This window comes from Balaenoptera ricei, chromosome 17, assembly GCF_028023285.1.
Source record: "Balaenoptera ricei isolate mBalRic1 chromosome 17, mBalRic1.hap2, whole genome shotgun sequence".
NCBI lineage: Eukaryota > Metazoa > Chordata > Mammalia > Artiodactyla > Balaenopteridae > Balaenoptera > Balaenoptera ricei.
In genome coordinates, this window is record NC_082655.1 from 43,156,801 (window position 1) to 43,228,889 (window position 72,089).

Below are 72,089 nucleotides of genomic sequence, written 5' to 3' on the forward strand. Positions count from 1 at the left end.
TTTAAAGCTTGTGTTTCCCTATTTATTTTCATTTTGGATGATCTGTCCTTTGGTGGAAGTAAGGTTGTAAAGTCCCCTACTATTATTTTGGTACTGTTGATTTCCCCTTTTATGGCTCTTAGCATTTGCCTTATGTACTGAGGTGCTCCTATGTTGGGTACATAAATATTTACAATTGATATATCTTCTTCTTGGATTGATCCCTTGATCATTATGTAGTGTCCTTCTTTGTCTCTTGTAATAGTCTTTGTTTTAAAGTCTATTTTGTCTAATATGAGAATTGCTACTCCAGCTGTCTTTTGATTTCCATTTGCATGGAATATCTTTTTCCATCCCCTCCCCTCACTTTCAGTCTGTATGTGTCCCTAGGTCTGAAGTGGGTCTCTTGTAGACAGCATATATACAGGTTGTTTTGGCATCCATTCAGCCAGTCTATGTCTTTTGGTTGGAGCATGTAATCCATTTACATTTAAGGTAATTATCGATATGTATGTTCTTTTTACCATTTTCTTAATTGTTTTGGGTTTGTTATTGTAGGTCTTTTCCTTCTCTTGTGTTTCCTGTCTAGAGAAGTTCCTTTAGCATTGTTGTAAAGCTGGTTTGGTGGTGCTGGATTCTCTTTACTTTTATTTGTCTGTAAAGGTTTTAATTTCTCTGTCAATTCTGAATGAAATCACTGCTGGGTAGAGTAATCTTGGTTGTAGGTTTTTCCCTTTCATCACTTTAAACATGTCTTGCTACTCCCTTCTGGCTTGCAGAGTTTCTGCTGAAACATCAGCTGTTAACCTTATGGAGATTCCCCTGTATATTATTTGTTGCTTTTCCCTTGCTGCTTTTAATATTTTTTCTTTGTATTTAATTTTTGATAGTTCGATGAATATCTGTCTTGGTGTGTTTCTCCTTGGATTTATCCTGTTTGGGACTCTCTGCACTTCCTGGACCTGATTATTTCCTTTCCCATATTAGGGACATTTACAACTATAATCTAGTCAAATATTTCCTCAGACCCTTTCTTTTTCTCTTCTTCTTCTAGGACCCCTATAATTTGAATGTTGGTGTATTTAATGTTGTCCCAGAGGTGTCTGAGACTGTCTTCAATTCTTTCATTCTTTTTTCTTTATTCTGCTCTGTGGTATTTATTTCCAATATCTTATGTTCCAGGTCACTTATCCATTCTTCTACCTCAGTTATTCTGCTCTTGATTCTTTCTAGAGAATTTTACATTTCATTTATTGTGTTGTTCATCATTGTTTGTTTGCTCTTTTTTTCTTCTATGTCCTTCTTAAACGTTTCTTGTATTTTCTCTATTCTATTTCCAAGATTTTGGATCACCTTTACTATCATTACTCTGAATTCTGTTTCAGGTAGACTGCCTATTTCCTCTTCATTTGTTTGGTTTGCTGGGTTTTTACCTTGTTCCTTCATCTGCTGCATATTTCTCTGTCTTCCCATTTTTCTTAACTTATTGTGTTGGGGTCTTCTTTTTGCAAGCTTCAGGTTCATAGTTCCTGTAGTTTTTGGTGTCTGCCCCCAGTGGGTTAAGTTGGTTCAGTGGCTTGTGTAGGCTTCCTGGTGGAGGGGAGTGGTGCCTGTGTTCTTGTGGGTGGGGCTGGATCTTGTCTTTCTGCTGGATCTTGTCTTTCTGCTGCGTCCGATGGTGTGTTTTGGGGTGTCTGTGAACTTAGTATGATTTTAGGCAGCCTCTCTGCTAATGGGTGGAGTTTTGTTCCTGTCTTGCTAGTTGTTTGGTATGGGACCTCCAGTACTGGAGCTTGTTTGGAGCTGGGTCTTACTGTTGAGAAGGAGATCTCTGGGAGAGCTCTTGCCAACTGATATAACATGGGGCCGGGAGGTCTATGGTGGTCCAATATTCTGAACTCGGCTCTCCCACCTCAGATGCTCAGGATTTGACACCAGGCTGGAGCACCAAGACCCAGTCAGCCACATGGCTCAGAAGAAAAGCGAGTAAAAAAGAAAGAAAAGAAAGAAAGAAAGAAAAAATAATTAGAGTAAAAAAATAAAAATATATTATTAAAATTTAAAAAAAGTAATAAAAAAAGAGAGCAACCAAACCAATAAACAAATCCACCAATGATGACAAGCACTAAAAACTATACTAAGATAAGCATAAAAATCAGAAACAAGTCAGTCACAGACAGCAAACGGCAAGTCTACAGTTGCTCCCAAAATCCACTGCCTCAATTTTGAGTTGATTTGTTGTCTATTAAGGTATTCCACAGATGCAGGGTACCTCAAGTTGATTGTGCAGATTTAATCCGCTGCTCCTGAGGCTGCACAGAGAAATTTCCCCTTCTCTTCTTTGTTCATACAGCTCCTAGGGTTCAGCTTTGGTTTTGACCCCACTTCTGAGTTTAGGTTTCCCTCAGGCTTCTGTTCCCACCCAGACAGGACAGGTTTAAAGCAGCAGCTGACAAGGGAGCTCTGGCTCACTCATGCCAGGGTGAGGGTGGGGTATGGTAGTTATAACTGGAATGCGGGGCGAGCCTGCGGTGGTAGAGGCTGGCGTGATGTTGCAACAGCCTGAGGCATGCTATGTGTTGTCCCAGGAAAGTTGTCCATGGATCACAGGACCCTTTCAGTGGTGGGCTGCACAGGCTCCCAGGGGGGTGTGGATAGTGACCTGTGCTTGCACACAGGATTCTTCGGGGCTGCAGCAGCAGTGTTAGCATTTCATGCCCGTCTCTGTGGTCTGAGCTGATAGCCTTGGCTCATGCCCATCTCTGGAGCTCATTTAGGCAGTGCTCTGCCATCTGTGGATAGACAGGGAAGGAATCCCCTCTCCTCACGCACCCTGAAACAATGGTCTCTTGCCTCTTAGGCAGGTCCACAGTTTTTCCCAGACTCCCTCCCGGTTAGCTGTGGAGCACTAACCCCCTTCAGGCTGTGTTCATGCAGCCAACCCCAGTTCTCTCCCTGGGATCTGACCTCCGAAGTCGGAACCTCAGCTCCCAGCAACCCCCTGCCCTGGCCAGTGAGCAGACAAGCCTCTCAGGCTGGTGAGTGCTGGTCGGCACTGATCCTCTGTGCGGGAATCTCTCCGCTTTACCCTCTGCACCCCTGTTGCTGTGCTCTCCTCCATGACTCTGAAGCTTCCCCTCGCCGACCCCCCGTCTCCTCCAGTGAAGGGGCTTCCTAGTGTGTAGAAACTTTTCCTCCTTCACAGCTCCCTCCCAGGGGTGCAGGTCCTGTCCCTATTCTTTTGTCTCTGTTTTTTCTTTTTTCTTTTGCCCTACCCAGGTATGTGGAGATTTTCTTGGCTTTTGGGAAGTCTGAGGTCTTCTGCCAGTGTTCAGTAGGTGTTCTGTAGGAGTTGTTCCACATGTAGATGTATTTTTGATGTATTTGTGGGGAGGAAGGTGATCTCCATGTATTAGTTCTCTGCCATCTTGAAGGTCCACCTACTGTGATGATGGGTTGATACGCGGTTTCTCCAATTCCAAGAGAGAGGAATTACAGTACTATACTGTATTGTAATTCTTTGAAAGTGACATACAGGCAGTGGCCATGGTGATTCCTGCAGTCACTGTGAGCTGCGGGTGGGTCCGAGGTCAGCAAGGGCAGCTCTGGGCACATGGCTCACACAGTGGCGGCCTTTTGGATACAGCCCAGCTGCGCAGTGGCCTAGACCTTGGCGTGGCTGAGGGCTCCTTGCAGCGTGGAGCTAAACCATTACATTTTGGGGCATTTTGTTACACAGCCATAGATAACTAATACAACATGGAAAACTTAAACACACAGGAATATTTCTATAATTCTCTTTGCTATAGAGGGAGATCTGGGAAACGCTACATTTGCCTTGGAATTCTGTAAGGAGTAAAAAAATTAGATCAATAAAGTAATGAAAAAAATATTTAACAACTCTGACTGGCACAGACACCAACCAACCAGAAATCAGCCTTGTCACTGAGCAGGGTGCTGAAAGCATGCTGTGGTGCCAGGGCCGTGGTGCCAGGCCCATGGTGCACTCTAGTTACTGACTTGTGGAGGGTTGCATGTGGTTCTGGCAGAAAGGGTGGGGCAACTTACAGGTACTTGTGGGGCTCAGAGAAGGGGTTAAATATCTACTGGGATGAATACTTCTATGTTTTAATATTCAGCATGCTCATATTAGGGCCTCTCTCCTGGATGTCAGTCCTGGGTCAGTTCAAAGAAGCTCATTTCAGATAGTATCATCTGAATCGGAAGGCATAGACCCTGTGGTGGGGGAGTGGAAGGTGGGAATCCCTTTTTGTTCTTCCCTCTGACTTAACTGAGGAGACACTTATGGGTTCCAAGGTTCCAAAAGGCCAGAATCAGCTGGATTTTCCATTTGCTTATCAGTAAGTCATCTATTACAAGCCCAAAGATTTTAGAGAACATACCCTCCCACAGCTGGAAGCCCAGGCTTTGCTCTGACACCTTTTCTCCTGTATTCATGTATTAGTGAATGTAATTCTACAGTGTGCAGGAGCCTGGGCAAGGCAGGCCTTTTAAACGTTCAGCTGCATGCTTGAACTGGGAAAATCACAGCTGCTCCTCGCTTTTGATAATGCCAGGGAAATTGGTAAATAAATAAATAACTAGGACCCAGGGTTCATTTACTAAATACCCCAATATGTGCAAGCAAACCGCATCAGGCACATCAAAGGAAAAGAAGAGCATAATTTAGTAATAACATGGTCTCCTGCAGCCTCCTGCTTAACTCAAGTGTTAAGTTAAAAGAGGTAAATCAGGGGTTTTGAAGCACAATTTTATACTTAGTCTTCTTTTTCTTTTTTTGCAAAAAGAACAGGATCTGGGACTACTTCCTATGTTAGCAGGATCTGGCACAGTTTTCCTTCCTGTGAAAGGGGAGACCTTTAAAAATAACTGTTACCAATTACTCTTTATTTACCCTTCAACTGGGGAATCTCCCCTCACGGAAGAAGCGTGCCAGTGCTGAAAGTGTTTGCAAGTACTTGAGGGACTTCATATCCCCCATGTCAGGGATTGGTTTTCAGTCTGGGTGTGGAAGAAACAGTGCAGAACCCATGCCCTGACTGAGGAGGCTAGTCTGTAAGGCAAAAGGGAAAAGATAGTGTGCTTGGGGGGCAAGATAAATGCATTGTCTCCTGGGACACCTTCCAAACTGTCTGACTCCCAGGGACATCCAAACCTTTGGCTGTCCAATATCAGGGAGGAGGCAGCATAGTGATGGCACTAGGAACACCCATGGTCAGCCTTTGTATTTCCTTATAATCAGCCATGGTTGGTGCAGTCATGTCCCTATCACACTGGACTGCCCACTGCCCTCCAGCATCTCGACCTCAGCCCCAGAGTTCCCCCTCCCTGGCTAGCCTTCCAGGGTGCACCACCCTCCAGCTCTGTGGCCTGATTCTTCGCCTGGTCCCCCTCGCTTAAAACTGGCTACACCCCTGGGCATCAGCCCCGAATTGTTCTGATTTCTCACTACCTGCCCTCCATCTGAGTACTGGGTCTTTTCACTTCCAGCCTACCGCATGGTCTGATATTTAAAACTGCGCCTTTTGCACCTCCTCCAAACTGAAATGACACTTTCTGTCCACCAAGTCCTTCATTGTATGCACCCGCCTAATGGAGATGCATGGGCTCCGGAGTCAGGCTGTCTGGGTTCAAATGTCAACCCTCCTACTTGTGAGCTGTATAATCTCAGGCAGATCACTTGACTTTGCTAAGCTTTGTTTTCCCATGATTAAAATGGAAATTTCTCCAAGCCTCAACTTTTTTCCTTAAGATGAGAATCAGTAATCCCTAACTTGTAGGGTTGTTGTGAGGATTAAATGATATAGCATGTGGAAAATATTTCACATGCTGACTGGCTGCATAAGGGTGCCCTCAATAATTGATACTTATGCATGTGATTTAATATTCCTCTATACCACTGATATTTCTTTGACTATTAGATTGTGTTATCCACTTAACCTCCCTCTTAGGTAAGTACCCTTGCACAAGAGGTGTTAAATAACTTGCCCGAGCTCATACATGGATAAGGAGAGGTTTGACTGTAGGTCTGAATCCAGAACCTGCTTCCAGATTCCCTTAAAATGATGAATGATTTATTCTCTTTTACTCTACATTTTGGCTAGGAGCTGATGAAGTGTTTACGCTTCAAATGGTGTACCCATACAAAGGGATAAATTGAGAGAGTTGAGAAGTCAACACAGGTGTAATCAGGCGATCATCTGCTGTTGATAGTGACTCGCCCAGATGTCAACAAAACAAGTTCCTAAATAGAGCGGATGTTGATAGTAAACTTGAAAGCAAGTCATACCTTGGAGGATCAAGAATCACTGCTGATGGAAGGGAGCAATAGCGTAATTAATTCAACACATGGATAAATAGTGATTTACATTTAGATTTAGCATCTACTTAAAACCCATATTGGTTCAGGTGGAAATGTTGAACACATCAACCAATTGGAGAAACCATACCATAAAGATCATATTCATCAGGGGCTGGAAACCTATCCCCACCCCCTCCCAGGTTCTCCTTCCTATCTACGGGCCAGAGGCAATGCTACACTTTCACCTCAGGGAAGTTCCCACTAAGTTTCATGTCCTCCACATGGCTTCTTGGTGATTTGGAGAAAAGAAAGTAAACTCATTGATTTTTTCTTAGGATACAACTGAATGACTGCTCGAGGCATATGGCAACATCCTTGGCTTGTTCTCACATGCAGGGTAGTAGACTGGGCATCAGGAGGCTCCTCTGGGCAAGTTGCTCTTGACCTCAGTTTTGTGAAAGGAAAAATGAGGAACTCCAAAATTCGAAATCTCTTTCCTTTCTAGATTGTGCTGGGCCACAGAAGGAATGGGCCACCAACAAAGAATGAAGGAATAATAGAAGTGGAGAGTGCCTAAAGTAGAGCCTATCTAAACAAATGGGTCAACATTCAGAGTTAATAAAAGGTTGCTGCCAGATGAGAAGTTGCCTGGGACTGTTGTCATGTGTGCAAACCAGAAGCATATAGTTATTACTTAGTCTTATTTTATTTGGCCTAAAGATAGTTTTAAAAATAATTGAAGTTCATTTATAAATCAGGAGATTTCATGTGAAACTCTAGATTTTTTCTTTGGCTTGAAAAATGGGAAATTCTGGTGACAGTGGACCTGCATTTCCACGGACAATATTTAGTCAGGGCTGAGTGACAGCTAGCTCCTTAGAGGCTGGGCTCCCCAGTTCCACCCACTCCTGGGTAGGACACTTATTTTGTCTCTTGGCTCTCAGAATTAGTTCACTTGACACTCATCTTGGCAGTCACTTTATTGTTTTTCTTACACTCTATTGTTTTTTCTTATTCTCTATTATTTTATATTGTTCTTGTACTTGATCCATTTGCATTACTGCAAGCTTGTTAATATGTGATCTCTGCTTTAGATAAATACCAAATACATATCATTCGGCAGTTTAGAGTTGGCATAGCCAATTGGGAAGATCTATTCTACGAGGAGGGTTACTTACTTGGTCAACCCAATCTGGATTCCGGAAAAGTGTTTCTAAATGCCTTTTGGGTTGTGATCCGGCTCAGCTAGCTCTCCTGAACACCTGAAAAGGGTTCTTTTAATTTCGGACTTTATAAGGACAACTGTGTATAAGAGTAGAGGAAACGAAACACAATACATGGAGTAGAATGGCCACAAGGTTCACTTGAATATTTACCTACGTGTAATTCCTAGCGTTGCTTTCTGCCTGGTATTGCACTAAGCACATCACATCCATCATCTCATTATTCCTCATAACAGCCCTGTGATAACATTGTGATAACTGATAATATTAATATTAGGTAGGACCCAGTATTAGCCAACATGTTATGGGTGAGGAAACGGAGGAACTGATAGCATTAGTGGTCACCCACATTACCAGCTGCCAAGTAGCAGAACCAGGGATTCCAAGCCAGCAGCCTGACTCAAGAGCCCACTTCTTTAATCACCACCTCCCCTGTCTTCCTATCTGCCAGGGAGGAGAGATCAATAGCAGCTCCAAGGCACTTCAGGCAATCTCCTCAGGTGTGGAATTTGTGAGGAGTGAAATGAGGATCAAATGAATACCTATTAGAGGATCCTACGTTGGAACGAAAAATAACAGCACACAGACTCCTCTGGTAAATCAGATTGTGCGTAAGCCCAGCGGACTCTGGCAAAAATAGGTAGCGACATGGGCTGAGTTTCCAGCTGCTTTCAGTCGGACTTGCGAAGACTGAAGCCGCAGATGCAGGGTCCTTGCAGGACACTAATACCGTATTATCTGGTGCTGATGGTGTTTTGTGGAGTGGCAGTTTGACCACCTCTGCCGTGAAGTTTGCGGGCAATACTGGTGCTGGCAGCAGCCCTGTCATCAAGGCTTAGAGACCAGCTGTGCTGCAGTGGAGGGTTCGCACTCCCTCTGTGCTATAAAGCACTTCGTGCCACAGTGCTGCTCACGCTAATGGATGGCTTGTTAGAAACGTAACCGCCCTGGTCCCATGTCCTGCCATGAGTGTGGAAAGCCTCAAACTCTGTTGCTAGGCCAGGAACTAGTGTCCTATTGTGATTAAAAACACCCTCTCAGGGCTTGGGTGGACCTGCATTTGAATCCTAGCTTTGTCATTTAAGAGCTGTGTGATTTGGGGCTTGTTAATTAACCTCTCTGAATGTCAGTTTCACTCTTCAGAAAATAAGGACCAATGTAAATACCTGCTCTGTAGTATTATTTTGATGATAATTAAATATGATAAAAAAAATCACTCAGTATAATATCTGGGTATATAGTAAATACTTAATTGGTGGTAATTTTATTTAAAATATGATTAGGAGCAAATGGAAAACATTTGTGGTCCCTTTACTAGCACCATCAGAGGAACCATTAAACCACATTTCTTTGACTCCAAGTCACCCTTGATTGTAACATCATCAAATTCATAACTTTTGGGGAGAAAAAGAAGCACTAACACATTGAACCTCTTGCAAGGCCCATCTTGATTTCAGGTGCAAAACTATGAAAAAATTTCTATCTTAGAATCACATAAATGTGATTTATTAGGTATGAGATGTACCTGATTAAAAAGACTTTGCTTTAGTATTCTCCCAGAATAATATCCAAAGGAATTGAGCCCAACTGAAAACTTTGTCCTTGTCATTTCTCTCACAAAGCGATGTCTGTTCTGTTTCACACACTATGCTGTAGCAGAAAGAACACCAGGCTCTTCCTATTTATGGACACTTTTCTTTTGATGAGCCTCAGTTTTCCATCCATAAAATGGGTTACGACTCACAACACAGGGTTGTTGTGAGAATTAAACAAGACAACATAGACAAGTCACCCAGCCTAATTCCTTACTCAGAAAAGGAGTCTATATATTGTTGTCTGCTCCTTCCTGCTTTCACACAGCTGTGTGCTAACATGGATTAAAGCTAAGTGACTTCTGCATGAAGGAAGTGGCATGAGATGACATGGAACATTTCTGAATTAAAAAAAAAAAAATTAGATCACTGAGAATTCTCAGCCTGTGTATTTAGCCAACAGTCATTGTGTAATAAACACCACTGTGATAAGCTGGCAACAAAGCCCCCACATTAATTTTACTTCCTGCTGGGAGGTAGCCTAGAGAATATGTTTCTAGCTGCAATCAGCAGAAGAGGAGCTCCTCTGATGAGCTGGTGAGCGTAGAGGCTCTGAGAGGCCAAAGCAAGCATGAGAAATGGCACTCTTGCTCTTCCAAAGAGTTGGGCTTTTCATTCATTTGTTCAACTGTTATTTTTTAAAGTGCCACCTTTGCATGAGGTACTGTGCTAGGCTGGGGACAGATTGATGGATAAAAGAGCATGTGTCCCTTGCCCTGTGGAGCTTAGAGTCAAAAGGGGGAGACGGGCAATGAATAGGAAGACAAATCAACATAGAATTATAAACTGGGATAGTGTAACGAAGGGAAGGAGCAGGCTGCAGGGGATAATAGGAGAGCGTGTGGGATGATCAAGGAAAGCCTTTCAGTGGGGCTGACATCTAAGCTGGAAGAAATGCAATGTGAAGCACAAAGAGAAGAGTGTTCTTGGCTGAGGGAACAGCATATGGGAAGCCTGTGAATTGAGAAAGAGCTTGGCATGCTTTAGACCTGAAAAAAGTCCATTGGGCAGGAACACAGTGACCAAGGGGCCAATCTGTTCTCAAACAACTGATGTGCTTATTACTCCAGTAATATGTTGAGCTGAACCTGAAAGAATAATTATAATCTGAACAAAATACCTGAACTTCCAGGGAGAACATGCAGGCAATGGGACATGCAAGGAAGATGCAAGGGGGATTGGTCACCTTTCTTCTCATGGCACGGCGTATCAGTTAACATGTCCTACACGTGTCACCTACACTGTAATTCAAGCACACTTTGCTCTCCAGAAGTGAGGTCCCCAGAGTGGAGCAGAGGTGCACAGGGTTCGGTTTCTCCTGCTGGTACTTACTTCATCCCAGCTGCATAGAGTCAATTGGCTGCTGGAACTGGATCAGACCATCCTGGAAGCAGTGAGTTAAGAGCCAGCAGAGAATATGTTTTTCTCCCATTAGAGAGTATTTGAAAATGGTTTCTTTCTCTTTTCCTCTTAGGGCAGTGCATTTCTTAATAGGTGCTGTGTTCTGAATGCTTGTATCCCTCCAAATTCATATATGAAATCTTACTGCTTCATGTGGTGGTATTAGGAAGTGGGGCCTTTAGGAGCTGCTTAGGTCATGAAGGTGGAACCCTCATAAATGGGATTAGTGCTGTTATAAAAGAGACCCCCAGAGAGCTTGCTGGCCCCTTCCACCCTGAGAGGACACAGCGAGAAGGTGCTGGCTATGAGCCAGGAAAAGTGCCCTCACTACAATGTCACTATGCTGTCACCTTGATCTTGGACTTTGCAGCCTCCAGAACTGTGAGAAATAAATTGCTGCTTTTCGTAAGCTACCCAGTGTGTGGTATTTTGTTATAGCATCCTGAATGGACTAAGGCAATAAATATTGGATTAAAAAAAGGTCTATTAAAAAAATAAGTTTGGGAAGTCTTGGGGCATGGGTGGTAAACAATATTGAAAATTACTTTATTTCAAGACTTCCCGGAAACTTTCATTGTCTTAGATTTCCCCCAATAGTGTATTGAATGTTTATATTTCTGTTGGGGTAAAAATCAAGTAAAAGGACAGTTTAAAAAATGACATTTAAAATTCCTTTAAAATAAGATATTGAGAAAAGACCCAATTTATTCTAATATATGCCAGATTCGAGATCAATAGCAATTAGACAATTAGAAGTGCAAAGCAGATATATGTCACAATGTAAGGATTAATGGAATGGAATTTAAGCTGGGACATTAAAGACAATAGTATTTATATAAGTTTTGAATGAATTCCCTTTGGAAATAAGCTACATAAACCATGATCAGCAAGATGCATCCCAGTGAGTATGTGGGTGCCAAGGAGCCTCTCATCTACCTAGAATCATGGATACATTTGTGAGAATGGGTCATTTGGAGGAGAGTCTATAAACAAATGCCCTCCGTGAAAATAGTCTGAGCTGGACAGGAAGGGAGATGGAATTATTAAGATAGAGGGTGGAGCTGATCCGCGCCATATGGTCAGTGCCACAGGCCGGCAAGCCTGTCAGGGTTGGAATGCAGGTCTAAAGGGAATTGTCCTGAAAGAACCACATACATTCCGCCACGAGGAAATGAGGACAGAGGGCTGTGGGCAAGAATCTGCTCAGTGACTGACACTTGCACTGATCGGAGCCAACACTGGATGTTGAATCATGTCTACACAAAGTTGATTAGGATGGATGGGAGCCTTCTAATGCCCTAAAAACATTCAGTGAGGGCAAACCATACTCATCCAAAGTGCCATATACAGGATTGGCTTCTGTTTTGCAATGCACGTGACTAAATTTACTCAACTGATTAGAGGCATATGAATGGATCTACCAAGAAAGTCCTCTTTCTCTAACCACTCCTTGTCCCAAAGATCTCCCTATAGCTACCATTTCTCCATTAAAAAATAATATCAGTTATAGTAAAACTTCAAGCTTTCTGGATTAGATGTAAGACAATATTAACTTCAAATGACTTTGCCTATGCACACCCTGTGCCTTGTTGCTATGAATACATTAGAATTGCTAACAGAATTGGTGAAAAACATCGTTTGCCATCTGCTTCCATCCCATCAACAGGGGTTGAGCATGGGGTTATTACAAGAGACTTGGTAGTTGATCATCCCTCCATTCTCTATCATGCTGATGGAAATGAAGCCAGATATCTGGAAAACATGACTGCATTTTCCAAATGAAGCCTCTTTCTTGGAGTAATGGATGCATATTGGTTTCTATGCCATCCATTCAGACTAACAAAAGAAGCAGGAAAAAGATTCTAGCTCATTCAAGGTTTGCTCTGCCCCCTATTCCCCACTGGCCCACCCACTGTGCTAGACACGCCCTTTCATGACAAATCACAAACCCCCAGATTCTCAAGCTAACCTAATGGGCTTAGCCTCAGTGAATTAGCTCCTCTGTCTCACACATACTCACACATAATCACACACATACATTATAATCGTTTAATGTTCTGCTGGAAGGATTACTTGAAATATTTGCACAAAAGAATAATTATCACAGTTATGGTTATTTTATAGTATATACAAATGACCTTAATGTCGCATAAAAATATGTATCCCCAGGAAGACTCTTGTTTCAAGTCCTAATAGCAAAATGGATATTATGAAACAAGGTACTTTATGACATAATAATGGGTTAATTTACTCACAACACCCTATAACAGTTGCTAAAATTAAATCATCCTTTCACTAGTGACAATGGTTTAAAATATCTTGCCTAAATATATTTTGTTATATTAGAATGTGTGATGTCTGGCATAGTTTTCTAGAGTCTTGAATTGCTTTCTTTCAAATATAGGTAGCTATGAAAATTCTTTTGGTAATAAAATCTAGCTCTTCTCCTTGTACTTAGAATTTTGATATATGTGGTCTTGGGGGGTGGGGCATGTTATTATATTCCAATTTTCTTCTGTGATGTCTAAAATGTCTTCTTAGAAGGAGACCCAAGGAAGGGAATAGTTTGTTTTGGTATGAAGTAAAGAATTCAAAATGGCCTTGGCTGACGCTCTAAGCTTTCTGGTTTTAGAATATAATTTGGGACAATAAATTGTGTTCTGGTGTTTGGATTGGTTGCCAGATCACTCTTGGATGGGGAAAATGTGTCTCCTCTGTATTACTTGTCTATACATTTTCCTTCTGGCCAAGAAGCTGTCTCTCACTTTCTTTTTTTATATAGTCCTTCTGGATCTTTGTTGCTTTGGCTTTAGTAGGCTTTACCGAATTTGCCTAACACTAATGTTACTATTCAATTCTATACTCATGTCTGAATAGAAATATTAAAAACTTGGCAGCATAAAACAGGTTCAGGCAGGTATATCACCTAATCAGTACATAGCCACATGTAAGAATCTGGGATTCTCATTTGAGTCTACACAATTTCCTGATTCTAAAAGAAAAAAAAAAACACCCCAACTTATTCTGAGACTGGGACCTGATCTCATATCACTGAACCCATAATTTTTCTACATTATGGTGGGCCTGGTGATTGCAGACTACAATTATACAACTGATATACAACTGATATAAAGCACCAGCTGTATATCCAGTCCTTGGTGATGTGAGGAGTTCCTAAAGGCATTCAAAACTTGGTCTCTGTTTGGGGATTTACAGTAAAGTTAGGAGGCAAGACTCGCTTACATTAAACAACCAAGAGATGGCCATTGCGATGTGGTGCCAAATGTCTGATGCAGTGACCTTAGTCCTCCAAGTGTGAAATGTGGAACATTTCACAGCAACATCACCTGGGAGTTTGCTATGAGTGCAATCTGCATTTTAACAAGATCTCCATGTTAAAGTTTAAGAAATTCTCATGTAAACAGTGAGCACCAGGAAAAGCTAGCTCTGAGTGAAGTTGGTGTGGAATGGAGTTGTGGGGAAAGACTTTATAGAGAACAACAGAGGTTCTTGGACAGGGTTTAGGATCTGGGTAAGAGGGACCAGTATTAAGTTGTCACCTGCACAAAAGCCACTCCCTGGGGGGTTCTTGTTTAAAATGCCAATTCCTGAAATTCTCTCCCCACCCCTTCCTGAATAAGAGTCTTGAGGGTAGGCCCTAGGGAAATGTATTTTTAACAAGCCCCACAGGAAACTTTCTAAACTAAATTCCAGAAATATAGAAACAAGTGAAAGGGAGTGCATTCAAGGCACGTTGAGGTCACGCCAGTTTTGTTGTCTGTGTTTCTTCCAAAGACTCTTGCCTGCTTCATGTCTCACCAGTTCCCCTTCTAGTTTATTCTCCTTACTGTTGCTGGAGTAAACTATCTAAAAACATGTCAGAACACGCCTTGCCTATTGCAAAGCTCTGCTCTTGCCTAAAGCTTGATTCTTGCTTAGTGCGACAAGGCAGCCCGGCCGGTGCTGGCCCGGCCTCTCCTTCCCCTTCAGCTCCCAGCTCTTCACCCCTGTGCCCAGGCAAACTGCCCTTCTCACTCACCCAGAACGCTGCGCACTTTCACTCTTGAGCAATTCCCTTGTGATGCCCTTCTATTCCTTCCCTGTCTGGAAAACTCCTCATCCCTCACCCTTTATAGTGCTTCTGGCAGAAATAACAATGAGTTGTCTTTTTGCTGAGCTGTTTGCTGTCCACGTTCTAAAGCTGGCAACTGGATTCAGTTGAAGAAGGTGGTGCTTCTCTTTGGGGGAAGGGGACAATTGAATAGGCTTTCAATTATGCAAAGGCCTGGCATATTTTGGAGGGAGACTTGGGGCAATGAGCTTAGCTCTTGTTTATAATAAAGCGTGAGTGTCTTCTTAGAGACACGAGATTGTTGTCATGTTACCTTTTTGTTTGTGCATTTGCTTGTTTTCTCTATTCAACAGGGAAAGCCAATAAAATGGGCCTGGGTGAGGAGATGGGAGAGGGGGAGCATTCTGACCTCCCAGTAACACTGTGGCAGAGCCAGAGATGGAAACAGAAGGGCAGCTGGGATGCCCTGGGAGGGCATGGGCCGGTGTTCCTTGATAATCCGATAGCCACTTTTCACTAGGTCATTTCCAAGTTGTTATCCTCAAGTCTTAGGTTAAGTTGGCCTGCTGTTACTGCCCCCCTTGGTCGTAAGTTAGCACCATGTGGAGCATAAAAAGGACCCATATTTTAGAGCTACAGCAATGTGGAGAGAGAGTGAGGAGTCAGCAGACTTAATTGAGGAAAAACTCTGAGCCTTGGTCTGGAGACAGAAAACTCATGGAGTAACAGAGCAGGTACACATTTGTCATTAGTCTTCAAAACCATTCATTCACTCATTTGTTCGTTCGTTCAGTAAGCATTTGCTGAGCTCCTACTGTGTCCATGGAGAAAAGGACACAATTCTCCCGGTAGTTGTCAAACTTGGGACTTGATGCTTAACAAATCTTTTACTCATCTCTGAGTGGCTTGAATTTTTAATCCCCTATAATAGTTAAAAAATATCATTATTCTCATGAAACTGCCTATTCCCTTGATCCTTGCTTTGTCCTTCACTGAAATATGAAGAAAAATTTCTTCTGATTCCTGCCCTTCTGTTCCAGGGTTTTTCTATGTTTTTTCCCATCTTTATTTCTTTGTTCTTAAGGAAAAGGTGGCTTCGGTCTTTGGAGTTAATATAACTACAGTCAATAAGAGAGGACAAACAGCTTAACCAAGAGTAGGTAAAAGCATGAGTGAACATTTCTCATCTGAGGGAACCTATCTGGCCCCTCCATACATGAGGTGACCACAGCTGGCACACCCACTTTGCCAGAGTCCAACTCTCAGCTCTTTGGAGACTTTGCTCGCATCCTCTGTGGTCTCTGCATTTTCAGTATCTCCCACTCCACTGGCTCCTCCTCAAATTTGTACCTCCCCCTAATCAGCAGATTTCTATTCTGCTTCCCCAGATGCTATCAAACTTTCTCTTTGTTACTGCTACCACAGTTCTTGAAAGACCAAACACATTGCCTATTTCCTCATGGTCTCTACAATCCCCATCCTCCTGCAACCCAGCTTCTATCCTTATCAGTCCCAGAAACTTCTCTGTCTAAGGTCACTAATGAGCCTCTCACTTCCAAATCCAAAATCCTTTTAAAATACTCATTCTACTTAATACTTAAATCTTGATCTCAAAACATTTATAAATGTAGGTCACTGGGTCACAACCTTCTTGAATTTTTCTCCTCGTAGTGTTTTCCTGCCTCTGTATTATTTTTCTCAGTCTCTTTCAGCCCCTCCCTCTGCCCTCCTTTCCCACTGTTATGCCTCAAGATGCATCCTTGGCCCTCTGCTTTTATCTCTCTTTAGCTCTCTGTTGAATACTTTCTCTGAACAAGTTTATTCCTCCTCTAGGCTTGGTTTACCACCCATATGCATTTGGTTCTCAAAAGTCCAGCTTTCCAGCTCTTGATACATCTAGGTCATATTTCTAGCTGCAATGAAAATAGTTGTAAATAGCAATAATAAAAATAACTGCAACTTAAAGTTGTTGAGATAAACTGAGATAATGACTGTAGAAAGCTGAGCACAGTGCTGGCATATTGTGAGCCCTCTATAATTGTGAGCTGTTTTATCCTTCACAAAAGCAAGAGGATAACAAAAGTCATCGTCACGCATGGTGGCTGCCGAAGAAAGGCACAATACATAAGGCAATAGCAGGTAAATTAAAACTCTACGTCAGCTATGAGCTTCAAAGCAAACTGTCATGGTCCACTGAAATGGTCTTTTAGTGATGTGAAAATTAATTTTCTTTCCTGAATATATCTAGATTTCTGCCTCTGGGCACCAATAGAATGGTATTTCTAAGCCTGCTGGTGTTGGTGGGGCTCTGTGACCAGCTGTGGCCAATGAGATGTGAGCAGATGTGATGTGTGTCATTTCCGGAGCTAACTTTTAATTGCTGGTGCAAGGCTCTCCAGAGCACGCTTTTCTCTCTGCCAGAAATGTTCCAGATGATGGTTGCTCTATCAGCCAGGCTTTTTGGCTCTTATGGACAAAATGGCATGTAGATTCACTGCCTTTCCTTTATGAGATGAATGCTGACCGATTACTAGATTTGATATACTTGAAGTAACGTGAGTGCCTCCCCAGGGCTTGGAGGGGCAATTCATTGCTGCAGTGTGTGGCCTGGATGCTAGGGACCCTGCAGAGCATCCTCTGTGCAAGTGTACATCCAGCTAGTCAAACTGCTCCAAGTTCAGCAAGCATCCCTTGTTATCGGTGTGACTGAGTTGGCTGTTGCTTTCAGTTTTTATTCTAGCTTTAGTCTAGGTGTTAATGATCAATTATCATTAACTTGGTTTCTTCATATCGTTTTAATTGGTTGTGGCTTATTTAACCATACAGGTGTAAGATGCATATTTATTTCAGCAGTATTTTTGGCTTCTAACTTTCTAAAAACTTGACTTTAAGGCATAGTGGTGTTATTACTCAAATGTAAATAACCTGTATATTTTTCTTGAAGATTTAGTCATTCTCCATCAGAAATTTGCTTGCATCATAACACTTTATTGGTGATATGCTCCTGTTATTTCATGACGATTCTGAAAGACAAGCATTCTTATTTTTCAGAAATGTCTACAGAGACAGAGGCAGGATGAAAATTTTACGTGTAAAAGATGTTATTTTTCTCTATGGGATAAAAAATAAGCAATGATGCTGTTAGCAATGTTTCTTAACTTTAAAATTTTGATCCTCTGTAATTGTTCTTTATTACTAAGTTCTGGAACTGTGGCAAGGGCTGGAGACATGTGTCACACGATCACTGGCCCTGAGATGGGGGCTGGAATAAAAACATTTGAAAGTCACTGACAGATGCCTCCTTAGTAGCCTGGTGAAGGGCTCAGTGTCTGGTGTAATCTTGTTTAAAACAACTTCAGGTTTTAAGGATATGAATGGGGGGCAAAAGGAGAAGGATTAGATTTATTTTATGTGGCCCCAGAGAAAGGTTGCAAACTTAAGTGGTACTCACAGCCAGTGGGCAGGTAGTGTACATGATTGGATCGTGTACTGGAAGACAAGAGGGAGTCCTGGGCATTGTATTCAGTGTGAGATCCATTGCAAAGCATTAAAAACCAACAGAACAAACCAATGAACCAAAACACAGCAAAGCAAGCCTGCAGGCTGAATTCAGTTCATGGACGGAGAGTTAGCACTCTGATCCAGAAGTTCCAGACATAAGTCCATAAAGAGAGAGAACGTTGTAGAAATGCTGGCTTTGGTTCAACGTTAGACTCAGTTTCTAGTAGTAACTGCATGAAGTTGAAAAGTGGATACATGTAATCTTATTGGAAATAGAGACCAAGATCTACTAATGCTTAATCCTAAATCTCTAGAAACTACATATTTTATTTTTCCTTGAAAGGATAAATTTTGATATATTAATTTAGCTTTTTAAAAAATAATTTCTGCTGTCCTTGCTCATTCTCCCTTTTGGTAGCTCAGCCTGCAGCATTTGATGCTTCTGGGGAGGCAGGAAGTATTTTGATACACTTATTTGGAATTTTCAGAAAACTATTGCTTGACTTTTGTTTTTATCTAATTTTGATTTCTTGGGTTATTAGTAGTGATCCTGCAATTCCATCAGCAAGTTATTGATGATGAAATACATCTGGGATAGGAGGCTTCAGTTTAAAGCAGCTGTAGATTATATTTACCATAAACATCTTAACACTTGCAGTTTGAAGGTTATTTTTCTTTTTTTTTTTTTTTTTTATTAAATGACAAAGAAATTCATTGGCTCCCATAAGTGGAAGCTCAGACATAGGACACATTTAAGGTTATTTTTCTTGAAGGGAAAAAGTAAGCAAAGTTGGAGATGAATAATTCTGCCTTTTCTTTGTCATCCTCTCCACATTATATCACATATTCCAAGCAATGGGTCAGTCCATTACTTTATATTTTTTGCTCCCATAAAAGTTTAATGACATATTTGTTGTCTTTGGCATGTTCCTCAAGCCTCAGCTAGTTCTGGACCAAACAAACACTAATGGTTCTCATTTGTGCTGCCCCTTCATAATTTGATGACTTACGCATTTTAATCAAGACCTTTTAGAATCCAACTTTATTGGAGAAATCCCTTTGGGGCCACACCTACTTCTTTGATTGCCTTGTGTCTCCTGTGTCCCTCTTTGACCATATTATAGCCTCCCATCCGAAGCATCGAAGTTCATGGTGACATATCCATCATTCATGCCTCCCAAACACTTTGAAATTTGCTCACCTAAAATCAAGGATACGTTTATGATTATGCATTTAGTTCTTTTTTTATAATTCAGACTTACTGTCAACACAGCACTTTCTTTCAGTGTTATCACTTCCATACTACCGACGAGTTCTCCGGAATGAGGTCCAGGCTCAGCAGAAAGCAGTGTGGTATGGTGGAAATAGCATGGCTCTGCCTTGCATGAGCTGTATGACCTTGGGCAAGCTGGTTAACCTTTCTAAGCCTCAGTGCTGTTTCTGATCTGTAAAATGAGGATAGTGTCTACTTTTTGGGGTTATTGTGGCAATTAAATGAGAAATGCTTTTAGCAGAGTGCCTGTTATGATATAGGAGTTCTGTAAAAGGCAGCCAATATCTTCTTTTAAGACATAAAACTTTCAGAAGGGTGAATCAAGAATTTATCAGATGTTTTACTCTTAGCAGAAGGAGGATAAAATTCTACCATCTGATGATGAAGAGAACGATGATGATGATGACTCTGGGTACCATTTACTGGAACACTCACTATATGCCATTATTTCCCGCTACTAGCAGCCCTAAAAAGCAAGTACTGTTATCATTCTCATCTTACAGTGAAGGAAACTAAGGTCTAAAGAGGTTAAGCAACATGCTTAAAGTGGCAGAGTCCAGATCCAAACCAATATGTACCTGACTTTGAAATTTGTGCTCTGCATGCTTGATGACCCCTACCAATAAATTGTCTATGCCAGGTTGCCCATGGCTCTTGGCAAGCCCGTCCACATGCTCCAACTGGAAGGCCTGTGTTACACCCACAGTGACCCTGCTTCCATGTTTCCTTCCATTAGCCCGACCCACTTTTCTCTGCAGTGTCTTCATCCTCTGCTCTTAGCACATGCACACAACTGGATGCCTCTGAATTCTCAACATGTGACATTTCTCTAAAATTTTATATTTTCCTGTGTGGTTATCATTCTGTTGTGCTGTGTCTCCCCTTTCCCACTTTGCACTTATCTCAATGACATCTCAGTCCTATAGCACAACTTTCTAGTCCCCTCCAGTGATTAATGCAGCTTCAGTTTAGTAATTAAGTTTTAGTCATGCTGATTTCTAATCTTCAGGCTTTGATTTGATCCAAAGCTCTCTTCTCTTAGGATAGAGAAGAGTTTCCAGCTTGAATCCAGAGAAGAGTGGGGGTTGTTTTCTCTTTGCTCTCCCTTTGCTCTTTCTGTGCTGTGGCCTTTGGGGTGGGGCTAGGAAAGAAGAAGAGGAGAGCAGCCTACCAATTTGTCTGACTGTCTTTGGGGTTCCTCTTTCCTATCTATGGGTCATCATCAAAGCTTAGGTCATAGTAATAGATTGTGATGGTTAATTTTATGTGACAACTTGGCTAGACTATGGTTAGCAGTTGTTTGATCAAGCAATAGTCTAGATGTTGCTGTAAAGGTATTTTTAAGATGTGATTAACATTTACAATCAGTTGACTTTAAGTAAAACAGATTGCTCTCCATAATGTGGATGGAGCTCATCCAATCAGTTGAAGGTCTTAAGAGAAAAGATTGAGGTTCCCCAGAGAAGAAATTCTACCTTCAACCTGCATCATAGGAATTCTGCCCGAGTTTTCAACCATCAGGACTGCAACATCAACTCTTACCTGAATCTCCCTCTCTCTCTCTCTCTCTCTCTCTCTTTCTCTCTCTCTCTCTCTCTGTGTCTATCTGTCTGGGGAGAAAACCCTTATTGCTTCTGTTTTTCTGGAGAATCCTGACAAGTACAGTAGTAATTCCTCAAATGAGCTGTTTAAAATGGGAGGCTTTTATATATCAGGGGAGGTATATATACCATGGGAAGTTCAAGACTCCATTGGGATGTTGCAAGAAAATATTAGAGCTTCTATCTGTAGATTTTTTTTAAATCCAAAGAAATAAAAAAAAAAAATTCCACTCATGAATGTTTAATATGCAGATTGACACCAACACCTTTCCTGGATCCACATATCAGTGTCACATTATATACGAGGCCTGAGTTTCATGGGCAAGAAGGGGCATTCCACAAAGCAAAGAACTTGCCGGTGGTGTCCTCCCACTGTCATTGGCTTTTAGGGTATTCAGGCACCTTGCAATTGCCTAAAAATACACTTATATTTAAATGTATGTATGGAAAATATTATCTAAGTTTAGCTAAATCAACTCTGATTCAATGAATGGCTTCAGATGTTCTTTACAAAGAATCCACGTACAGGTTGAAGTGAGTGCTAATAATGCCAGCACACACAGCAAAGAGTTTTCATGCCCCCAGTGTAAGTGCTTCTTCATCTCTATTTCAGTGTAAAGACTGAAAATCGGACACATTCCAATCAGATATGACAAAATGGTCACCAAAATTTTTCTAATTCTCAAGGAGACTATTGGAAATATGGATTTATAGTCACATCTTAGCTTAAGTTTGTATTATTATGTAGTTGCTTTCTATATATTCTAAGATAAATAGTTGAAACATAAGTATGTCCTGATCCAGTTCTGTTGCCTACTTCCTTTATTCTCTGATATTACATAAATATATGGAAGGAGGGAAGGATTCCAAGATAATTTCAGAGTTTTAATCTGGGTGAATGGATGAGGTGTGATGTGGAAAGTTGAGAACTAAAGGGTGGATGATGTGTTTTGAACAAGTTAAGTCTGAGGCAAAAACGTTTAAGAAAAACCTGAATAGTTTATACACACACACACACACACACACACACACACACACACATGATTGTACACATAGGGAAAGATACATAAAGAAAGAGTTCCATTTTGAAGAACCTTAAAAAAATTTGTAAATTCAAATTTTTATAAATGGAAGTGTATTAACACAGTATGCCAAAGCAGTGTATTAAGTTTTTAAAAAACTACAGGTATTAACTGAGTACATTTAAAGATAATAACACATTTTGAGGAGAAATAGTCAGTTTTAAAGTGGTGGTGCATAAAAAGCTACAGATACCATGCTGTTTTAATTGTCTATTTTGCAAATAAAACACATCATTCTTTTCAAAGTGTTATTTGTTGCTGTTTATGAATTTCACAAATCTGATATGTTTCAAGTGCTTCCTCACTATAGGTATGTAGACTGATTAGAGCATAAGGTGATAACACCGCTGTCAGCTCAGCATGGGTGGAAACCAGAGGACACTCAAGCAAATCAGTGTATCTCAGCTAAACTCCATGCATTTTATGACCCTGCAAAATCTGAGCCACCTATAAAGCAACCCTCTGAGGCTAAAATTAAGCCTTTTTTTTCCTTTGGCCTCTCTACGCTCCCACCTCTCCCTTGCCAAGACTCCTCTCCTTACCATGCATACATCTACTGACGAAGTGCTGAACATCATGCAAACAAAAATGAGTTTAATCCTTCTGAGTTGAGGGCTTTTGGGCCCATGAGAGTTAACTAGTCTGAGTTCATCTTACTCATCTGCTTAGTCAAAATTCTGCAAATGTCATACAGAAGCAGTGAGAGACCATTGTCCCATGTAGCTTATGTGTATACCCTGAATGCATTAATTGGGCAGATCTAGTTCTTTAAAAAAAAAGAGAAAAAAGAAAATGTCCCAAATCACACAGTACCATGAGGCAAAATATCTGATTACAAAGTCTAAAACTGCTTTGTGTATGTAATGTTTGAAAAGAAAAAAAAATTACAAGCCAGCAGCAATGAAGTGTTTAGTGCAAGATTTCAGTTTTCAACCTTGCAGCTATTACATTTCAATCTCAGCAGCAGGAAGATTCTGCTGATCTTAAGCTAACGAATGTCAAGAAGGAAATGGCTTGCTTTCTTCTTTTAGCAGGTGGTTATTGTTTTAAAAGTGAAGAGCCTTAAACCTGGCTGAAATCCAGGGCATGTCACATAATCCTGATCTGGAGATATGCAGTGAGAATCCCCAGCCCCCAAATATTTGATTAGAGCATATGTAAATCGTCTTGTGTTCTTGGCATCGGCTGAATCAGGAATGACAACATGGATTATGATGTTCTTATACAATCAAAGGTTATTATTACTATTCTTTTTCCCCAAAGGAAGTAAAACTTGTTTAGTCGGGAGATCTGATGCTTCTTGGTGTGGCAGATAATTTCTGCTGATATTCAATAAAGAAATGAACAACGAATGTAACAGTTCATGACATTCTGTAAATATAACTTAGGTTTCTTGAAAAGTAAATAAATTAGCTAACACTGAAATATGTAATCATTCAAAGAACTATGGGCAATTTTCTTTCTTGACCCCAGTTTCTGAGGGCTCCGGTAACTGACCCTGAACCCAAATCAGAAAATTAGATTTCAGAGCCTCAAATATGTATCAAAATCATTAAGAGACGGTGTAGTAGCTGAAATATGAAAAGAGACACGTTTTCTTATATAATTAGTGGACAAAGAGTTTCAACATTTTATCTACTATGTGTATAGAGCAGCATGGGGAGAAGTTAAAATCGCTGTGATCTTAAATGCTTAAATTTGAGAGTTTGCAGAAAACAGCTCCATCCTCTCACTAATGTCCCTGGTTTGATCCCATGGATCTGGCTACACAGAGTGCATGCCCTCACCCCAATCCAAATATAGTTAAAGTAATTCGAAGCAATGATTTTCTTATCATAGTGATAACGACGCACAGGAGACTGAATTCACCAAGAAGATGACTTTGCTGTGGTTTAACACAATGAAAAAATGGAATTATATGTATTTAATATAACGTGCCACCTACAGAGAATTATTGTTTGTCTAGAAAGCATTTCATGTGGGCATTTCGTGTATATCTCATGCATGATTGGGAAAACAACCAGAAACATGTCTATGCACCAAAGTTGCCAGTTTAAAAAAATGCATGTGAAACCTTTTCAGATTAGCTCCAGAGTAGTTATTATTGGATTAAAAGTGTTTCTTACTCATAAGAATAAGGAGGGGGAAGGGATAGAAATGGAGTGCAGACAGGAACCAGTCTTGCCTGGAGGTAGAGATGGATGCAGTGCCTCTGAACAGACAATAGAAAACTAATGAGGTAAAAAGTCTGACATGATTGTGATCTGATTTTCACAGATTAAACTAATGTCAGTGAGGAGAAAAGAAGAGTGAATGAGGCTAAATGGCTTCGAGACACCTGCAGATAATTGTATTTCCAGCGATAGATTGTTCGTGCATTGTTTTACATAACATTTTACAATAGAAGGACTGAAATGGGAATTTGGGTGATGGTATTCTTTCCTCTGCACTCCTCCCCACTCCAAATATGCACCCTCCATAATCCCCCACAGCAACGGTGTCCCAGGAAGGAGCTGCCCACTGAGCCCTCTGCCGGTATTATAAATTATATAATTTGATTGATAAGAAAATCACTGAAGCTGGAAGCTGCACCCCAATCTTTAGGAAAAAAAGATTTCTAGTATTAATATTTTACGGCACATCTATACAATATATGGGCTGCAATTCTTGGCAGAATTCTAGGGACGATCTTTGATTCATTTGTTTTATTCTCTCTTCTTTGGGCCCTTGATTAGATATTTCTGGGTACATATTTTACCCAGAATTCAATTCAAGTGAGCTCCTTTTGTAAGCATCTGAAATTTTTGACTCACAGCCCCATAGGAGGGGACATATTCACATTTCCGTAGGCAACACTTATAAACAATTCTCTAAGGGCTAGATGAGGATGGAGGGGAGATAAAATCAATATAACTATGCTTATGACTTGAAGTCTTCTACTCCCATCTGGGAAACAATAAAAATGAAACGGTGATCATTGTAAGACAATCACACTATTTGGTAATTAATCACCAATGTGGTAGATATGTAGCGAAAACTTTATTTCAAAGTTTAACCATATTCAACTAAGTGTCTAATTAGGTTAATATGACTTCATCTGAGTAGAAAACAGTTTGAATTGTCATGAAAATATAATATGATTTTAAAGGAAGAATCATAATCCAAGCAGGGTAACAAACTCATGTTGACTTTTCCATGATTCTTTCATTTTTTAGTGTCAGATTTATTTGACCTATAATTTGCATATACGAAAATTCCCTCTTTTGAATGTGAGCTTTGACAAACATACAATCATGTAACCGCTGCCACACCAAAACAGCACAGTTCTCTTACCCACAGAAATTTCCCCCTGGCCCTTTGTGGTCAATTCCCTCCCTTTGACCCCCAGCTCTGGCAACTGCTGATCTGTTTTCCATCCTATAGTTTACATAGTTTCATCTTTTCTAAAGTGTCATGCAAACGCAATCATACAACATATAGCTTTTTGAGTTTAGCTTCTTTCTTTCATTTAGCATAAATGTATCAATATTAGAGATTCATCTATGTCATTGTGTGAATCAGTAGTTCATTTCTTTTTGTCACTGAATAGTGTTCCGTATGGCTGCACTTTTAAAATAGGAATACATCTGGTGACTAATCCTTCCACTTGGTTTATGATGGAGTTAAAGGCAGAGAGAGACTTATCTGGTGCCAGTGGGAACCTCCTGGCAAATTCTCCAGTGAAAACCCGCTGCAAAATACTGTTTAGCCTAGGAGAACCCAAACCAACGAAGCATGATAGTTATGCATATGGACCGTGCTCTCATACAATTTGGGGGACAATTTTGATGATAGAAGAGTGGCTGGAACTGAGGTAGATACCAAACTAAAGTTCCCATGGTACCAGGGATTGATTTTTTGCAAATAACTCAACATTTATGGTCTTCTGAAAAAACAACCCTTTATAGAAATCAATTGGAGAAAGTTAAAAGATCATATTTAAGATATCACTTTTCAAAAGACCAGTGCATGTATTTGTCTGGCACTTTCTAATATTTAAAGCACTTACCACATGTGCTATCTCATTTAATTCTCACAGCAACCCCAGGAGGCCAGCAGGGCAGATGTTGTAATTCATAATTTACATATGAAGAAGACACATCCAAGGACATTGTGCCTTGCTCAAGGTCAAATAGTGGGTAATCGTCAGCACTGGCTCCAAAGCCTGAGATTCCTAGCTCCCAACCTAGTGGAAACTGACAGGACCAATTCTGAATAATAAATTTAAGTAGAGGTAAATGCTGTCAGAGTTCAGTATTTAGGGTTGTAGTAGCTAAACTCATAGGAAAATTCAGCCACCAGTCTCTTGTTAATTCATAAAAGATTGAAATAAAAAAAAATGCAATCTCACCATGTTATTAGGTTAAGCCCTTCTAAAACAAACAAGCAAACAATGATGTATTGTAAGTTAGACCATTTTGGAATTTGTACAATTTAAATGGTTGAGTTATTTTATGTTAGGGAAGTGACTGCACAATATTCATTAGCTAATTTTCTTGATGTTTTGGTTTTTTTTTAAACACATTGGGCCAAATTACACTTTCAGAGATGCCTGCAGAATTTTAATTAACGTAATAGATCTAATTTCAGTTCTTTATATAGTGGCTTCCTTTTGATTCAGGGAGATGTTGAGCATTATAATTCCCCCTTTTGTAAGGGAAGAAAATCAGTTTTCGGAGGCTGAGTTACATACCCACAGTGGGACAATATATCATAGAAGAGTTCATCACTGGCATGTATTTTATGAAAGTGAAGTTTCTGCCCTAATAATTTGGCAAAAGATAGTAAAATAGGTAACATCCTTATTTGTCCCATTGAGTGGCTATCTTCCCCCTTCCCCTACCCCAGTCCCCTCACTTGTTTTCTTTTTGTTCTGTGGAAGTGTAAGAATCATGGAAAGGACAAAGATCTGTATATTAAATGAACGTGTTAAAATATCCACTAGAAAATATTGTAACAAAAACAAAAATTTTATTGTTTATATCTATATGATAGCATCTTCCACAAAGCTTTGCAAGGACTTTAGCATAAACTGTCACCTTTCTCCTGGGAGGTAAGTAGTAATATCTATAAGCCAATGAGTTTATTTAAATTTAGTTTTTCATATGCTATGATTTTTACTCAAAGGAGCTTGATGATGAAAGTAACACCATAAAAAATAACCTATCCTGTGTCGTTTTGATGTCTGAGTGTTTCAGGATTTGAATATAAATGTATAGCATCTCATGAACTGCATACTAGGGTTAGAAACTCCCAGTAAAATGGAGTCACCTTTAGCATCTTAGAGCTAAGATGGATCTATAGTTTAAAAAAATATATATTAGCAGGAGCTAGGGAGCACTGAATGCTTAACACAAGCAGCTGTTAATTATAAAACTGCAGTCATTTGTATTTTACTAAAAATGTTGATATGGCTCTCAAAGAATTTCTAGGAAGACATTAAAACCCCTTTCATCTCTGCATCTGATTTCTACGTTTGCTATCTTCCTTCCCCTAAAGAATACCTATTCTCCCTTCAGAGCCCTATCAAGGCTCATAAAACCAATAAAATATCTTTTTGGAAGAAGCCAAAATGTATTTGAATGGATCAGGGTTGATCTGGGAGATGCAATGCTGGTGTTATAGCAAATTACTTCTGTTAAATATGAGTAGGATGAGTGTTCTGTATATTGTTCTGCAATAAAATCTACGGTCATGGGTATGCATGTATATGAATGTAGTACATGTATGGAGAAAGCTGCTTGCAGGTATCAGTAGGTGTTTAATCACGGTCATGCTACAAGGAAGTAAAACATTGACCAAAGATAATAGATTTTTCTGTAGACACTATAGACACCAGTACAAGATGTATTTCTCATGTTTAAGCCTGTCTTTTATTTTGTTTACACAACAAAGTTATTATGCTAATTACATGGTGATATGCTGCCCCTGAGGACTTTCTATGTTGATAGCATCTACTTGAGGATGCAGATTTGGAGCCAATATGTGATTATTACTATTTCAGAATAATATGATCAGAATGACAGTTTCGCCTTCTAGGGGAGTCCTCACTAGGCTCTTTGTTGCTGAGTGTGGGTTGTAACAGTGAACAGGAGGAAAAGTCCAGGAGAGTGTGGGGAATTTTTTTCACTCTGTTTTAAAAGAATGTGGGTCTGGACAACATTTTGGGTTAGAGTCAAGTGTGTGCATGTATGTGTGTGTGTGTGTGCGTGTGTTCACGTGGGAGACCTCACACAGGAGAGATCTCACACTAATATGTGTGCAACCTCACTAGGGGGAGCTCTTGGTTGGCTGTTCAGAGGCTTGACCATTGTCTGCAGGAGACAATTTTTCTTTGTTTGAAAATTTACAAATCATCAATGAAAATGCCACAGATATGGCAGATACTTTAGGGCTAAGTCACTGGCTCCCAGTTCTGCCTTCAGGTGGGGATGAAGGTGGTGATATGTTTGCCCCCTCTGCCCAGCAATTATTTTTGTGTTCCTATCATTAAACAGATCTCAGAACTACTGTAAATATTTCTTTTCACCCAGAGATAGAGCTTCTCTGCAGCCTATTCTTTTTGAAAGGCTCTCCACTGAAGCTTGTGTGATAACAATGAAAAAGTATACATTTACAAAAGCCTTTTCTTTTCAATCTATACTCAGATCAATTAATTAAATCAGGATAGAAACATGATTGCCATGAATGACATTGTAATGCTGGTTTAAAAATTGGGAACTTTGTGATTACAAATGCACCTGATTAAAAGAGTCATTAGGGGGAAAATGATCAGCTGAAGATACAGAACAATTATTTGAAAATCTTTATAATGTAATCACTTTGGGAAGGAAAAGAGAATATGCCAGCGCTAAGATAATGGTGACACTGCCTCAGCCAATTTGGGGATGATTTTATTGTTCTTATTCTCCAAATGTTCTCTTCTTACCCCTCACCAGATTTTTCTTTCTTTCTTTTTTTTTTTTTTTGGTCTTTTTAAATTGGAGGAAAAAAAATAAAGCAAAGTGCTTCTTTCCCTACCATGTTCCTTCCCTTTTTTCTCCACTGTAATGACATTTGGCAGGCTCGGCTGTGTAATGCTTGACTGGTTTTATTGTTGTCTGTTCCCAGTGGGGAATAGTTGACACTGCTCTCTGTTTCCAATTGATATCCATTTTCAACAATATTGCTTTCTATTAGATTCCTGCACAGTTTGTGCCAAGCAAACTGAATATTTACTGGGTTGACCGCAAAGCCTTCAAATCAACAAACACTAGAATAAGCAAAATGTGCATTTTTAAGATCAAATGTTTTCAAATGCTACTTTCAAAATTATTATTTTTAAATGCGCTGTGAACTGCAGATTAAAGGATATTATATTGCCACTTCTGTCAGCCTATTTTTATTTATTTATTTTCACACATTAAATAATGGGATTAAACATTGAAATAATAGTTGTATACACTACCTAGGCAAGGTTAAAAGCAATTCAATTTTTCCATATTTAGCAATTCCTCCTTCTAAGCAATAAAGCATGTTTGCTCTTTGCTTTTAAATGTAGGCATAGTTAATAGTATCATAGTGAGCAGAGCAATGGAGTCTGACAAACTAGAGGATAGACAACCATTTCCAGTCTTCCTTGGTGGCCAGGGGCTCTGTGTTAGAACTGAGGGGTAGAAGATTGAAATTTAGACATAAAGAAAGCCAAATAGCCAGTAAATTACATGAAATTTCCCAACACCTTTCCTTCAATTTGCTAGCAAATTTTTCAGAATCTTAATTATACACCCTACCTACCATGTAGTGCATCTGGCATATAGAAAAGAAAGCTGTTTGGTTTTTGGAGATAATCAAGAAAAGGATTAAAAAATGGAAAAGAAATGGTTTATGATGAACACCTCAGAAACTACTGCAATATAGTTAAACCTATTTAGTTACTTTTGCAAATGTTGTAATTCTTTTATAGTAAATTTGAAACAAACCATAATGGATAGAATGTGTTTTTGCATGAAATTTATTGGTTAGGTTGATGTAACTATTGGTAATTCAAGCAAAGAAGCCTGCACAGTGAGGTGGAGTTGACTTATATTAAGGGCAGTCTTAAGAAATGTTTCAGCCAAAATAAACATTTTCAAATGATGTTTAGACCATCAAACTCTCATATTACAGAAGATAAAACCATTTTACAGACTCTAACAAGTCACAGGAAAAAAGACTGTGAGCTAGATTTTCCATTTAAAAAGTTTTCTTCTTCTCTAATTTCTTTCTTTTTTCCTTTCTTCCTTTTATACATATTTATTGAGTATCTACATCAGCAGCCTCATTTCTTTCCAGGCAGAGACTTATTTCCCTGTTACCATTTCTTGTGACCACACTACCTGCCAAGCGCTTTCCATACATATCCTTTACCCCTCACAACAACCTTATGCTCTGAAACCTTTATTTTACTACATCTCAGAGTATGTGTGCATTGCAATTGAAACACACCAGAGCCTTTAATGATCGTTTGCCATTTGAAGCATCTTAGAAAATGTGGTCAAGTAGAGATTGTGCAGGCCTGGCAAACAGCAGCCTGGGTCTGATATGCTGGGTGGCTCTGGGAAAATCCCTTGCTCAGCTTCATTTTTCACCATCTGTGTCTCAGTTTTTCTATTTGTAAACCAGGCATAATTAAAACTGCCCACTGGTCCTTTCACAGGCATGTTGGGAGGATTAGCAAGCTGCTGCAAACTTTCCTTAGCTCTTTGAAAGAGAGGTGCTACAAGAAATTCAAGGCAGGCACCTTTTGTGCAAGATGCTGGCTGCATTTACACTTAAACCTCTACTTTTTGAAATTAGATATGGCACTCTTTGGCTAGAACACAGAGCACAATTAATCAGCAGGTCTCAATCAAAAATACAGTTTTCATGGATTCCAGGAATGCCTGGAAGCTCCTGGCCAGTATGGAACTAGCATGATAGGTGGATGATGCTGGGTGTTCTTGATGGGTGTTCAACAAACTCAGGGTCCAATCCAATACCATCACTAACCAGCTGTGTCAACCTTGGCAAAAGGCTTTCTCTCTTTCAGCTTCCTCACTTGCAAAAATAATGCACTTTCTGACAGCCTTACAGGGTCATAGATGGACTAAAAGTAAGAAACATATAAAGTATTTAGAATGATACAAAGCATTATTTGTGCTAAATATATGCTATTGGTGGTTTCTGAAATTGGGATGAGATTGTCCCAAACTTTCCCCTTTGACTAATTGCAATTGCATTGAAATGTTGCAATACAGATTATTTAAAGAGTAAAAAATGCCATTCTCCCCATCATTCCTTATTCAGTTTTTCTGTCATTAAATTTTAATTGTCTTTCTGGTTGAGTATAGAGGCAGCTACAGGACAGCTATTTCTTTCAGTGCTTTGTTCCTGAAAAGTGCCCTCAGGTTGAAGATGCATTTCACTCTTGTGGAAAATGTACATGACTTTTGATCCCAGAATATTTTGCATCATGAGCCTTGTCCAGAAATCTGCAGATAAAATCTACAGTGTGCTAGCTGCACAAATGATTTTCTTAGTGTCCCTGGCACCATCTTAATATCCTCACACCTATGACCATATTTCCCAGTGGTATCAGAATTCAATTATGCTTTACTTAATTCTTTCCCTTTCCAAATGCAAATGATTGTTTATCAAAACAATGAGCATATCAATGACAGGAGAGACCAATTTAATTGAGATCTGTTACTTTGGTGAATATTTCATTTCAATTGGATTGTAAGATGAAACTTCCATTTTCTGTCCATGAGTTGCAAGCCACCTCTGGGAAGGAGACTTGAAGTAAAGTCACCCAGGAAGGTTGATGGCCCAAGGTGTTGGAATCACCTTGGTGGATACTGTAGGTGCATGGATATTGTTAATTGTACAGAGAGAAGAAAGGTATTAGGCAAAGAAAAAAGAGTAGAAGAAATCACAGTGTGTTCTCTTAATTCCACTTGGGTAAAATCAGGTTAAAATGAATTCCTATATCCTAGAAGGGGAGAAAAGAGAAAAAAGTTGTTTTTTTTGTTTTTTTTTTTTAAGGCAAAGGGGAAATTACATGCCGTTTCTCTCCCTTCCTTCTCATATACCATGAGCTTCTATTATTCCAGTTTGTTAAAGTGTAGGTATTAATCCAAGGCATTGGGCTTACTTCCATATCATGCCTGGGTGGGGTTTAGAATCCCCACATACCCCTTGAAAGTATTCAGAACCTGGGATGGAACCATGGCTGGAGGAGACTACTAGGTATTGGGAGCTCTGTAGCCCAGAGAGGAGGGAGCATAGGGGTAGAAGTTGCAAGAGATGAGGCAATAGGTGTAGAGATGGCATTTTGGGGGCCCCAAATGAAGAGCTGAACTGTGGTAGTGGCAGAGGTTAGATGGAGGTCAGGTTGAGGAAACTGACACAAGAGGAAGGAGCCTGAAGCTGGCTTGAACCAGTCACTCAGCTGTCATGCTAACTTAGTAACCTAACTGGCAGGAGCTCAGGTAGTAGTGTCCAAAAAGAGTTAAAAGAATGGGGTGATCTTCAGGAAAGTTGGAAGTAACAACTGGAATAGTATGTGTAAAAGCACTTTGTCCAAATAATCAAATAATGTGCAAACATAAAGTCCTCTTAGGACTAAACGTAAAGTTGGCACAACTACAGAAGCAGGAAGGCAGCCTGAAAAGGTCTTCTTAGGTGTGCAGTCCCAGCACCCTTCCCTGCCCTGCATCTGTGGGTGTCTGCCCTGCCCAGCCTATCCCAGCATCTCCTCAGCACTGCTGACCCTGCACAGAGCCTTCGTTTAGGGGATAGAGGGACTGAGCACTAACTCATACAAAAAACTGCTTAGCGGTAGAGATTTCGAGATCTAAGCTCAGAACCTTAGCCTCAGGAAGCCATCCAGCAGAGCACTCCACCCGTGAAGTGACTTGAGGAGCAAGAGGCCAACTTTAAAATGTCTTCACAAAGGAATAAAATATTATCAGAACAAAAGGAACTTCTCTAGGCAGGAAACACAAGAGAAGCAAAAGACCTACAATAACAAACCCAAAACAATTAAGAAAATAGTAATAGGAACATACATATCGATAACTACCTTAAATGTAAATGGATTAAATGCTCCAAGCAAAGGACATAGACTGGCTGAACGGATACCAAAACAAGACCTGTATATATGCTGTCTACAAGAGAACCACTTCAGACCTAGGGACACATACAAACTGAAAGGGAGGAAATGGAAAATGATACATTTTCTTTTTTTTTTCAAAAGAAAGCTGGAGTAACAATTCTCATATCAGATAAAATAGACTTTAAAATAAAGACTATTACAAGAGACAAAGAAGGACACTACATAATGATCAAGGGATCAATCCAAGAAGAAGACATAACAATTGTAAATATTTATGCACCCAACATAGGAGCACCTCAATGCATAAGGCGAATGCTAACAACCATAAATGGGGAAATCGACAGTAACACAACCATAGTAGGGGACTTTAATACCCCACTTTCACCAATGGACAGATCATCCAAAATGAAAATAAATAAGGAAACACAAGCTTTAAATGATATACTAAACAAGATGGGCTTAATTGATATTTATAGGACATTCCATCCAAAAACAACAGAATACAATTTCTCCTCAAGTGCTCATGGAACATTTTCCAGGATAAATCATATCTTGGGTCACAAATCAAGCCTTGGTAAATTTAAGAAAATTGAAATCGTATCAAGTATCTTTTCCAACTACAACACTATGAGACTAGATATCAATTACAGGGAACAAGCTGTAAAAAATACAAACACGTGGAGGCTGAACAATACACTAATAAATAACCAAGAGATCACTGAAGAAATCAAAGAGGAAACCAAAAAATACCTAGAAACAAATGACAATGAAAACACGATGACTCAAACCTATGGGATGCAGCAAAAGCAGTTCTAAGAAGGAAGTTTACAGCAGTACAATCTTACCTCAAGAAACAAGAAACTTCTCAAATAAACAACCTAACCTTATACCTAAAACAATTAGAGAAAGAGGAACAAAAAACTCCCAAATTTAGCAGAAGGAAAGAAATCATAAAGAACAGATCAGAAATAAATGAAAAAGAAATGAAGGAGACAATAGCAAAGATCAATAAAACTAAAAGCTGGTTCTTTGAGAAGATAAACAAAATTGATAAACCATTAGCCAGACTCATCAAGAAAACAAGGGATAATACTCAAATCAATACAATTAGAAATGAAAAAGGAGAAGTAACAAATGTCACTGCAGAAATACAAAGGATCATGAGAGATTAGTACAAGCAACTATATGCCAATAAACTGGACAACCTGGAAGAAATGGACACATTCTTAGAAATGCACAACCTTCCGAGACAGAACCAGGAAGAAATAGAAAATATCAACAGACCAATCACAAGCACTGAAATTGAAACTGTGATTAAAAATCTTCCAACAAACAAAAGCCCAGGACCAGATGGCTTCACAGGTGAATTCTATCAAACATTTAGAGAAGAGCTAACACCTGTCCTTCTCAAACTCTTCCAAAATATAGCAGAGGGAGGAACACTCCCAAACTCATTCTAGGAGGCCACCATCACCCTGATACCAAAACCAGACAAAGATATCACAAAGAAAGAAAACTACAGGCCAATATCACTGATGAACATAGATGCAAAAATCCTCAACAAAATACTAGCCAACAGATTCCAACAACACACTAAAAGGAACATACACCATGACCAAGTGGGGTTTACCCCAGGAATGCAAGGATTCTTCAATATATGCAAATCAATCAATGTGATAAACTATATAAAAAAAATTGAAGGAGAAAAACCATATAATCATCTCAATAGATGCAGAAAAAGCTTTTGACAAAATTCAACACCCATTTATGATAACCCCCCCCCCAGAAAGTAGGCATAAAGAGAACTTACCTCAACATAATAAAGGCCATATACAAACCCACAGTCAACATCGTTCTCAATGGTGAAAAACTGAAACCATTTCCTCTAAGATCAGGAACAAGATAAGGTTGTCCACACTCACAACTATTATTCAACATAGTTTTGGAAGTTTTAGCCACAGCAATCAGAGAAGAAAAAGAAATAAAAGGAATCCAAATTGGAAAAGAAGAAGTAAAGCTGTCACTGTTTGCAGATGACATGATACTATACATAGAGAATCCTAAAGATGCTACCAGAAAACTACTAGAGCTAATCAATGAATTTGGTAAAGGAGCAGGATACAAAATTAATGCACAGAAATCTCTTGCATTCCTATACACTAATGATGAAAAATCTGAAAGTGAAATTAAGAAAACACTCCCATTTACCATTGCAACAAAAAGAATAAAATATCTAGAAATAAACCTACCTAAGGAGATAAAATACCTGTATGCAGAAAACTATGAGACACTGATGAAAGAAATTAGAGATGATACCAGCATATGGAGAGATATACTATGTTCTTGGATTAGAAGAATAAACATTGTGAAAATGACTATACTACTCAAAGCAATCTACAGATTCAATACAATCCCTATCAAACCACCAGTGGCATTTTTCACAGAACTAGAACAAAAAATTTCACAATTTGTATGGCAACACAAGAGACCCCGAATAGCCAAAGCAATCTTGAGAAAGAAAAACGGAGCTGGAGGGATCAGGCTCCCTGACTTCAGACTATACTACAAAGCTACATTAATCAAGACAGTATGGTACTGGCACAAAAACAGAAATATAGATCAATGGAACAGGATAGAAAGCCCAGAGGTAAACTCATGCACATATGGTCACCTTATCTTTGATAAAAGAGGTAAGCATATACAATGGAGAAAAGACAGCCTCTTTTAAGTAGTACTGGGAAAACTAGACAGCTACATGTAAAAGAATGAAATTAGAACACTCCCTAACACCATACACAAAAATAAACTCAAAATGGATTAAAGACCTAAATGTAAGGGCAGACATTATAAAACTCTTAGAGGAAAACATAGAACACTCTATGGCATAAATCACAACAAGATCCTTTGTTACCCACCTCCTAGAGTAATGGAAATAAAAACAAAATAAACAAATGGGACCTAATGAAACTTAAAAGATTCTGCACAGCAAAGGAAACCATAAACAAGACAAAAAGAGAACTCTCAGAATGGGAGAAAATACTTGCAAATGAAACAACTGACAAAGGATTGTTATCCAAAATTTACAAGCAGCTCATGCAGCTCACTATCAAAAAAACAAACAACCCAATCCAAAAACAGGCAGAAGATCTAAATAGACTTTTTTCCAAAGAAGATATATAGATTGCCAACAAACACATGAAAGAATGCTCAACATCACTAATCATTAGAGAAATGCAAATCAAAATTACAATGAGGTATCACTTCACACCAGTCAGAATGGTCATCATCAAAAAATCTACAAACAACAAATGCTGGAGAGGGTGTGGAGAAAAGGGAACCCTCTTGCACTGTTGGTGGGAATGTAAGTTGATACAGCCACTATGGAGAACAGTATGGAGGTTCCATAAAATACTAAAAATAGAACTACCATAGGACCCAGCAATCCCACTACTGGGCATATACTTTGAGAAAACCATAATTCAAAAAGAGTCATGTACCACAATGTTCATTGCAGCTCTATTTACAATAGCCAGGACATGGAATCAACCTAAGTGTCCATCAACAGATGAATAGATAAAGAAGATGTGGCACATATATACAATGGAATATTACTCAGGCATGAAAAGAAATGAAACTGAGTTATTTGTAGTGAGGTGGATGGGCCTAGAGTCCGTCATACAGAGTGAAGTAAGTCAGAAAGCGAAAAATAAATACCGTATGCTAGCACATATATATGGAATCTAAAAAAAAAAAAAAAGGTTCTGAAGAACCTAGAGGCAGGACAGGAAGAAAGATGCAGATGTAGAGAATGGACTTGAGGACACGGGGAGAGGGAAATGTAAGATGGGAAGAAGTGAGAGAGTGGCATGTGTATATATACACTACTAAATGTAAAATAGATAGCTAGTGAGAAGCAGCCACAGAGCACAGGGAGATCAGCTCGGTGCTTTGTGACCACCTAGAGGGGTGGGATAGGGAGGGTGGGAGGGAGACGCAAGAGGGAGGAGATATGGGTATATATGTGTATGTATAGCTGATTCACTTTGTTATAAAGCAGAAACTAACACATCATTACAAAGCAATTATACTGCAATAAAGATGTTAAAAAAATATATATTATCAGCCCAGAGACAGATTCTGTAAAGACCCAGTTTATTTTCTGCGTTTGGCAGGATTTCATAAAATGAAGAAAATCAAACCAGAGGCCTGTTTGTGGAGTGGAGGCGTGACTGTATTTTTATTTTTCTTAACTAAATAAATCCATCATTTGACAAAGAGGAGAGTGTAGTGGATTAGACAGAGAAGGTATGATTGAAGACTTGAAGGCAGGGTCAGCTCCAGATACATTGATCACAGTCTCATCAGGCCTGGAACAGAAACAAAAATGAATTTGAAATGTGGAGAGGGGGAGGGTGTGGAAAGTAGGGAGACCAAACGGAAATTTTCGTACCTTTTCCAACAGTGTGATTCATAACACACCGATGAACTCAGACACTGAGGTACAATTAATAGGTTAAAATTCCTGACAGATACTGAGCCAGGGAAAACTCTATCAACCCAAAATTTCTCTCTCCTTGTCTTTCTTGGTAAAGGGCCCTGTAATAATTTTCACAGCATAGAAAGATGGTTCTACTCCTGATAAGTATTTTTAATATTGTAAGACTGAAAAATATATTCCAAGTGAAGTCAAATAAATTAAGGATGCTGTCAGAGACAGACAAAATGAGCATGGGACCATTATTACTATTGGTAGAGCATTCCTCTGATTTAGATATTGAGAAGCATATATTAACAATAAAAAAGATCTATAAAAGAGTCAATTGCATCATTAAATTGGAAGTGAAGGTGATCACAGAATTTAATATTAGGAGAAAGTGGAATAATTGGTGGAAAATTAAAGTAGCTCTTATTAAAACTTAAATTTTGTCTTCAAGGCCCTCCATCAGCTGCTCCACTGTCCCATCCCTTGTCAAACTTCATCCCTCATTATTTTCCATCGGAAAAACTTAGTTATGTTGTTCAAACTCATCTTCCTTTTCCTGCCTACTGCCTCCTTTCTTTGCTCTTGCTGTTTCCTTTGCCTGTCTTCTCACTCTCTTTTGTTCTATTGCCATTGCATCCTTTATGAGCTGGTGGAGGGCTTCCTTAGGTCTCCCTGAGTAATCTGTTCTGGGGTTCAAGGGAACCCAATAATAAACACTGCTCCTCCCCTGTTGAGTTCTGAACCAGTTGAGAAATATACAGAAATATGACAGATGAAGCCTAAAATATGATCTTTATTCTAATAGGGCTGGAGAATGTGGCAAGTGGATCTCACAATCCAGAATCAGAAGGATATGCCCACCCCACCGCAGGCAGAGCCAGCCCACTGCAGAGACCTGCCCCGTCAAGCTTAGAGCAAGCTTATAGTGTGCTCTCAGCCGGCAGGCTCACACCCAAGAGCAGGAGGAAGGGAGAGGACTATGCGGAGCCACTTCCTTATCCCAAGCTCATCAACAGATGAATATGAGTAGGTGGGGAAAGAGGCCAGGAGGGTTTCACTGGTGGAGCTTCCCCTACATGGAAAGAAACATCAGGAGTGGGGAAAGTGTTATTCCCTAATAGCAACCCCATTTAGAAAAATTTCTTCAGGGGCTTGTTCTGTCTGTGATGTCATATTTTTATATACTGGGTTGGCCAACAGATTTTATGGAAAAACCTGAATGAACTTTTTGGCCAACCCAATATTTTGATTCTGTTGGGGTTATGAGTATTAGGAGATAAGGAATTTATTACAGACATTAAGCTTTACACAGTAGTGGAGCAATTGAAGTCTCAAAGGGAGAGTTGGGTGATCAGAGAATCACTAACCATTCATCCTGGAGCACTGAGGTGGGTGGACAGTCTGAGAAGGAAAGCTGAGTAGCCGACCACTTCCAGCTGCCAAAGTGAGACATGAAGGGACAGAGAATGGAGACTTTCTGGAAGCTGTTGCCCTTGAGTAGCTACTGCCCCTGCGGTTCTGTCACCAAGCATCTGGTGGTGAGTCTGGGGCTGCTGTAGGCAGCAGTGCCACAGTCAGCGAGAACAGGACCTGAGGCAGACGAGAGCTGGGACAAGCTGGGGCCTCCCAGCACCTCCCATCAGTCTGTCACCTCATCTAACTGTGAACAACTTAGAGAGTAATGGATACCACTTCTCTTTCAGCTCCTCCTTTGGCCAGTTCTAGACTGGAATCATGGAGAGGGGAGGGGATTCCAGGAAAAATAGGTCTCAGCTTAAACAAGTTGGTGATAGAACAATCTAGCACAGTCAACACCTTGACAGCATGGCATCCACATTCTCCTCTTCTAACCACGTTTAACGTCAAAGTAAAGACAAGAGATAAGTCCTGCTTCTACTTAACACAATACAATTAAAAATACTGTAACCCATCCCCCTAAAAATCATTTCATGGTCTCAAATGTCAATTTACTCATCTTTGAGGGATGTTCATTTCTTTTTCAGCTCAATCATATTCACCCTCTAATATCTTGTAACTTAAATATTGATATATAATGTTAACCATTATGAATACGTCTCATGTTAGATACTATGGGAATTGGAAAGGAAAAGATCTTTGAGTCCCGGACAAAATTAATAATTTAATTTTTCCCTCATCTGTGTCCTAATTGACTTTTATGTCTAACTTTCTTGCAGAATTTCTTAAATTCACATTGAGATTAATTGAATGGCAGAAGAAGTGACTGTTCAATTTACATTGATTTGCTCTTAGTTTGGATGTCCTCATATGCACACCCTGAGACAAGGATTTGTGGGCCAATAGTTCATTTGAGAAGTGTAGGAATTACTGATAAGGAGTAGGGAAGTAAGACAAGGGAAGGAAAACAGACAATAAAGTTTATATCATAGAGCCAAATAATGCTGTGGGCAACTAGAGTTTAGGATATTAGAGTGAGGCAGCTGAGCTACACTAACTGCCGTTGGCAGTGCCTAAGGGCTGCACCCAGAGGTGTTAATTCCCCTGAAATTCTGGCCAGCTTTAGATGTAGAGCAGTTTTCCCCTTGTGGAGAAAAACTCTCAGGCACAGAAACACAGTCACCAGCAGTTGGAAGTTAGTTGGAAAGCACTGTATGAGGCCCTTGTCAAATGCTCAGAAAGCCCAAGTCTAGGATCCTATTGTCTTTGTGGCATGGTATGCAATAAGCAGGGAATGATGGCTATGGTCTTTCCTTTACTATCAATCTGTTCCTTAATCTTTAGCTACACTAACACTGCCTGAAGGCCAACAGTGCATCAATCACTGAAAAAGTTCTACTTTATTTCATCTTCACAGCACTAAGATGTAGCTACTGTTAGTCATTTTACAAAAGAAACTGATGCTTAAAGAATTTAATTCATAGAACTTAAAGGAGACCATTTGGGTTATAGAGTTAAGGAGATCCAGAAAAAGCATTTAAATCTGGGTAATTTTCAAAGAAAATTCAAATACTTGATATAAAGATCTTGGAAAAATTAATCTGGCTTTTCCAGCTTTAGTATATCATCTACTTATATTTAATTTTAGAGTCAAAATGTTGATTGAAATGGACATATTTTATCATTTATGTGCCTAATTTTAATAAGAAACTTTACATTTAATCCAAATTTGTGAAATCTAAATAAAGAGCTTTAGTTACTCGTGAATTACTATGAGACTGATTAGCATTACTTATTACTTTCAAAAATCAATGATAAAAGCATCATAGTGCCAAACTAGTAAGCAAAATACTAAATTTTATCAAAAAATACTAGAAACATGTTCTAAATGCCTAAATATATGTTATTATTAGGGATATGGGGATATATGTATACGTATAGCTGATTCACTTTGTTATACAGCAGAAACTAACACAACATTGTAAAGCAGTTATACTCCAATAAAGAAGTTAAAAAATAATAATAATAAAATAAAATTTTAAAATAACAGAATGAAGATGGGGAAAAAAAATTAATGAATTTTTAACTCTAAAAATTTATAACTGGATTTGTACTTAATATTTTTAAAGAAAATATTAAACATAAATAAGTACATGCCTTTATGGAGTTTATGTATGAAAACTGTCCAAAAATTTGAAGTAGGTTTCTTTTTTTTTGTTTGTTTTTACTTTTAATAAAAATCTTGGCCACTGTAAAAAAAAAAAAAAAAAGGAAAAGAAATAAAAAATATATACTGTGTATATTCATATCAAAATAAGGAAGAAATACTAATAAGTACTATAGTCCTCTTTTCTGCAACTGTTTACATGGCACAGCCGGTACTCATAACTTCCTTCTTACAGAAACCATGTCATATTTCCTTTGCTCCGAGCGAGTACCTCAACCCACCATGGTTTTCTCCTGATGATGAGAAGGGGACCTAAACCTTCATTCCTGAAGGGTCTGTGCTATTAGCAGTCTCATCTATACTGGGTTATTGTAGTATTCCATTTACTTTTATCTCAGAGCATGGAAATATTAAAAGGTCTCTGTCCCATTGTGTAGTAGTGTGGTATAATAAGAAAAATATTTGGTCTTTGTCCCCACTTCCTGGCATAGATCTCCTAAAACCCTTGAGATTTCCTGAGTGATAGGGTGATAGGAGCATCTTTTGTTCTAATGAAGGGATTCTCGGTGAGAAGAGTCCCCATCCATCAAGATGGGGGCCGCTGATCAGAGGAACCATATGATTAGAGGGTTGGAAATTTCAGCCCCACCCCCAAGCCTCTGGGGAAAGGAGAAGGGCCAGAGATTGGGTTAATCACCAATGGCTAACAATTCAATCAGTCATGTCTATGTAAATGAAGCCTACATTAAAACCCCAGAACAGTGGGGTTTGGAGAGGTTCTGAGTTGGCAAACATATATGTGTGCTGGGAGGGTGGTGCACCTGAACTCCATGGGGACAGAGCTTCCTATATTCAGGACTCTTCTGAGCATTGCCCTATGTGCCTTTCCATCTAGCTGTTCATTTTTATCCTTCGTGGTAAACTAATATTAAGTATAGCATTTACCTGAGTTCTGTAAGTTGTTCTAGCAAATTATCGAACCTGAGGAAGGGGGTTGTGGGAATGCCTGACTTTGTAGCCAAGTTGGGCAAAAGTGTAGGTAACCTGGGGACCCAATACTTGGAATTGGCATTTGAAGTGAGGGGAGTCTTGTGGGACAGAGCCCTTAAACTTGTGGGGTCTGAGGCTCACTCACATAGTATCAGAGTTGAATAGAATTGTAGGATACACAATTGATGTCAGAATTGGTGGGAAGAAAAAAACCTCTCAAGCAGTAAATCAATTTTTCCTTTATAGAATCAATCACCCAGCCAGTAAAGTAACTGCCTTCTTTGGCTATTGGTTTATTGACATGCAGAGCCCAAAACTGTGAAGATAGGAAGCAAAAATTTTATTAGTAGATGGTTAGGGGTAATATGAGAGGGGTCACTTCCGTTTCCATCCCTTGATTCTCAAACTCCTGAATCTTATGTATGGGAGAAAAAGTACAATATAACAGTCGCTAATCCTGAAGAATATCACACCATGCCTGCAAAAGGATTGGCGCTCAGCTGGCACTGAGTCTTCAAAGGTCTTTCCACCATTCTATCAAGCCAGTTGCTTCAGGAGGATGAGGACCATGGTGAGCCCAGTGAATTCCATGAGCATAAGCCCATGACCCACTTTTTGCTGAAAAATAAGTTCCCTGATGAAGAACAATACTGTGTAGAATACTGTAATATCCATAAGACATTCTGTAAGTCCATGGATGGGGTTTCAGCATCAGCATTGTGGAAAGGGATGGCAAATCCATATCCAGAATAAGCGTCCATTCCACGAGAAAAAAAGTTCTACCTTTCATGGAAGACTACATGGAAGTGGTCCAGTGTAATTCACCTGCCATTAGACGGCTGACAGGTTCCCCAGGAAATGATGCTATATCAGGGGCTCCGTGTTCATCTCTGCTGTTGACAGGTTGCATATTCAGCCCAATGAGCATGCTATTAGGCCCAATACAAATTGTTGACCCACAGACCTATGAGAAATAAATGTCTTAAGCTGCTAATTTTTGAGGTGGTTTGTTGTGCAGCAGAAGCTAATTGAAACAGAAATTGGTACCTAGAAGTGGAATGCTGCCACCTAAAATGTGTGGCACTGGTTTTGGATCAAAACAATTGGCAAAATTATTGCATGTGGTAACTCAGAAGTTAGAAAACACACCTAATAAATTTGTGGATCTGGTTAAGGAAATTTTCAGGCAGAATGTTGATGTTATATAGGAAGAAAGAGATGAACTAAAGAAAAAAACTATTTGGTTTGCAAGCAGAAAGTAGAAGACCTAGAGAGCACCCAGGACTTTCTAGATTAGAAAATAAAATTGTTTTTCATTCCCAACCTCTCCAGTTTACAAAATATCCTTGCAAAATCTAATCAAGGGGTTCCTTTAAGGACTTTGTGAAGACCTCAGAAAGATTTATGATGGTTTCTACAAGATTCTCTCAACTGGACAAAATAATTTCTAAAGATCTTAAGGGCGTTAATCCATAGCATCCTGATTTGCTTCCCAAAGAAGAAAGGAGACAGCATCAAAAAGAATTATGTGTGTATCCTTTGTATAATTAAATGACTATAGTCTGATACATAAGAATCTCACACAGTTTTAAAGGGGGTTGTATAAGGTTGTATAAGCTTATAAAAGGGACCAATACAGTTCAAAGTGAAAAGATGACTTTGGGACCTCAAATTTCTTTGAGTAGGAAGCAGAATGAGTAAAGATATTTATCTGTAAATAAGGGCTATTTCTTATGGTAATATGTACATCACTAGATTCTTGAATTGCTATGGATCAATGACTCCTATGTGCTTCCCATTTCTCCTTTTCTTGAAAGGAAATTTTTATTGTAATTATCTCTTTGCCATCTCACCATCATTATGTTAGGTATATGGGAGAAGGGAGCAAATAAACTTGCCTGTTAAACCACAGATTTCTGGATTAAGAGGAGCCATGTGCAACAAACTAAACGCAAGGGATATCATCCACTGCTGGACCAGATGCAGTTCCTGAGATATTGGACTGAGTCCAATTTTCGGCAGTCTTGGAAAAAGGTGAATTCCTTTTACATGTGGGAGGTATACAAATAAATATAGCCAGTGGTTGAGTGTGGTAGACTAAATAGGGTTACAAATTCTTTACAGCTTGTTCCATAAAGAGATAAACTTGGTTTCTCCACCTCTTGAATAATGGCTGGCTCATGACTTGATTTGACCAGCAGGATGTGGCAGAAGAATGTTGTGCAGGCTGCGAATCTGAGCCTCCAGAGGCCTTGCAGCCTCTGAACTTGCTCTCTTGAAACTTGTCCACTCTATGAACAAGTCTGACCTCTTTTTCCTGTGGAGAGAAAGGTCTAGTTGCCCTAGACTTGCCAGCTGGCCCAGTTGAGGCCCCAGATATAGGAGCAAACTCATCAGATACTGTGTCTGGCAGAGCTAGGCTGTCTCAACCCAAATCACCAATCCCCAGAATCATGAAAGAATAAATTATTATTGTAAGCTATAGAGTTTTGGGGTGGTTTGTTACCTAACAAAATCCAGTTGAAACACACCTATGTTTGCAGCTTCATATATGTCTTTTGCCTTTCTAATGAGATTGTAAAAACTTTGAAGGTAGTGACTGTATTGTGTAATTTTTGTAACTTCTATAACACCAAGCACGGGGCTGAATACAGATTGATGCTGTATGAATGATTTTTTATGTGCCTGAAGCTCTTCTTCCTCTGGTTGGAAATATAGCATTCAGAAGTAAAAAAAAAAAATATATCAGAAGAAAAATTTAGGCTATATTAGACATATCATAGGGTCTACTGCTACCCTCACCCATTTTTCCCCCAACAAGGGGAAGATGTTTGGTTTTTAACTGCTGCTCTTCAAGATCAGAGGGAACCAGATTTTTCATTTTTCATATTTTACTGCTACACTCTCAATGAGTAGTAAAGAAGGACCTGCTACTTAAAGAGGTAACAATTAAAAAAATAAATAGATAAATAGATAAAGAAAAGTTTCTGGAAGCAGGGAGTATTGGCACCAACTCTGAACCTTTCAGCCAGTGCCCATGTCCATTACTGGGCTTAATAACCAAAATGGATGAGTTGAAAGCAAGCCATTGAGGGTTTGAACAATTGCCTGGCATCATCTTGCTCCCTTCCTGATCTGCTCTGCTCCTATTTCCTCCCAGGTCCTGACCTCTGGTTTCATTTCCCCTTTTCAACGTACTCTTACCTTTGAACTTGGTATTGCTATTAAGTTTTCCTGGTTGGACCTTTAGCAATCTGTATAAATGTTGGCTTAGACTCACACAGATCTTTCCACTCAATGTTGCCTTAGATAGGATACCCTGACCTAATTTTAGCTCCTCATGGGCTGATCACCTGCTCTGGATTTCCTCCAGTGAAGAGGAATTGACTGCCATGAGTTTTCGCAGACAAAACGATGGGCAGTGGTGGTGGTGTGAAGAGGAAATGAGATAGAACAGGGTGTGAGGAGGAAGGCTCTGTTCACACCTGAGGGCTCTGACAAGGCAATGCCTTATCTACTTAAGACCCTAGAAAATTCACCTCATGGGAAGTTTTTTGAAGCTGGAATAGTATGTAACCAGAAAAGGGCCCTTTCTTTTAAGAACACTTTTTAACTTTCCTTCTCAAGGGCTGTTCAAACTCTGAGGGAAGGATGTTGCTTCTGGGTCGGTCTTGTTTATTCTGTGAGGACACCCTCAAGAGATGCTGCCGAAGTGAGCTGAGAGCTGGGTGGGAACCTAAGGATGACTCCATGTCCACTGCTGTATTTCCATGCTGTTGGGTCTTAGAAGTAGTCGGCTCAAGTCAAGGCTGACTAACCAGACAAAGGGAAAGAAGTAAAATATTCTTACATTTACAAACGAGGGATATAATAATTCCCTCCTGAAATTATTATGAAACATACCCAATTTGTTTTCTCTTGCTGGAGTTTAGAGAGATGGTTCCCAGGCTGTGCACACCTTAGAGCAGCGGGTGTCTGCAGAGCTGTGCTGAGGGTATCTGTCCCTTCGGCCACCAGGCAGCGCTGCTTCATTCTGCTTTAAATGTCGGTGATGCATAAAAAGACCCTGTCAAAGGATTCTGCTGGATTCAGCACAAGGCTTAGATGCAAGCTCACATCCTTTTCATTTTTTAACCCTAATAACTTTAAAGGCCATGTTAAGACTTTGAATTTTATAATAAAGTCGCAATTTGGCTTGCTACTTTTATGGTTATTTGAAGAGTCACGTGAATCTCTAAAACGATAGTTAGAAAAAATGTGGATGGGCATAGTCAGCAAATGACAATACCGCCTTTCTGTGTGTGAGGGCTCGCTAATACTTCAACGTTCACCCAAAGAGAGAAGGGCATGTGTCCCTCCGTCTTCTCACCTCCCAGTACGTGTTTGCTTGATTACTGCAGGTGCGCAAGAGCCTTTGCCATGTGAAGCCACATGTCTCTGCATAGGAGGTTGGGCTTGGGAGTACATTTATCAAATGCATACCAGCTCCTACAAAACTCCCTGAGAACATTGTAGAACACCTGCATACTAATGGTTTTTATTGTTGGAATTATTTTATTGCACAATCAAAAACCTACAATCGTATCATAGAAGCATGCTACATAGCTCCAAGTACAGAAATTGGCTGTGAACTTCACTGCTGACACTTTATTTCTTGTAATTAAACTTTTACTTTTATTTCACCTATTTTATCCCATAAACAGGGAGAGAAAATAAAACATATGGAGGGAACTGCAGGATGTTGTGGTTTACTCCATGTTTTGGTATTTTTAGCTGTTCCCAATGGACCTAAAGGCCTGAAATTTGTACTTGAAATGTATTAAAAAATAAATTCATTAGTTAAGGAATATTGAAGAGCTGGCTATATATTTAGGGTGGAATCTTCTCTATTTCCTTGTCTTGCAGAAAGTAACAGACGACAATTGCCTGTATTTTCTTTCTTTTCAAAACCACTTCTGCTCCAAAGACCATGAACCTGAACTGAAGAAACAACTCTTTCCTGCTGGTGTGAAATAATTCAGTCTCCATGATGTCTTAATCCTGGGCCCCCCTTAATTGACTTCTAACTGTGCTAAACTGTGGTTGCTAGTAGTTGCAATGTGGATTGCAATTTACAAGGCACTGGAATGGTTTCTTGTCCTCAAATTAGTCCTGAGCTATACTTGAGAGAGATTTAAAAAATAGGCTTTACCTTGCTGGCTGTCTTGAGACCTCAAGTGACACTTTTTTACCATCTCTGAATGGATGGTTACCTTTTAACAGTTTAGTTAGGGGCAGAAAGGAAAAAATATGAGGGCTGCCAATACCCTGTCAATTTTGTCTTAATAAAGCTGCCTCCTGTGGCCTATCTTGTCCAGGGAATTGGAGAACTCCTAATGCTTTTAGACCTCCATGAGGGGTGGTAATTATTTTGAAGCCCTGTTCTGTGAGTGAATCCAAGGTAGAGCAAAGATCATCTCCTTCTCTTTTCTCATGAATGTCTATAGGATAGATTTATTAAGTACGAGGTGTTCTAGATTTAGGAAGCAGGGAAGAATAAAATGAAAGAAAGTTATTTCTTTTATGGCCCCTTATGGCCATTTAACATTTATTTCTATCTATTCTACCTAACTTCTTCCTTTTCATCTTGGGACCCCAACTTAGAAAGCCATGATATATACACACATACACAGTGGGTATAGGCACTCTATTAACTCTTGGGATAAATAAGATATGGTTGGAGTCCTCAGAGAATTCATGGCCCAAAAGGGAGATACATACATAAATGATCATGATGATGCCATTTAGGAAGATACATGTGAAGAGTGTTTATGAGAGCGTAGAGGAGAGACACCTATCACAGGCTGAGGGAGTGAAGGGTGGATTTCTGGAGGAGATGGCAACTGGATCAACTCTTAAAGAATGAGTCAGCTAGGGAAAGAATGTAAAGAGGGGATTTTAGGCAGATGGAATTGAGAAATGCATAGAATGTAAAACATGTAGTGAGTGCAAGAACCACAGCAGTTCTATGTCAGGGGAATACATTCAGGGAGGGGTGGGAGGTAATCAGGCCCAGAGGTACATAAGGGCCAGTTATGAGGGTCCCTACATGGCATGCCAATGAGCCTGGACTTCATCAAGTAGAGGCAGGGAATGGAACTGGTCAGATTTCTGCTCTATGTAAGTTGTTCTGGCAGCTGGGCACAGAGTGAATTCAAACACAGGAAAACTAAGGCTTCAGGTCAGATAGGAGGCTAATGTGATCATCTAAGACAAAGCCCTGAACTACGGTGGTGAAAGCAAGATAGCAATTGGTTAGGGTTGAGAAATAGCTTAAATTAGCAGGCCTTAGACTAAGTGCATAGAAGGTGACTTAGAGGTCCATTAAGTCTACAGAATTGCCACAGAAGATACTCTGGTTTGAAGAGACTGGATCCCCCATTCAAGACCTGAAGCTCCTCCATCATGCAAGGCTGACTGTAAACCTTTAATGGTGTGACAAGACTGGTAGGGCTGACCTTAAAAAACCAGGGGTTATGGGTGGATGTTCAGCTATAAAACCAATTTTTATAAGAATTCCATGAAGTCTGGTCTTTCTCATTCTCAGGAATTTTGGAACTCTGGGATAACTTTTATGGAGAACTGAGGATAAATGGGGCTGGGAAGATTGAGGCCAGTTTTTGGCTATGAAGCCTAGGATTTCCATTTCTAAATATTTCCTGATTGAGAGCCATGTCTTTTGTCATGAGAATGTCATTTGGTTCCCAGAATGATTCCTCAAAGCTTTTGGGAGAAAGCTGGTGTCCTGGGCTTTGCACCCAAGCTCCTTTGATGGTCTGTCTTGGCTTTTTCATTCTTGTCTCCCACCACCCTGCACATGCATCCTTTCTTCACAACTTGCCATATGATATTTCGTGGACCTTGGTAAATATTGTTCCTACTTCTGAAATTTTCTCCCAGAGGTTTTTTTTTTTTTTTTTTTTTTTAAATCTAAATACATTTTACTCACCTTCAAAAAGCATCTTGTCCTTTGGAAACCTTTCCCAAGTCCCCATTCTGATTTATTTCTATTTCTGCGCTAAGCCTGTTCACACCATGATCTTGCACTTATCACACTGCTGTGTTTTTCTCTCGTTTTTCTGTCAGTCCAATTAGATGGTAAGGCCTTTAAGGGGGGGAAAAAAAACCCTGCATTTGTGTTTACATATATGTGTATTCATTTCCAGTGATTAGCACAGTGCTTAGCACATAGGATGGAATATTACTCAGCCATAAAAAAGAATGAAATCTTGCCTTTTGCAACAACATGGATGGACAGAGAGGGTATTACTCCAAGTGAAAAAAGTCACACAAAGAAAGACAAATACCATATGATTTCACTTATAAATAGAATCTAAAAAAAGTGAACAAACAAAACAAAACAAAACAAAAGCAGAATCATAAATACAGAGAACAAGCTGGTTGTAGCCAGAGGGGAGAGGGTAGGAGGAATGAGTGAAATAGGTCAAGTGGATTAAGAAGTACAAACTTCCAGTTTTAAAATATACTAAGATGTAATATACAGCATAGGGAACATAGTTAATAATATTGTAACAACTTTGTATGGTGACAGGTGGTTACTAGTTTTATCATGTGATCAATTTGTCATGTATATAAATGTCAAATCACTATACTGTACACCTGAAGCTAATATAATATTGTTTCAACTGTACTTCAATAAAAATAATAAAAATTTTAAAATGATGTGCCAATGCTTTCAAAAATGAAAAAAATGATTTACCAAAATATATTATTATTGTAATAAATGCCGTTTATCCACTTATTCATTTATCTAATACTTATCTGGCAAAACTGTGAACAATGTACAAATAGAACAAGTAGGGCAGGTTTGGGAGGCTTACCTGATTGAAGTCCAGATCTTCTTTGCAAGACTAGAAGTTCAGCTATAATATTGAGGGTTTTACTGACCTATGTATATTGTAGAGAAGCTAATTGTGAATGGGGTGTTGGAAAGCACTTGTCCTGTTTGGAAGGAGATATGAGCTCCAATTAGCTGATTGACTTGAGTAAAATACCTCTCTCAGCTTCAGTGGTCTGATCTGTAAAGCCAGGGTAATGGTACACACCTCCTGGGTTGTTGTGCAATTCAGTGAGACAATGGGATCTAATGTGGGTGTGCATATACCTGGAACCAGGGTCAGCTTTATGAGTGTGTGACATGTGCATTTGCTCAGGGTCTTATCCTTGGTTTAATGTTTTGCTGTTGCCATCTTGAAATTCTTTACAATCATTGCACAAGGGGCCTTGCATTTTCATTTTGCTCTGGGCCTCTTAAATTATGTAGCCAGTTCTGCCTGACGCATAATAGGCACATAAGAGTGCTCTCAGAAGAGCCCTAGATTCTCAACCTGAGATTAGAAGGGAAGCTGAGAGGCCACCTCTAATAAGTGTTGGGCTTTGATGATGTCTTCATTTTGTTCTTCTTCTGAAGGTGAACTGTTGCTCTTTCTTCTATTCCCACATGGCTTCCCATGGAGTATATAGATTTTCAATTCTGCCATCCACTTTCTCTCATTTATTTAAAAATTCCATACTGAGATCATCCTTTTATCTTAACTACTATTTTTAACCCCCACCTGCCCCCTCTCCTTACCAAGATAAACCCATTGGCTACCAGCTGTACATAAAATAAAATCACAGATTCCTTTTTGATTCCATCAAGGTTCAAGTTGCAGGGTTTTTTGTGTGTGTTTGTGGTGTTAAAACACTTTCAAAAATGTAAATTAATAAAAAAAACTAATTCACTAACATAGTTTGATTTTGGTGCCTGCCATATAACTTTAAGGTTTTAATATCTTTGTTGATCATAAATTGACTCTGAGTTTTGCTCTCATGAAAATTATTTGAGCCAGAACGCTACACTGGGTTGAAACATTCTGCCACAATAATCCCTATGGATTAGAGCATATTGAAGTACAATCATGGGAAATAGAATGCTTCTTTTAAACCACTGAGCCAACAAATGAGGTCATTTGATGCTGAGAAACTATGAAAATCCACGAAGGGGTTAGTTCACATGTAACATTAAGCTGGTTTGGGCTGGCCCATCCCTTAGTTGGTGGCGGGAATATTAGGGTTTATTTTTCACAATCTCCCTTTGCTTTTTTATCCTTCCGAGTTACAAGTTGTAAGATAAAAAACTGAAAGATTGTTGACTCTCTACTTGGCTAAAACTAACTCAACTTTTGTACAGATTTTATTTCCTTAAAAATTTGCTGCCTAAATGACTTTAAAATGGCAACATGTTAAACATTCTAAACGGGGAAGACTTCAGGTGTCATTTCTAAATGACAATTCAGAAATATTTCCTTGCATCCCCCCAAAGGCTTTGAGATGGAAAATTGAATGAAAAGAAAAATGGGAAGACAAAACAAATTGGAATCATGCCTGGCTTGTTTACTTTAGGAAGTCTCTTAACACTCATTTTAATCAATTGAAAAGAGATGGTTCATCAGATCATAGAATTTTAGAGTCGAAAGGAGCCTCAGAGCTTATCTCATATGACTTTCCTCATTTTATGGATGAGGAAACTGGGACCCAGCGAGGGAAAGATGCCTTCCTAGCATTCCACAGCTAATTAGCAGCTGGGCAGAGAACCCAAGTCTCCAAATGCCCAGCCTGGTGTGTTTTCCAGTCTGGATGACTGCCTCACTTTCATACCAATTTAAAGTCTTTATATATTTCCAAATTCAAAAGGCTTATAAAAGTAGCTGAGTGAATATAGAAAGAATATCTTCATCAGTTGAATGAAAGCTTTCAAGTACACTTCTGAATATTGACTGGTACTGGATACAAAGCTATTTTGCACATAGTAGACACTCAATAAATATTTGTTGATTGATAGAACTGCTCAGAAGTTAATTTATTTAAAAAAAAACCTAAAAGCATATGTCTAACATCACAAAAGGAAAAATGCTTATGTCTATTATCAAAGAAAATAATTCCCCGAAGAAAATAAAATCCTAACTGCAATTTCAGATGTACTTTCCAAAAATAAAAAGAAACCTAAATGGTGGGATATTCACACACTTTGCCCAGGGTGCTTATCAATAGGGTGGACCATATAATTTATTGTCCAAACTGGGTTATTTTTGAAAGTGAATGTAGACATTATAAATATTTTTGTTGAGGCCACAAGTGTAAACTGAGACTTTCCAGGGCAGTTAGGACACATGGATCACCTTACATAGGAAATGATAAAAAACTTATATTAATTAAGTATTTACAATGTGCTAAGCAAGGCCTTAGGGACTTCCATGCTTTAGTGTCTCTTTTACTGGTCCAGCAGGGAAAATCTTCAGGGTTTTATTATGAGGTTCAAATATTATATTAAAAGGCAGAGGTGTGAGATCTCATCATTTTCATCTCCTACAATGAAAGGTCCAGAAGCCTTTTTTGTTTATCTAGGTAGATAGCAGTGAAGATCTTCTATGTGTCTCTTCCCCACTCTCCATTCCCCCCTCCCACTGCAATTTCTTCCACCAAGTCCCTCTTTCCAAGACTTCTCTGAGTGACAAACTTCAAATAGGATTATTCGGTATTGAATATTTCTCTGAAAACAGCTTCCTGGTGAGGAATGTTTCTTGGTCCTGACAAGAGATGTTGCTGCTGAATTTGCTTTTCTCACTTTTAGTTGGTTTTATAATGGGGTTGTTGAAAGCAATGAACGGTTTTGAAAAATACCCTTGGTGCTGTGAAATAGAAACCATTTCCAAAGCTTGTTCAAAGTCTGATTATATTAGCAATTTCTCAAATCCATGTATTAGCTTTGTAATTTGTTTCCATGACCCACGGAATATATTGACTCAGACAGTGACTTTTTTTTTAAAGGAAGAGAGAAAGACTTGTCCCTCTTTGGAAAATATAATCTTGGGAGAACTTGGAAACAATAGATTTCTAGATTGGCCTGAAGGGTAAGATCCGAATCGACCCAATTTGCTTGTCATTGTCTGCAGTGTAGGGAGCTGGGATGTTTGCCTTGATAGCTCTTTTGGGTTTTAGACAGTCCTTTAAAGTAATAGGCACAGGCTGTGCTCTTAGAAGTTCTTTCTTTCTAAATGAAGGGGAGACATTTGAAAATAGCTTATGTGTTTATTGAACCCAGAACATGTGCCTAGACCTTAATACCCAATGCATCTCTCATATTTTCTCACCTCACCTGCAAACTGTCCTATAAAATGTAAACCATGATTTTCCCCAGTTTGCACATGAGAAAGCTGGGGCTGAGAGAGGAGCCCTCACCTGGAACAGGCAAAACTGTGATTTGCAGGCAATTTTGTCTGGTTCCAAGGACTGTTCACTTGGCCCTTAACTAACCACTCTGTTAGGCAATCTTTCAAGATGCTATTGGATTTATCTCAATATTGAAAGGATTTTCTCCATGGAAAGCCAACCACCCACTTATCAGAGCCAGAACATTTGTCAGCTGTTATGGATTGAATCGTGCCCCTGCAAAAGGATCGGTTGAAGTCCCGAGCCCTGATACCTCAGAATGTGACCTCATTTGGACATAGCATCTTTTCAAGGGTAATCAAGTTAAAGCAATGTAATTAGTGTGGGTCCTTATTAAATGTGACTTTTGCCCTTATTAAAAGGGGGGATGTGGACCTAGAAGGAGGGAAGACAAAGTGAAGAGATGCAGGAAGAAGATGGCCATTTCCAAGCCAAAGCTATGAACCATCTACAAGGAGAGAGGCCTGGAACAGACCTTTCCCCAGCTCCTTTGGAGAAAGCATGACCTTGCCAACTTCTTGATTTCAGATTTCTGGCCTTTGGAGCTGTGAGACAATAAATTTCTGGTGTTCTAAGCTACCCAGTTTGTGGTACTTTGTTACAACAGCTCTAGCAAGCTAATACACATGTTCTCCCATATTTCAGCAGGTGAGAACTTGCTCCTGGTGACCAGTTATCTCTTCTACTCTCTTCTCAGACCGTGGCTGGTGCAAAGAGCAGGTAGAGACCAGGTCTAGGCTGGAAGTGCCCGAGTTAGAGCACCAGCCAGTTGAAACTATTCCAGGCTTCAGGACTGAGGTAGACACCTGGTTGCTCCACCATGGACAATGTAGGGAGCTAGGGGAGCTGACCTGTACGGTGGCTCTGAACTTATACCCCTTAGACCAGACAGCAGTGGTTCTGAGCAGACTCCTTTCTTCTCCCTCTCCTACCCCTGGTGGTTTCCAGTACTAACTCTAGTGGCATTAATTGACGGGAGAATGATCTGTCACAGCTGTTGAATAATGTACACATTGATGATTTCTTAATAAGTTAAAAGCCCTTATGATGGGGTGAGGAGAAGGAAGAAAACATGTTTCACCTCCTGCAAAGGGGGAACAAAAACCTTCATTCAAGTCATTCACAGGAGGAACCCTAGACCTGCCAGGTGAGACCTGACCATCAGCTTCTGGGGGAAGTGACCTGGTTTTATCAAACTCACCACTACCTCTAAGTGTAACCAGAAACGTAAGTATACTATTAGCTAGAAATAATAAAATGCTCAATAAATCCTGTATTATGAAGGTCTAGCCTGGAACCTCTCAAACAGTCATGTTTACAGCACACCTGGTGAGTATTTTTATGGTACAGTATAAAATCTGCCCTTTTAAAAATAGCATAGAATTGGTGGCACAGAGCATTTATGCCCTTTAAGTTATAAGCCAGAGTTTGCAGAGTTTATAAATTCCTTACAACCCTTTGCTGTAATGTAAAAGTTTAGAATAATAATAATAATAACTTGATGAGCCATAGAGGTCAAAGCAAACAGCTTCAGTTTCTTGTCTGAAGAATAGACAAGAATAGCTGAAGGGGGACTAAATATTGTTATGGAATTGTTTTGGCCCAGGGGAAAAAACTGTTAACGAGAACTTGAGTCAGATAAATTCCATATTCTCTTTGATTTCTACTGTAGAGTCAGTGTAAACTTCTAAAGAAGAAAACTTTTGTTAAATAAGGTGTTAGCATAGTGATAACCATGTTAGGTTGGCATTTCATCACACCGATATGGCTGGGCCAGGTGGAGGTGACTCTGTAGTCTCTCTCTCTCTCTGAGTTTGAGTTTCCCCTGGAGACTTGTAAAATTTTGTGGGCCTTTCTTGAGTCTGGAATCTTCCACACTCACGCCAAGCCACCTCACATTTCAGCTTCTGCCCTCTCCTCTTGGCCCTCCTGCAACTCTTTCACAGTTTCCAGTCATAATCAGTGACCTCTGGAGCACACAGGTACCCATCACTCCCCAAATCCCTCTCTTTTCCCTCTCTGGAATCCTGGTGGTCTCTCTCCAATGGCAAAATTTTACTGAAACCCTCTCTCGCAGGTTGGGTCATGAGAAACAAATTGAGATGGAGCCTGGGAGATACTCTCGGGGCCGTCCCCTGCGAGGCATAAAGCAGCAGGTTGGGGCAAAGGGAGAAGCTGACTAGGATGCAGTCACAACAAAGGCTCAGCTGACCCCCTGTGGGACCCTTCTGAGTTGTCCCAAATGGAGGCATGGGGGCTGGGTCTTTGTAAACCAACATCAAATAGCACCAGAGGCTGGCTGCTCTTGGGAGGGCATGGTCTTGGGTAAGGCAGCTCCCCATGACTGAGGGCAGCTCTCTCCTGGGAAGGGTCTCAGCTGGGAGCCTTTGGCTGCCAACAGGCCTAGCAGCTGGAGGAGTGAGTGTTTGGTCTTACAAGGGTGGATCTGGGTAGGCATGACTGCATCCACTATGCCTCACTGTAGAATTCCCATCTGAGGTAAACAAGACCTTATAGAGAAATGAAGGCTGCAAGTAAAGGTAAGAGGAATCTCATATCTATTCTTTACCTTTACTGAAATATAACAATAAACAGATGCTATCAATGTTATTTTCCATATCTTAAATCAGTAATAATTAAGGCTGTACAACTAATTAATTTATTATTTCTCTCCTTCAAGATCTTCCTCCTGCTAAGCTTTAATAAGATACTGATAAATATGTTTTTCTTTGTTATAAGCAATACAGAAGTAACTACTATTGTCTGAGCATGTGTTGTATTGCAGACATTTATTATTTTATTCAATCGTCATAAGACCCTGTAAGAAAAATATCATTATCCCTATTATGGATGGAAAAAGCAAGGTCTAAAGAGAACAAATTACTTGTCCAATTCACATACACAGGTCAGAACTGGGGTCTGAATCCAGCTGACCCCGGAAACTCTACTCTTAACTCTATCATGTTGCATTTTATCCTAATATGTAACTTATTTTCCTTTTTGGTCCTCTTTCCAGATATCCAATGCCTCTCTGATTTTTGTTTTCCTTCCTAGTTATGGAAATCCATTTCTGAAATCTGACTGTAGTCCCACACATGGAACTACAGAGAAGACGTGGAAGAGATAGCGGGAACTTGTACTTAACCTCCTTGGAGTATCTATGTGGGTAGTCCTCAGAGATCCCCTCCCCCATTCCTAGGCTGGAGCACCTGCTGTGTGCCCCGACCCCTCCTCCATCCATGATGTGGGACAGTCTCTGTTGGCTTTTCCTCAGTCCCCCAATCTCTTGAGGCTTCCCCACTACAACCTCAATCCATACCTCACCATCCTCTTCTCCTCCCAATCCATTCAGTTTCTTCTGATTATTAGTAGGAATGACTAAAGAATGACTACTACTGTTTACAGATTCAGCTTTAAAATTCTCATGACAACAGAAAGGAATAAATGATCGCTACATCCCTACATCCATCCCTACATCCTAGAATTTCAAGTACAGGGAAGAGGGATTGAGAAGAAACTACTGTATATGTAGTGACTTAAAGAACCATTTTATTGTGTCCTTTTACCATCATGTTTCACATCTTAAACCTGGTTTGGTCAAGACTATATATATATATATAATTTGTAAGGTTATGACAAAAGGAATCTTATCAAGCTGGTGCTAGTCTAACTTAAATTGAGTCACGTGGGCTTTAGAGAAGAAATCAGGATGAGATGCTTGACTGAGGCCTTTTTTTATACTAGAATGGTGGAATGAAAATCTCATTTTTTGAAATAAAGGGAGGATAGATTTTCATCTGTCTGAGATAATTTAATATAACCTACTTGGAGGCAGGGGAGAATGGGGCAAATGATTCTTCTAGTCTTCTCTAGCTCTGTAATTATATTTTCAGAGGGAGAGAATAAAGATTCCTGCTGCTCCACACATTATTATACATCTTGAAGAGGATTCAGAGTTTAATATTTGTCATTCAGCCACTTTCCTAATTTTATGTCTAATTAGCCAAGAAATTGAAGTTTCAAAAACATTCTTGATTCGCAAAATTCCCATACATATTTCAATTCACAAACATTTAAAAAAATATTCCTTCTGGGTGTGCAGCACCTAGTCAGGGAACGAGGGAAGAAGGATGAAGGAGGTGGGCACAGGTCAGTCTCTGGGTGTTCAGAGTCCAGTGAGAAGGGAAGACACATTCACAGCCAACTAGAACAAGCTGCTGAGTTAAAAGTATTGTCTTCATTTAATGGAAACACAGAGGCGGGCTCACTAAATTGTGTTGGGGGTGGGAGGAGCATTGGGGAAAGCTTCACAAAGAGCTGATGTTGGAACTGGGTCAACAGTGAGCAGAACCTCACTCAGGGCACATGAAGGAAGGAAGATGGGAGGAAGGAAGGGAGGGAAGGAGGGAGGGAAAGAGGTAAGGGGAGAGGAAAGTTCTCTGAGTCACCTCTTCACTGAGACACCTCTTCACTGAGACCCTCCGCTGGCTCATTGCAATTAACCTTCATCCATTGTGTCTACTCTGAGGGATCTGATGACTCAGGATGAAAAGCCTGAGGCTCTGTCAGGATTCTTCATTTCAAGACCATCCCATCATTGCTCCCCATCTGCAATTCAGATTAGGAGGCAGCACACCTCTCTGTACTCCCAGCCTATCCAAGTGTTTGTGTGTGAGTTCTGTACTGCATATCACAAGCTCAGCATGCCCTAGTCAGAATACTACTTCCCAGGAACCCCCACCCCACAGCGGGTTTCTACTGAGAATGATTCTCCTTCTTCCAGGACTGCCTTGTCTCCCTGATCTCTAAAAACAATAGTCATGTTTCTCTCAAGATTGTTATTCCCATAGAGATAAATCTCTCCTCCCACATTGTCTTATTTTGCAGGATGTTAAAAATATCTTTTCATAAATAACTAATAGTATGTTTTTCTTTCCCTTTCAGAGGCTTGACTTTCATGGGCACTATAAGGCTGCAAAGGATGAGTGCTTTGTGGAGTTTGTTGCAAACAGCCACATGACCACAACTCCATGCTCAAGGCCAGCACAAGTCTCCGTATGAAGGAAGTGAACTTGAACTTCAATACAGTTCACTTTCTCTTGGTTTCCTAACCACACTCACACTCTTGTGGTGCTCAGGCCACCCCTCTTGCATTCAGCTAGTTGTCAACTAATCCCTCTAAACTGTGAGTTCTCAACCTGAAGATGTTACCTACACCACAGAGACACATTCTAATGGTATAACTGGCCTACATAGAAATGTTGTAGTGAAGGACCACATATCAAAGAAGGCAAAGAGCTCTTGGGACTCCTTTAAGAGGACCTTTAGCCAAAATTTTCCAAAGGTAGTGGAAGCTGCCTTTTCTACACTGGTAGATCCTTGCAAAGAATGTCTGGACTTACTAACTTGTACATACTGATGGATGGTGGCTTATTTGACCCTGGGAACAAACCCTGTTCCCCACCTTTCTTGAATCTCTAGATATACAGCTACCTAAGGCACTGCTTCTTATTCACAGACCCAAGAGAGTTTCATCAGCTTTGAATTTCCTTACCATTCTGCTTGTCTATTTCAGAGCATCAGTCTCTGTGACACTGAGCATTTCTCCTGCTTCTCTGCATCCTCACACCTAAAGTGAACCCATTTCCTTGTGTTCTGGATTCCACCTTGCACCTCTCAGGAACGTTGTTCCACTGAGCTATCTCTCTCTTTTTTCCAATATCTTCAAAGAATCCCTCTCTTTGGCTCATGTGGGTCCTTCCCATCACCCAATGTACTAATCCTTTTCACCTGAATTCCTGTTTTCATCTTTCTCTTTAATTATTTGCAAGTTGGCGTCCTTTCTCTCCAGTCTGACATAACTCTTCTTTCTAAAACCAACAATGATCCTCTGATGGTCAACTTCCATGGACACTTCTCAGTCATCTGATTTGGTTTCCTTGCAGTATTTACCACTGCCGACCTCTCTATCCTTCTTAACTTTTTCCCTCATTTGGTTTCTTCACTGAGCTCCTTGGTCTCCTTTCCAGGTGTCTCTTTCTCCATAGCATCCTTAAATATTGATATTTATTTAAATATTGATATCATGGATCTCTCATCAGCCTCTTTTCTTCTTTAGTCCTTCCTGGGCTGTCTCATATACTCCCATAGCTTAAAACCCATCTGTTGACTCTGAGCCCATATGTCCTACTCAGATATCTCTCCTATGTCCCAAACATAAATGCTCAAGTGTCTAATGCACAACTACCCCAGGTCAATCCAGACACCTCAAACTTTCTCCATCCCAGGGTATATTCCCCCTTCAACTTCCTTTACTCTCTCTCTCTGATATTCTTTAAGAGGTGCCTGGTACCACTCTGCACCCATGGCTCTCCTGGATTTATTCCCCTCCTTCAGCCCACACAGTTAATTGACAAATCTCATCAGTGTACTAGCCTAAGATCTCTCTTGTCCATGCCCTCTTCCACTTCCTACTGCCACTGCCTCTATTTAGGCACCCATCATTTCTTAGATGGACTGTTTTTGCTGCTTCCTTTTTCTAATCTTGCCCCTCACCATCCATCTACCACAAACATCATCCACCCACCACAAATCTGACTATATCAATGCTCAGTCAGAATTCTCCAAGGTCCCTCATTGCTTAGAGCAGGGAAAACTATGGCCTATGGGACAAATCTGGCCCATGATCTGTTTTTATACAAACAAAACTCATGTACAAACTCAACTTTTCCATGTATGAAAAAAGCCATAAACAATGAAAAAGAATTAAGTATTTGTAGACAGTATAGGGTCTATAAAATGTGAAATATTTACTATCTGACCCGTTACAGAAAAAAATTTTGCTGGTTTCTGGCTTAGAAGATTAACCCACGCTAAGAAGACTTCTTAGCATGGCACAAAAAGCCCTCCAACATATGTTCTCTGTCTGCCTGTCCAGACTCATGTTCTTTAACTCTTTCTTTAACAGAAGGCAATATTAGAATTTGTTTTTGTACATAAGACTGTGGTTAAAAGTGATATGTATAGCCAGGATATCTGGGTTGAATACTGACCCTGCCACTAGTTAGCTATGTGACTTTTGGCAATTTACTTAACCTTTTTATGTTTTAGTTTCCCCATATATAAAATGGAAGGTACTAATTCAAACATTTCCTAATTCAGAGGGCTTTGGAAACACAATTGCCTTAGAGTCTCATTTCATTTGTCTATAACACAGAGGTCATAAAATTGTCTTTTGGATGATAGTTTGTGGTGGTAGAGTGTACCAAAATGCATTTTTGAGAGCAATGTTAAACATATAAGAATATTCTCTCTTGAATAAATCAATTTTTCTTAAAGGACTTACCTGACATGTGGTAGGAAAAAAAATTCATGTCAATGGAAAGAGCAAATAAATGAGAAAAGGAAAGTAGAGGTATATGTGAGTAATTTAAAAATTTATTGAAAAAGAGAAAGGATCCCTCTTTAAGAAACAATTGTCCCACACTGTATGTGAGTGTTATATAAACTGAGAAGGATCATATATATGTAAGTGTTATGTATATATTTTAGTGCTCATCCTTATCAGATTCTCTTCATTTAATCTCGGAAAGAATGATGTTTTCTTGCCCTCTTACAGTTAGGTGGGGTCATGTGACCAGCTTGGCCAATTAACAGTGCCATTCATTACTTCCTGGATGAAACATTGAATTACTGGTGTGAGTCTAGCACTTTCTTCCCCACCTGGATAGAACAAAGAGGGCAATATTCCAGATGGTATATTGACAAGATGGCAGCACCTCTATTAGGTGGAATTACTGAGTCACTATATGGGGACAAGTTTCTCCAGAGTGTTGCCTGGAACCACAAAGGATTTTGTGACTGTGAGAAATGAACTTTTGTCGGATTCAATCACAGAGATTTGGGAATTGTTTGCTTTTGTGCATAACCTAGCATATCTTGGATGTCCTCTCATGTTCTTAAGCCAGTAGAATTAAGTGAACGCCCTGGGTGGGTAGAGCAGGCTTCCCAATACTAAGCCTCCCTGTCTGGAGCGCTGGAAGGAGCTGGTCTATTGTTCTATGCTGATGAGGAAGTGATGCCCCTTTGTGATCACTCCTGGATGTTTTCCCTCTTTTAATTAGCAGTTTTTGTTATTGTACTTGGGAGGCAAGGCTCCAGGAGCAAAGGCCACGGCTTTAATGATAAATGCCTCCTCAAACATTTCTAACCTGAAAATAAAATAACATAAAACCTTGCAAATGAATGTGATCGTGAGCTGCAAATGTCAATTCTGCCATTGTATGGATTTAAAATCAAATGTAAACAATGTTTGAGGGAACATTGACCTGAATCGAGTCTTTTTTTCACACTGGTAATTAGTTTTGCAGCAGCAGGCCCCGGCTGAAAGCTGGGTCAGGGCTCCCTCCCCTAGGAAGCTGAGAACATTCTCACTGCAGCCAACCATAAGACAACGCCTCTGGGAGGTTGTCTGCTGAGGCTGCCACTTCGCCCACTTCTGGTAAAGGGCAGGTTTCTTGGCAAAGGCTCCCTTACCTTGACTTATGCGGAGTGAGTATAAATTCCTTCTTCAGTGTGGGCAGTAACTAGGGTGGAGAGACAGAGGCTAAAATTCTAGAAAACAGATCATAGGCAGACTTAACCAATATTGGGAATATCAGAACTAAAAAGATATCTTAGTGGGGAGAAGAAAAGGTAAATGGCCATAAAGTTACATACCTTTTTTTTTTTTTTTTTTTCATATTCTGGAGCATAGTATTGACTACTGAAGTCAAATTATCTGAGGGTTCCTTATTTTGATTTTTATTCTGCAGTTTCTTCAATAATCAGAACTTTTGGTAACACGTTTTCCTGATTCATAAAACAATGGGTAAGGATGGATCTTTTCAAAAATATGGGACTGAACGGCCAGTTTAAATTTCCAATGATGAGCACCCTCACTTTAGGCCCAAGGAACAGATATCCAATTTTGTGTAAAAAGCACAAACTAGTTAATAAATGAGAATTTGAATCTGTGCAGCTTTTACTCAGAACTCGTTATAAATGCTGACCTGTCCTTGTGACTGGCCATGCCATTTCAAAGTTCATTTGAGAGCCTTTGGTTAGGAAAATATTCTCAGGCCATCAAGATTATCTTCTCTGTTTCTAACTCACAGAACCAAAAGAAAATAAGACTCTACCTAATGAGGTGGAAAAATCATTTAAAAATCAGATAAATCCCGAAGACTTCAGTATTAACAATTTATTATAGTATTCACTAACCTTAGGCAGGCTGGATAGAAATGTTCTCTAAAGCACTAAGTAGAAAGAATTTAATGATTTCAGTTTAATTCCCTGTTGCACTGAAGTCCATTCTGGAATGAAAAAATAAAAACCATCAACATACATTATAGTAAAGGTCTGAGACTCAAAAGCAACTCTAATCTAATCTTTAGCTGGAAAAACAAAGTATCTGAAAATGCATCCTGAGTATAGTGGAACTTCATCAGTCTTGAATCAGTCTGCCTTTATCAATAGCCAGTTCTTCTGTTATGACAGTGAATTAAAATACCATTCTTTGCCTTAACAACAGAAATGAATAAGAAAAATAAGAAATTTAAATGACTTTCTCGAATCAATTCTTTGGCTTGCTTTTTCATATCTTCTTTCTTTGCTGAGGCCTTAAATCTGATATCCTTCAAATAGGGCAGAGAAGAAAATGGCTCTTACCTGCCTGCTCCCTTCTTCTCGCTTCTGATCCTTCTGGTCTTTGCTCATCATTTTTTTCAGGTCATTACATCCCTTCTGGATTAATTTCTTTAATATCCCATTGGCTGGGCTGCCAAAACTCATTTCTTCATTATTGTTCTTTGCTTAAGGGTGGCAGTTGCTGAATCCTCCTCCACATCCCCTTTGATCTGCCTTGGATTTTATTTTTTTATAACATCTATTTCTTTTTTCCTCCTTTGTTTATCCCAGTGGCAGAAAAAAGAGGATTAATTATATCTATGAAGCCAGCACTTCTCTTTGTGTCAAAGTACTAGGAAACAGAACACACTTATCTCAAGAAAAAGCATGTCTCCATCGGCTGCAATTGGGGGATCTAAAGTTGGGCGCTGGATTCACTGAGGGCAGTGTCACTGTTTGCAGATTCTCTTGGTGACAAGTGTCTGCGGCTTAAGTCCAACTCCTAAATAAGCCTCCTTGTCTCTGACCCGGCGTGCCTCCAAACTCATCCCAGAGTAATCTTGCTAAAACACAAAAAAGATCTGTGACTTCTTAGTCCCAGACATTTTGTGGGCTCTCAATTGCATTCAGGAGAACCCCAACCCGTTTAGAATAGCATAAAAACCACTTTGTTTTTTCCTCTTATTTCATCTCTTCCTATTCTCTCTCCGTCAACTTTCCTACGTTTTAGTCATACTGAAACATATGGGTTCCCAGACTGGGAGCATCCTCTTTTATCTCTGAGCTTTTGAACCTCTGTTCTCTCTCGAGAATGCCTTTCTCTCCTTTGTCTACTTGGTAAAGTCCACACACTTTTTAAGACTCAGCCCAAATGGGGAATCTTTTCCCATTTGCCCAAGACCTAGAGCGTCCCTGTTCCCAAAGTCCTTTATGTTTGACTCAAGTGTTGTGCTTATCACATTCAATGTCAGTATCTACTTGCCTGGATAATTCACTCTGTTTTGAGCTGCTTGAGAACAAGACTCTGTCTTATTTATCTTTGGGGTCTCCATGCCCTTTTAAAGAGTCAAGAATATCATGGTGGTTAGAAAATATTGGGTGCTCAGATAAATGAATGAATGAATGAATGATAGGTAGTAAAATAACTCAATATTTCTCATTAGTTGCATGGCACAAATTACGAATCACTCTAGTTCTATTTTTCTTTTGGGTAGGTGAAAGAGTATTCCCGAATGTAGGTTCTCAATAGTTGTTACTGCTGTTATTCTAATTAATTCAGACTCATACTTTTAATAACATAAATAGATTGTGTACACAGTCTGAATTTATCAGAAAATTGTGGCTTCCTTTTTATAATTTTATAGAACTTCTCATCTTTTTCCTTGATAAGACACACTTCTGTTAAGACACACTTCTGTTGGTTTTCTGTAGAGTAAGTAGGATTTGGACCCTGTTCATTTTAAGAATGTCCTTTTCCCTTCTGAGTCCTAAAGAAAAATTGAATTAATAATCTGAATTTATCAAGGTAGCATTGGTTTAAAAATTGAGGTCATACCATTTGTACACAATTTTTTGCCTATCTTTTCCTTTATTTCATTTTATTGTCAACATTGTACCATGTTATGAAATATTCTAGATAAATATAATTATTAACTGCATAATACATCACTTTTTGGTCATAATCTTCCTTTATTTTCTTTTTTCTACAGTCATCATCACCTATTAAAATATCGTTTCATTAAGCTTTTGTCTCTATGTGTGTATACTTTTATGTATTTATATATTTGTAGTTGTCGTGATATAAAATGTATTTTTTATTACAGATTAGAGTCAAAAAATTTGAAAGACACTGAAAACTACTTATAAAGTAGTTGTGAAACTACCTATTGCCCTTTAACATTTTTGTTACAAAGGCAAATCAGGTTAAGATGAACATCAAGGATGGCAACATTGAAAGATTCCACAAGTCTAAGGTATGTGAGTAGAAATTAGGATAGTCCTACTATAGAATAAGTGTATTATACTTGATTTCCTTGTGTGACTTATGGAAACTGTATTTATTATTTTTAAACTCACTGTCCCTACCTGTATTAGGCCTCCTGACTTGTTTTACCTCCCTGAATCCCTGTCCCTTTGGCATTCACCACAATAGATTGGGGATCCCTCAAATGAGGAGCCCAAGACAATGAACTCAGTTCAACATGGTGTTATTTCTACCTTTGGCCAGCTAGCCTGGACCCTCTGCTGTCATTCCCATTGTGTCCTATACATTGTCACACCTGTGGCATGTCTCAGAATGAGTGGCTTCAAATCAGGATAGTAGTGCCCACTTTAAAAAATTTCATCCTATGCTCCTGCACAGCAGTATGATCACTGATTCAGAAGATAGATATCTTCAGAACCCTTGAATCTTATATTCCTGCATTAACACCTAGCACCTCCCACAGACACATGGCCTAGTAACTCCTCTTGACTAAGTTTTCCACAGTTCATCTCCATGATTCACCATGGTAGCAATTTACAGTAATGAGCCATGAGCTGACACCCAGGGTGGGTGAGAGAGAGGCAATGTTTAATCTACAGCGAATGGCAGAGTACTTGAGGGATACATTCTCTGCATTCTGAAAGCATCTTAATGATCCTAAGTGCTTTGGATGTTTAGAGGAAGTTCAAAGGCACTGAATCAATTGTACATCATTTAAAAAAATACAATACATAAAACTTGGGAGCTGAAGGAAAGATATCTCTTTCTCTGCAAAGACTGAGGAGGTGGCTGGATAGAAGAGTGTTGAAGTAATGCTTTTGTTTCCTGGAAGCACAGGGTAAATGCCTGTTTCCTTATGTTTTGATGGGTGGGTTTCATGTGTACCTGGGTAAGAAAGAGTATATCCAGCCATGCTTGGGAATCATAGAACATCTCAGAATATTATTTTTTCAAATGTCTTGCATTCAGCACAACATCAAACATATTTAGCTGAATGCTACTTCATATTTAGTTTTAAAATTGATTCATATATAAGAGGATACAAAATCTACATGATTCCAAAACCTTTTACATTTTTTTACAATAAGGTAGTTGAATAACTATAAGCTATGTTTTTTATAACAAATTATTTGTTTAATGATAATGAGAATGAAAAATCTATAATTGTTAGAACATGCCCATTATTACCATGTAGATTGAAACACTTAGTTCAGAAGGTCAATTTCTTATTATAAGAACACAAGCTAACAATTTGATGAATTGCATTTTCCTTTCTCTCAGCATAGCCCTTTAATATGGCTTCATTACTGAATGGAGTAGAGAATTTTAGTGCTGGGAGACTGCTGCCAGCTCTTTTTAGATCCATACCTATGTGTTTCTCTTTTACCCATGGAAGGCATCTGAGCATCTTCAAAGTGGAGGGGACATGGCCATTGGCTTCAGCCAGCACTGGGTTTCAGTCCTGGCCTTGCTGCTGACTGGTTGAATGGCCCTGGGCAAATCACTTCAGCTCTTTAAGACCTACTTTCTTCACTTGTGGAAAAAGCACAATACCGTTCCTGGTGGTGTTCTTGTGAGAACTAAATGTTTAGTACATGCAAAATACCTAATACAGGGCCAGTTAGGAGCAGAGACTCAGTGCATAGTGGTGATGGTCTCAGAGATGCTGCCCTGATCGCTCTCCTCAGTTGATGGTGCAGAGATCAAGGCAGAAGGTGTGCTGCTTTCCTCACCTTGGGCACTGCTGTCTGTTCTCTGACCTGCCGCCATTACCTTGTTTGCCAGTCCAGCAACGTTGCCACTGTGTTCTTTAGATGTCAGACAGGCCTAAAGCCTGTTCAAAGTCAACTGTGTCCCCCTTGATGACCACACAACAGAATTGTTCTCTCTGGAGCTCCTAATCCGAATTTCCTCCCTCTGCTTCCTTTGCCTTGCTGTGGCTTCCTCACTGTGCTTCCCACTCTCATCTTGTTGGCAAAGGTCGTTCCCTTCCTGTACTGTAGGGGGAGGTAACCTGAGAGGGAACACAGTCCGTTGTATAAGATACATTCCCCTCTCTCTTTTTATACTGGTTCAGGGCTTACAAGTATTATAAGAATACTGAAGGTATGGTTGGCCAGAAGTTAAATTATGTCTGTGTAGCAGACAGACTGTAGACTGAATGTAGAGGTGGAAAGCTGGTGGAAGTCTCTGTTGCCTACCAGTGGGTCAGCTTTTTATCACAAATCTGGCCTTCCTCCCCTTGTCAAGAGACCAGCCATAAAGGAGAGGTCATTTCTGTGATATGATATGACATGATACAACCAGTCAAGCCCCAACATTCATAGATTCCGTATTTGTGATTGGCCTCCTCACTAAAATTTATTTGTAATTTCAAATCAATACTCCAGTGCTTTCTCTGGCATTCACAGACAAGTACAGAGTAAGAACAATTCATGTCCTCCTAAGGACAAGTTTCCACCTGAGGCCGAACAAGGTACCCCTCTGTTCTTGTCTCCTTCTTGTATAGAAGGGACCAGGGGGTGGAGACCAGAGGCGGCCGTGCAGGGCAGTGTGAGGGTCCCTGGTTCTGGGGTCACTGGACCAGATTTGAATCCCAACTCTGGCAGTGTCAGTGGAGCAGCTGTGGGCAACCCCTCAACACTTCTGAGCCTCATTTTCTCTTTTGTAAAATAAACAAAATAGAATCTACTGATCTGAGTTGTTTTTAGAATTATGATCTATGTGATATACATATACATTTCCTAGGAGCAATGATTCAGTATTCACTGACTCACTATTTCAGTGTTTGCAGAAATTTATAGAACATAACTACCACCAATAATGAAAATCGATTGTTATATGTATAGTGTGTGTGTGTGTGTGTCTCCCAGTAGAAGAGTAGACAGGGAATGATACTCTGAATGGCTTCAGGTACATTTCTATCAATAGGCTCCACTGATGCGTGACCTGAGACAAGTTACTTTACCTTTGTGCCCCATAGTTCCCTAATAGGTAAAGGTAGGGTCAAGGTGTCTGCCCTCCATAACAAGAGCTTGTTGTGGGGATAAAATGTGTTTAACAGACATGAACTTCCTTAGTACCTTTTAAAACACTAATAATGGAAGGCAGTATCATTATCTAGCTCCTGTCTGGGCAGCAGGAGCAATCAGGAGGCTGGATGGTCATTCTACGGGAGCTCTAGTCTATGGGGGACTGTTCTGGTCTAGCGTTCATACATTCATTGATTTATTTATTCAATCTTTCAACAAACTTGTATTGAAAACTGATTGTATGCCCACGTCTAAATGAGTTGTGCAGGATGTAAATGAATAAGCAAGATCCATTTCTCATGATTCTTACTGCAGAAGGAGACAAACATGCCACATGTATTCTAGGACTGGGTACTCCAGGCTTCCATTCTTCCCCTGACCCAAATTATTCACATGGCCCTGGGTCTTCACCTGACTGTGGGACTCTTCCATATTTGTACCAGCTGTGTATTTGTATGTGCTTGTGTGTGTGTGAATGGGTATGAGTGTGCTCAGGGGTAGGAATAGGCATACAAATACCCTGGTACTTTCACCAGGTGCAATCTGACATCTATCAAAATTCCTCTTTCATTAATGCTTATTCCCTGGGAGTCTCATGGAATGTGTGGTCTTCTCTGGGGTCTTAGTCATATTCCTTCATGCTAGAGCTACCAGCATACGGAAATTCACACATGTCCACATGGTGATTCCTGAGAGTTGAATGCATCAGCTGAACAAACTGCATGTACTTCAGATGTGCTCTATGTGAGGCATGTTGGGTTCTTTTTGTATCCAAAGCCCAGAGGTCCCAGGATAAGCAAACCTACTAACATGATTCCCTCATGTCATTATTTATCTAACAACTTCAGTTCTCTGATCTTATGTGAAAGTGATTCTTAGACAACATTTGTGTATATGAACCAAAATTTGTTTTAAAAGTTTGTAATATTGCAGCTGTTCTTTCAAATTGTCTCGCTGGTGTATGTAAAATAGAGAGAAAATTACAGACTTCCTTGGAAGTTGCTTTGACACAAGATTTGAGTGGACATAGTATCTGTCTTAAAAGAGCTGCAAGAAAACTTAGTAATCATAAAAGTCAAATCCTTTCCTTCACAGAGAAGGTCCAGAGTAATGAAATGGAGATCCCAATTTGTGGATTGTTTGAATGAAAATATAATATAAAAGCTGTTCTGCCAGGCACTTTATGTACTTATCTCACTCTTGGACTCTTTAGATCATTTTTCCTACCCTTATTTACCCTTTGCCATTATTTATTTAGCTATCTATTTTTTTTATCCTCTTGCACTGGATATATGGTGCAAAGCATATAAAATTATTTTTAGAACAAGTTAGGATTTGAATATATAGAAAAACATATGGTAGGCAATTGGCAATAAGATATTATTCCTGCCCCAATTACACAATTTACTAGCCAGAGAGTCATAGAAACACATAAAACAAATTACAGTGCAGTTTTCTAAGTGCTATAAAGTTGGTGTGGACACAATGCTACAAGGCATGATGAAAGAAACATCACTGATTTGTTCAGTAGCACTTACTTTGTGCTTGTTATGTGCCAGCAATTCTTTTGGGCCCTGAATATACAAACTCTCTTAGCCCTGAGGAGTTCAAGTCTCTGGGGAAAACAAACATATAAGCAAATAACTATACTATAACATGACTCATTTTAAAACTGAGTATGTGTAAAATGCTGTGCAAACACAGATTGCCCAGATGAGGGGCAATTAATTATATCTGGGAAAGGAAATCTCAAGGAGAGACAGTTACAGAGAGGCGATGACATTTCAGCTTGATCTCGTGCATAACAAATGACTTCCTATAAGGTATTTTACACCTGTTTTGAATTAACTAAAATGATTAGATCTTCGAATTTATAAAGGTCATCTCTACTAGAATGGAAAAAGTGGCTCATACTTGTAAAACAACAATTTAAAGAGAGCCAGTCTGATTTTGGATGGCTACCAAAGTAGCCAAGTATGTAAGTGCTAAAGTGCATAAGAAAGAAGGTTTTTGAAACTGAGATGGGGATAAAATTATCCAGTATTTGATAAAAATAGTGCTAATAAATACTTACATATAATTAATTATATACAATATAATACAATTTAATAATTATAGCTTCCTACTGTACCACATCACTTCTTAGTTTGTGCTTGATTGATTTAGGTCTAACTTTAGGGAAAAACCACTGACTAAGGAGATAAACAGAAACCTTGCTAACATCTGTGGAGAAATAATGCTATGTGTTCTCTAAATCTACTTCATTTTCCTTCTGGGTCCATTGTTGAACCCTAGTTCCGGTTACCCTGCTTGATATCTGCCACTTCCAGAACTGGTCTATACAACTCTCTCATTCTTGATTTCTAGTCTCTGACTTTCCCTTCTGTGGGGCCCACGTGTTGAAGACAATGGTGTCAGGAGATGGAAAGAGCTTGGGTGCCTTGGGCACACTTAGTGGTGGGCTCCCTAGGAAGGTTGTATAACTAGGAATCTCTGCCCTGGCTTTTGCATGAACAAGGTATTAACTGTATATTGTGCAAGACCACTGAAATTTGACATTGTTGTAGCGGTTACTCTGTCCTAGTACACCCTCCAATGAAATGATGTAAACACTTTCACTTTTTTACTTACCTCCTTAGCTTCTCCAATCCATCCTCATAATCATATAACACACTGTAGTTAATTCAATAATTGTTTACAGAATCTATGAATTAAGGTCTTCAGACCTTGAACAAGGTTGATATTGCAACTTCACTCTATCAAGTATGCATAATATAGATCATGAAAATAAGTGATCATTCAGTTCTCTGAGGAGCTACATTATGTTGGCTGTGATTCATGTAACACTTGCATGGGACCCCTCAGATTAGGTTCCCTGTGTCAGACCCAGGCCACAGACACTTAACATGAGGGGGCCTGCTCTGCTGTCGTGGTGTAAACATGTTTGGAAAAGGCCACCCTTTTGAATGGCCTTTGAATCAGGTCACTTGGCCTTAGTCCTCAGAGGCCTGGATTTACTTGGCAGAGCAGTAGGGTTTTAAAATAGCTGTTTCTGATTATGAGGTCTGAAATTATTTCTATGACATTATAATGTACCTGAATAAACAATTTATCCAATCAAGAGCATTTCATAAGCATTTCCTGTATGTCAACTAGGCGCTGCTCTAGTTATTGGGATTAACACAGTGAACAAGAAAGATTTGACCCCTGCCCTAAGGAATCGTATAACCTAGGAGGGGAAACAGACAATTAAAATACAGTGATGGGGGTTTTCATGGAGGCAAGACAAGCTATGCCACATTCATTTTCAGCATTTCCTCCTCTTTCTGGACAAAAAGATATGGCTTAAAAAAAAAAAAAAAAGATATGGCTATATATTTCTGTATTTTAAAGCCAGTGCATCACCAAAAAGAATTTCATTCCCTATGTGTAAAATGAAATTCAATTATTAAGATTCCTAAATTATTTTCGCCTTGGTCATAATGGATGTGGTGTGGGTAGAGAACTGGGAGTGAGTGGAGGAGGTATTTTTGTATTAAACAGGCTGATTGACTTTAAGACTCTGATGTATATGTATTTATCTGTAAATAGGTGGCCATGTATCTCTAAGTAGGCAGCCACACATACGTGAGAATTTCCTTTTTTATCCCTATCACTAGGTCTTATTAATTTCTTAGTTAATTCCTCAACAAGGTGTCAAATAGTGAATTATTGAAACTGCAAGTATGCCTGGTTTTCTTGCATTCAAATTCCCATGCCTCTAATATATCACTCATGTTCCTCTGAGATTAGTTTCCCCAGGCTCATCTTACTGTCCCTATTTACCTTCTGAAAACACCTTCAGGAGCTCCCATTGCTTACTGAATTATATCTACCTCC